At 43.5% G+C, this 72,089-nt stretch overlaps 1 long non-coding RNA gene across 1 annotated transcript; it reads right to left on the reverse strand.

Moving 5' to 3' along the window:
- Positions 1-46,864: 46,864 nt before the first annotated feature.
- LOC133419797 (uncharacterized) lies at positions 46,865-48,021 on the reverse strand. The gene is made up of 3 exons (XR_009770554.1): positions 47,640-48,021; positions 47,306-47,380; positions 46,865-47,181 (listed from the first exon to the last, which is right to left on the reverse strand). It is a non-coding gene; the product is annotated as an uncharacterized LOC133419797 (long non-coding RNA).
- Between the last annotated feature and the right edge of the window lie 24,068 nt (positions 48,022-72,089).

Below are 72,089 nucleotides of genomic sequence, written 5' to 3' on the forward strand. Positions count from 1 at the left end.
CTGGCACTGCTCCGTCCACTGGACCGGATCTGAGGCACCCTTTCGGGTCAGGTCAGTCAGGGGGCTGGACAGATCAGCAAAGTCCGGAATGAACCGCCGATAATACCCCGCCAGCCCCAAGAACTGCCTAACCTCCTTTTTGGTCTTGGGTCTTGGGCAGGCCGCAATCGCAGCTGTCTTGTCTACCTGGGGACGCACCTGCCCGCCTCCCAAGTGGTACCCCAGATACCGTACCTCCCTCCGTCCAACCACACACTTCTTCGGGTTGGCCGTGAGCCCCGCCTGTCTCAGTGAACCGAGCACCGCACCCACCTGCCGCACATGCTCCGCCCAGCTGTCACTATAGATGATGACGTCATCTAGATAGGCGGCAGCATACGCAGCATGCGGGCGCAGTACTCTGTCCATGAGACGCTGAAACGTGGCAGGGGCTCCGAACAAGCCGAACGGAAGTGTGCGAAATTGGTACAAACCGTACGGAGTGGAGAAAGCCGTGATCTCCTTAGACTCTGGAGACATGGGAATCTGCCAGTAGCCCTTGGTCAAATCCAGTGTCGTGAAAAAGCGAGCTGTGCCCAGCCGATCCAGGAGCTCGTCGACCCGAGGCATCGGGTACGCGTCAAAACGTGACACCTCATTCACCTTGCGATAGTCCACACAGAAGCGTATAGACCCATCCTTCTTCCGCACCAGAACGATGGGACTAGACCAGCCACTGTGGGACTCTTCTATTACCCCCATTGCCAGCATGGCGTCCAATTCGGCCTTCACCACTTTGCGTTTGTGTTCCGGCAGCCGGTAGGGACGTGAGCGCACCGTCACCCCCGGGCGTGTCACAATCTGGTGCTCTATGAGGTTTGTGCGTCCTGGTAAGGGAGAGAACACATCAGCAAACCGCTGTTGCAACGAGGCCAGGTCTGCCCTCTGGGACGCGGAGAGCTGGTCCCCACAAGCGAGCGAGGCTGGATTCGCCGAGTTTGGCACCTCAGGCCCCAACTCATCTCTCTCTCTTACCTGCGTCACCAGAGCGACCGGTACCACCTCCCTCCAGGTTTTAAGGAGGTTGACGTGATACATCTGTGTCGCTCCACCCCTGTCAGGACGCACCACCTCATAGTCCACGTCCCCCACTCGCCGTGGGACCACGAAGGGCCCTTGCCACTTGGCGAGTAATTTGGAGCTAGAAGTGGGCAGCAATACAAGCACTTTATCTCCCGGAGTGAAATTTCTCAGCCTGGCTCCTCTGTTGTACAGCCGTTGTTGCCGCTCCTGGGCTGAGAGCAAATTCTCCCGTGATAGCCTCCCCAGTGTATGGAGTTTTGCTCTCAGCTCCAAGACGTGCTGAACCTCATTTTTGCTGGGGCTTGGACCATCCTCCCAGTTTTCCTTAACCAGGTCCAAAACCCCACGTGGTGTTCTGCCAAACAGCAGCTCAAAGGGGGAAAACCCTGTTGAGGCCTGGGGAACCTCACGCACTGCAAACAGCAGAGGATCAAGCCACCTATCCCAATTCCGAGCGTCCTCGTGAATTAACTTACGGATCATGGACTTAAGCGTCCGGTTAAAACGCTCACATAAACCATCCGTCTGGGGATGATAAACGGAGGTCCTAACCGACGTAATGCCCAGTAATCCGTAAAGTTCCCTCAGTGTTCGTGACATGAACTGCGTGCCCTGGTCCGTCAGAATCTCTTTCGGGATCCCGACGCGGGAGATGACCTGAAGCAGCGCCCGCGCCACACTCGTTGCCGAGATGGTGCGCAGCGGCACTGCCTCTGGATAACGTGTTGCATAATCCGTCAGGACTAGTACAAAACGATATCCCCGTGCGCTCAGCTGAAATGGACCGATGAGGTCCATGGCGATACGCTCAAATGGAACCTCCATTAATGGCAACGGCTGCAAAGGTGCTTTTGGCACAGCCGGAGAGTTAACTAGCTGGCATTCGGGACAGGAGGCGCACCAGCGGTGCACCTCCCCCCAAATGCCCGGCCAATAAAATCGGTCCATTATGCGGTCCAGTGTTTTGTCGCACCCCATGTGACCAGCCATCGGGTTATAATGAGCCGCCTGGAAAACCATTTCCCGGCGGTTCTTTGGTACCAACAACTGGGTAATAATCCGGCCAGATTTAGTGTCACGGCTCACTCGATATAACCTGTCCCTGTTCAATGCAAAGTGCGGATATGTGAGCGCTGCATCAGGGCGCACCTTGTGACCATCAATTTGTATCACTTGGTCGAAGGCTGAGCGTAGAGTATCATCACGAGACTGCTCGAGTGGAAAATCTTCCATAGAGTGCAGCGGGTCCCGCCGAGCCTCCACCGGAGCCTCCGCGGGTCCCTCTCCCTCTCCGTCTGCAGCGTCGGACAACCTCGCGTCACCACTGAGCACAGCGCACATACCGCATGTCCCTGGCTGCCGTGATTGCATCCCCACACACTGACTCACCAAATTTCCAAACCCCGGCCAATCGAGTCCTAGAATCAGAGGATGCAAAAGGCGGGAGCTAACCGCGGCCTTTAATCTATGCTTTTTCCCCTTGTGTCTAATTTCCACTGGTACCACGGGGTACTTATGCACATCACCGTGAACACACACCACCTCCACCCAGGACGACACATTCATCAAAGCCTCGGGTCGCACCAGGCTTTGGTGAATTACCGACTGCATGCAGCCAGAATCCACCAAAGCCGAGTGTATACCCCCACGGATCCTTACCGGAACCCGGTATGTCCCTCCTGAGTCTGGGGAGGATGCTGGCGGACCGGCCACCCGGATCACCTGGCCCACCTCCATCAGCGGGCACTCCCGCCTGATGTGTCCGGGCTGGCCGCACCGCCAGCAGCCCTGCCCAGGCGTTTGAGGGGCCCCCGCTGGGTCAGCTGGCGCGGGCGGAACCGGGTGTGAGCTCTGGGGAGGAGAAAAGGGAGAAGCATGATTATGCGTTGTCAGCGGACCTCCTGCCGCGGCGAACCTCCGGCGCGGCGCAGGGATGGGACGCGCTGCGGGTCCCGCCGCGGCTGCGGCCGCCGGATGGACTGCCAGATGGTCCTCTGCCAGGGTGATGGCCTCCTGCAGGGTCGCCGGGCGATGGCAGCGGAGCCACGCCGCCGTCCGGGTGGGGAGCCCCTGGACGAATTGCTCCAGGACGATCTGCTGCACCACCCGCTTCTCCCCCTCCGTCTCGCCGGGTCGCAGCCACCGCACCGCCGCGTCGTGGAGCTGGTGAGCGAAGGTGTAGGGGCGGTTCGTTGGCCCCCAGCTTGAGCTCCCTGAACCGGCGGCGGTAGTCCTCCGGGGATCACCCCAGCCGATCCATCACCGCCCGCCGCACCTGGCCGTAGGTGGCGCGTGCCGCCGCCGGGAGGGCGAGAGCCGCCATCTGCGCCTCCCCTGACAGGAGCGGCAGGAGGCGCACCGCCCATTCAGCCCCCGGCCAATCACAGGCCTCCGCCACCGCCTCGAAGGTGTCGAGGAAAGCTAGGGGGTCGTCCGCCTCCGTCATCTTCTGCAGGACGACCCCCGCAAAGGGCGCGGCCGGGCGACCCCCCCTGCCTGCCTGCTGAGCCGCCAGGTCTTCCAGAGTGGCGGTCTGCCGCTCGGCCTGGCTCTGGAGCATGGCCGACATCTCCGCCATCGCCCGGGCGAGAGACGCCACTGCCCGCTCCATCTCCCCTCCGCGTTCTGCTGTCATCATTGATGTGCCCCAGGTTGGGAGCCACTGTAGCAAGGCGTGTGCTACGGGGGTCACGGACCGACAGGATAGAGACAGCAGACACCGGGATCTGTTCAGGACTTTTATTAAAGGTTTCTCCGTGCACCAACACCACGGTTCCTCCAGAGGTTCGTCAGCCGAGCTGCTCTCTCCTCTGCTCTGCTTCTGTCCTTCCTCGTCTCCAGAGCCCACACCCTACTGAAATACACAGAGAATGATTAGATTCACCTGTGTACCGTCCGCTGTTCCAGCCGCGTCACCTGTGCGCCACTCCCCCGCACTCCCTCTCTCCCCTGCAGACCACGCCCCAATCCTGCACCCTGCCACAGTGACTATAAAAGAAAAAGAGTCGACCAGGTGCTCGTTAGGGTGTGACCGCTGTAAACTGGTGCTCTTGGATCGGACCCGGGAGACAATGTGGAAAAATAGAAGCTAAGATCCAGGCACTCGAGACGAGGTGGATAAAAAGATAAAAAAGCCTTTATTAAAAGAGGGCCTTTTGCCCTGATGAAGGCCAGATAGGCCGAAACATGTTGGCAGCCCTCTTTTAATAAAGGCTTTTTTATCTTTTTATCCACCTCGTCTCGAGTGCCTGGATCTATAAAAGAGACTTACTTTCAAACTGAAACGTAATTGCAGTCAATGTTGATGGTGAAGAGTTGCATGAAGTTCCAAATTCCAAACAGAAGTTTAAGGGGCAAGATCAGAAATATATACAGGACTGTCTCAGAAAATTAGAATATTGTGATAAAGTTTTTTATTTTCTGTAATGCAATTAAAAAAACAAAAATGTCATACATTCTGGATTCATTACAAATCAACTGAAATATTGCAAGCCTATTATTTTAATATAGCTGATTATGGCTTACATTTTAAGATTAAGATTCCCAGAATATTCTAATTTTTTGAGATAGGATATTTGAGTTTTCTTAAGCTGTAAACCATGATCAGCAATATTAAAATAATAAAAGGCTTGCAATATTTCAGTTGATTTATAATGAATCCAGAATGTATGACATTTTTTTTATAATCGCATTACAGAAAATCACAATATTCTAATTTTCTGAGACAGTCCTGTATACCGAAATTTGATTTCCATTGTTGTTATTCTGAGGGATTTCACACTCATTTTATGCATTTCCTACCTCTACTTTAGTGACATGATAAATGACGTAGGGTCCTGGCTGTCTGATCAGTGGAAAAGCAAGCCAGTGTTTTGGAGAACCTGTTTGGAACTGGCTCTAGAACCAGTACCAATTTTGAGTGGGTCCTAAAGCCCTGTGATTGGCCTTAAAAATGACTCTGCTGGAGTACAACAACCCTAAACATACAGTCTGCCTGCCAAGTTCCTTTAAAATTGCTCTGCAACTGTTTCCAGCGGTTCGCCTCGACAGGCTTTTGCCACGTGTTTAGAAAAAAAAACAACATTCATAGTGCTGTAAGCTATAAAAATGAGATGATGTATCACAGTTTAATTGCAGGACTCTGTTGCAGCCCCGATGACATGAACACAGCATCATTAGAACTGATGGTTGACCCTGTAATTATGACGAATGATGTGTGACAGCATGTAACAGTGAACTGTGTTAACTGAGGCATCTGACATTCGCCTAGTGAAGGATAGCAGATTCTCACTAGGCCCTGAGGAAGAACTGGACTTAAAGGGGACCTATTATGAAAAACACGTTTTTTCTTGTTTTAACATATATAAAGTGGTCTCCCCTCACCCTGCCAGCAGAGGGAAGATAAAATACCATGGAATTCTGCAGGGTCTGCTCCCCCCCCTGACTGAGTCTTCCAGTGTCACGTGACCTTTTTTTGAGCCATTCTGAATCTGCGCCTAGGGTGACGTCACCCTAGGCGCTCATTTCCATAGGTTCAGCCTCCGCTGCTGAAACCACGCCCACAACCAGCTCTGTCCACCCGCTCGAGCTCCTCCATTGTTCAGCAGCGCTGGCTGTTTCCACAGCGAGGGAGAGTAGAAATTAGGTTTTCCATCGACATTTACCCTCATAAAAGGATCAGATCCCACAGCACGGACCCGGTAACTGCACACGAGTCAGCGGTAAGTTCCTTTTCTTTATGTCATTTATATTTGTATGATCTTTGCATGGGCTAAGTATTTAGCTTAGCTCCGGAGCCCCGGCGCCGCATACGGAGCTGCGGGGGCTGCTCACGGACCAGACCGTCGAGGAGCCCCGGGCTCGGAGCTCCGAACCCGGGGGCTCCCCCGGGCTCGGGGCTCTATTAGTACCGTAATACATTTTTCTGCTGTGGTTTCAGATCTTTCAAGCACCTGGAGCTGTTCACATTCAGAAGACGCGCGGTCCTTCCTGAGCCAGCAATAGTGCATACATTTTATTTATATATTTTAACAATAAAGTTGCCATTTGTGAAAATTCAGTGTTGTGATTTATTTACAGTTAACAGGATTCATTTGTCTTGTAACATAAGAAGTGAAATGATGAGGAATCAGAGTAAATAACCGTGGTGTAACTGTTTAGAATTAAATTCAATCTTCCTGTGTGAATTAGTGTGAAGACGAGGTGACTAAAGGCTGATTTATGGTTCTGCGTTACACCAACGCAGAGCCTACGGCGTAGGGTACGCGTCGATTTAACGCAGAACCGTGGACACGCTTTGTTACGCAGCAGCTGCACTTCTCCCCGGAGCGAGGCTTTGTCTCCTCCCCTGCTACACGTCATTCAAGCAGCCAATCAGCGCAGAGCCTCATTATCATACCCCCCCTTCCCTTAGAATGAAGCACAGAAAAAGGGTTTAGAAGCGGTAAAACTATAGACATGGCTCACAGGCTGAATTTCTGATTTATGTAGAAAAAACAAGCTTTAGATTGTTTTTAAGACGTTCAAGGCCTGTTTAAAATATACATTAAATGCCATAATATGTCCCCTTTAAGCAGTTGACGCCATTTACCCAGTTTGTGTCAGGGCATGCATGAAACTAACCTTCTAAAAGAGGCTCGTACTGTACAAGGATACAGACTCTGGTGGCATGTATGTGCAGATGCACTTGTGTTTTCATTGTATCAGGAGACGACAACTGTATCACTGTAATCCCGATTCCATGACATCAAAGAGCCTCCTCCTCTGCTCAGCCCCCAAACCTCTGTTTATTTCCTTTGACTGAATATTCATTTTCTTTCCTCAGGAGTGTCATTTTCTCTAAACAGTATGATGCCTTGCCTTTCATGTCTGCGTTAGTGTTGTCTGCAGTGCCACTGTGTTTATCTGAGCAGCAAATTTAAAGGCGAAAAAATCCAAAAAATGAATCAGATTTTTCAATATTTGCCTCGTCGTGACTATCTACAAATATTCTGGCAGATTTATTTTGGCAGAATCCTCTGGTGTTTTATATATATTCAAATGATGCAATAAAATGTGATACAGCTGCTGCAATATCCTATGAAAACTCCATTTCAGTAGCAGCAGAAGGGAATCTCTGTGGTGCTTGCTGCTGCTTTTTGTTCTTCACGTTATTTTTTTAATTATTTTTAGTGCTGTCAAGCGATAAAAATTGAGTGATTAATTAATTAAGATCTGCAATTAATTTATCTAAAATCTCTTTTTTAATCTCACCTAAAAATTGCTGAGAAAATCCCTCAACTTGAGGTGTTTTCCATTGAATTCATTACATTATTGTTGCAGATAAAAAGATTGATATATAACAACAACAACAAAAAGTGGCTTTATAAAGTAATGTATTTATTTATTTAACAGACTTGAACAGATGCAGTCCTAGCTATTTACATCCACTTGGCAAGAACATCCGCCAGCCTCTCCGTCGCAGACGTGTGCATGCTGCTCTCCTCCAGTCTAGTTTGGGGAAGAGCGTTGCTGTGGCAACATCGTTGCTGTGGCAACATCGTTGCTGCTAACGTTAGCTGTGGCTGCGCTCGCGACCGGGTGCTTTGCGTTTATGAGGCTAAACTTGAGCTGCTTCAGTGGTGAGCAGTCCTTTCTACAAAGAACATGTATCATTCTACCTTCATCAATGGTGCCGTCGGGGTATTTTAGAAATGTAAAGTCCCCGTTCACTGGACCGACAACTTTCACCTGCTCCTCCATTTTCTCTTCTCCGCTACTCACCGCGTCTGCTAGCCACGCCCACACACAGGGACAGCCAATCAGCGTCCACCTCAAGGTGGGACTGACCGTTGTTTTCCGTCAACAACTCAAGCACAAACACAGATTTTAAAATAAAGGAAACTCGCAAACAGAAAAAGTAAAGTTAAAGATAAAAAATAGATTAAGCGATTAAAAAACAACGCCCATGAATCGCAATTAATGCGCTAATTTGACACCACTAATTATTATTATTATAATTATAATTATTCTCATGTCTAAGCTTAGTGCAGATCTTTCACAAGCATTTGCTGGTAGGAAAGTTTATTACCAGCAAAAACATGAATCACCATGATCCTACCAGTCCTCTCCACCAGTATTTCTTTACCGTAACGGTTTCCCTAGAAGGTGACATCGTTTTTAGGATGATGTGCGTTATGAGCCCCTTTGCCGAAGGTTTATAGAGGGGAAAAAAAGAAATAAAAGGGGCTGCAGGAAAGGAAAATTTGCTTTACAGCTTCCTTCACGATTTCTGCTCCCACTGCCGTTTTTCTTTTTTCTTTTTTGCCCCCAATCCGTCTCAGCATGACCCCGAAGTCGTCGTGTAATGCCACCACAGCGTTTTCAAATCTGCGGGTTGATGGACGAGAGGGCTTAAAGTCTGTTTTGTAAAGATGGAAAAAAAACAAGTCTCAATCGCCTGTATTTGCCCGCATGTACATACATAGAGTATCCATAGGTGAACATAGAGCACTTAGATTTGAATAAATTCAACTCTACTTTTTTTCTTTCCAACAGCAGGAACACATTTCTAAGAGATCAGACAGGTGAAATTGTATTCTGTATTCGCCTACAGGTTCATGGCAATTATTTTTAATCAACAGTGTAAACTCCTCACAGCAATTTACAATTAGCGGAACAAAAAGTCTGCAAAGGTCTGTGAACCTTGAAATTTATGAGCTTAGAGTTTTTAGTTTAAAATTGTAGTTTTCAAATCCGAGGGAACGTGTACTGCGCTGTGGCAACGCATCACACAGCGCAGTTCAACATCAGCATCTCCACTATCCAGCTCTGTTAGGCAGAAGAGTCAGCTCACTATACTTGACATGTGAGCTCATATTAACTTATGATCTATAGCTGGATCGCTGTGTCTTGTCTTTGTGGTTTCTTGATTAGATATGATAGTAAAGGGATTCACCCTTTAGTTTTTTTTAATCTGTTTTGTACATTTTTAAACATATTACAATTGTGCTACATCTTATCTCTGGACTCAAATACAATGCATTCTACTGAAATGATGTTTTCTATGTGCATTCCTGATAGCCTGTGCAGGCTACAGCAGCGCTTTTCCACTTTGCAGTGGGTGTTTCATGTTTTGTAAAATAAATCTAGTTAATTATTTGTTCTATTTCTTTGTATCACAGCTATAAAAGTGTGTTCTTTTACTTTTTGGCCAGGTGTTTACTTGCTTTTTAGTTTAGTTTCCTTTATGTTAGGAGGCTTTATTGAGCAGTGTTTTTACCATAGTTTGAGTGCAGCAACGCAAAGAAAGAAATTCAGAGGATTGTTTGGGCTCTGGCTTCAGCTTTTTGGAACTTTATGAAGTGAATTCGTCTGCGGTTTTTGTTTTAAATGTTCATGTTCCTCCTGATTGCCATTGCCATGCCACCGGCACTCACTGTGGACCAGTGTAGATTGGTGGCCACAGTTTAAATCCCTGGGGACTGATCCAGTGATGAAGCAGTAGGGGTGAACCATCTATTTATTTTGTATGATGTTTATGTTCTTGTTTATTTTCTTTATTATTTTGGAGTTATTTCACTCTGAGGTTTTATTTTGCTTGACTCCTGTTTTGTCATTTTCATACTTGCTTTACCTGCTCAGGGGTTTTTGTACTTGTTACAACCCGGCTCACAGGGGAAAGGGAAGCAACACAAAACCCAGTTGGTATAGGGCAGGGGTAGGCAACCCTGGTCCTAGAGAGCCGCAGTCCTGCATGTTTTACATGTTTCTCTGCTTCATCACACCCTGATACAAAGGACTGTGTCACTAACAGACTTGTACAGACCTGGATGAGAAGCTGATGATGACTGTTAATAAGAATCAGGTGTGGTGATGCAAGGAGACATCTAAAACATGCAGGAGTGCGGCTCTTTAGGACCAGGGTTGCCTACCCCAGGTATAGGGTATGGTAGTTTGTCACCAAAATTACCGGGAACACCGGTTAACAAATAAAAAAAAAAGAAGAAAACAAACCAAGGAAGAGGGCCGGTGGGTGCTGTTCAAATCAAAAACCAAACATAACCAAAAGAGGACTCTCTATGAGCTAAAAAGGGGTACAACTAAACCAACTCAAAACAAAAGGAAAACAAAGGCTGTCTACACTTATTAAAGAACCAAAATACAGCCAAAACAGCACCCCTGCACCTAGTGTTTCCAACATAGAATCAGGTGTGGTGATTTAGTGGAATCAGTCACAAAACACAAAACTAAACCCTGGCCACACTCCACAGGTTTAACAAACAAAAAAAACAACCACAAAGGAACACACAGTAGCTGCCAGCTAAGGTTAGCTTTCTTACAACACAAGTTCTGCACAACACACAGAGGCGAGCAGAGGCGAGCTGTCCCACAATCAGACGCCTGGACTGACAGACTGGCAGGGGTTTATCAGGTGTTCACTCCTGATTGGACGGCTGGGATTGGCCAGCCCCAGACGCGGCGCACCAATCAGGGACCCAGGTGATGGAAGGGATGGACTGCCAGGAGCCGGGAGGCCACACCAATCAAGGCAACGAGGGAGGAGCTGTGCAGCTTGGCAGAGGCAGGGAGAGAAAACAAGATTAAAACAAAACATAAAGGAGGAAAGGGCAGCGGCCGTAACAGTACTGGTTTGGGGGTCGGGTTAACATGTTCAAGATTCAAGATTCAAGACAACTTTATTTATCCCTTGAAGGGCAATTTGATTTGGCAGCTCACGCCCAAACACACACATAACAAACACATAACACATTCAATAGAAACACAGAGAGAAAGTTTGCAGCTGTGTGCAAAAATCTGCAATTTGTTGCATTAAAAAGTGCTGATACCAATAAATTAATTAATTAAAAACAGTCAATGTCAGTCGGATGATATCTATGGGCAGAAATATGTGTCACTAGAAACTGAATTTGAATAATTTGAATTGCTCAACTTGAGTAATTGCATTAAAAAAACATTAAAAAACCAGCAGAATTTTTTCTACAAAACGGCAAGATATAAATCTACACTTTTTACACAGAATGGAGAAAACACAATAGGTTTCGCAATATCTAACTCCCATTGGTCGTTTATATCGTTGAGAGAAAATAGAGGTTATAGTAGGCTACGTGAAAAGGAGTTCTTTGTATCTGCACTCGATTGCTGTTCCTCCAGAAGACCCGGATGTCTGGCACAGTAGAATTGAAATTGAATTGCAAGAACTGAATTTGAATTGTGAGAACTGAATGTAGATTCAGTTTTTCAATGCAATGATTCAAATTAAACAATACAAATTCAAATTATGTGATTCAGATTCAGTTTTTTAATGCAATTATTCAAGTTGAGCAATTATTCATAAGGATAAATTTAAATTTAAAAGCCAGACAGCAGAGGGGATAAAAGACTTTGAAAAGCGATGACCCTTACACACAGGTTGGGCATAACGACGTCCTGAAGGCAGCAGTGAAAATTATTTTTCTAAGACGTGACCAGAAGTTCCAGAATACTATGAGTCTTCCTCAAAACCTGTTGTTCCCATAGGGAGCCCAGGTCTCTCTGCTTGAGTCCAATAATATTGGAACATATTTTCACCACTCTGTTAAGATGTTTCTGTCCCTGAGTGACAGGATGTTGAACCAACAAATAAAATAATAATTTAAAAGGCTTTCAATGAAGGACTGATAAAAACGACAGAGAATCACTGAACTCACAGAAAAATAATTGAACATACGAAGGAGATGAATCCTCTGCTGTCCACGTTTGACCAGTCCTTCAGTGTTGAAATCAAATTTAAGCTGGTTGTCAAAAACATGTGTGTGGGTTTTTTCTTCTTTCTACATCGTGTCCCATTACTGCTGCTCCGGGGGCAAAACAGGATGCATGTCGTTGTACAGAGACATTACAAGTAGTGTGTTACAGCTACATGACAGCTACAACTGCATTTCTATACTGAAAGCAGGGATTTCACTAGCGGTAATTTTCTTCTTCGGTAGTCTCTGTCAGTTCCATTGACTTTGCCTCTTGTGGTGTAAATTCCCCCAAGTAGCTCAGAAAAAATACACAATGTTCTGGGCTGCTGTTTGAGAATATGTATGTTGTTGTAGATTATGTTCATGGACACAAATTAATGCAAAATAAAGCAGACATTCAGAGAAGAGCTTTGATGGACCTACAGGACTGTCTCAGAAAATTAGAATATTGTGATAAAGTTCTTTATTTTCTGTAATGCAATTAAAAAAACAAAAATGTCATAGATTCTGGATTCATTACAAATCAACTGAAATATTGCAAGCCTTTTATTATTTTAATATTGCTGATTATGGTTTACAGTTTAAGATTAAGATTCCCAGAATATTCTAATTTTTTGAGATAGGATATTTGAATTTTCTTAAGCTGTAAGCCATGATCATTAATATTAAAATAATAAAAGGCTTGCAATATTTCAGTTGATTTGTAATGAATCCAGAATGTATGACATTTTTGCATTACAGAAAATAAAGGACTTTATCACAATATTCTAATTTTCTGAGACAGTCCTGTATACAAAAATGTGAACGTCGTCGGTGAAGTCATACGGTCCAAATTTTTCATCATTAAAATAAGAACAAGTCCTTGTATAACTGTTGAATCAAATATCTTTTTAAGGATTTCTGAAGAGAAATGATGTCCTTAATGTGGTCCATCCACAGCAACCTCATTGATTCAAAAGTCTGTAAAACACACTTATCTACTCTCTTGCCCACATTTGCATGAGAAGAACACTTGGATAATCATGGACGTCTTTATGGGGAGCTGATGTGATGGAATACTTCTCATTCAGTAGCAGCAGGTTTCTGCCCGTTGCCCAGCAACGCCAACAACGCGAGCTTTCATGATTTCATTTCCCACACATGACACTCCATGAAATGGCAAATAGAAAATGACAATGTTACTTGTGCCCTTGAAATGCAATGTGGAAAATGAAATGAAGCATGTTAACGTGATGTCTCAGTGTATTTTCATTTAATATTTGAACAGAGATGCTGATTTTTTCCCCCCTGCATACTTTATGTTTAGCAAACTTGCCACTGAAACAATCTTTGTATTTGGTATAATGGGTTATCAGCTTTCTATTTCATATGTTTGTCCTAATATCAGGTATGCCCTTAAAGTAATTCAGTAAATCTGACTGAATAAAGTTGCCTTTTTCCCCATTTAATTTAACTTAATTTTTTTTTCACAGCCTAAATTTAATTGGTTGTATCATTTTCTCTTTTCTTCCCTCCTGACATAATTTTACCTTCTGAGTCAGTTACTTTGGACTTACTGTGTTACGATCCATGGTGTCCAGTAAATTCTCCTGGAGCACTTTATTACATTTGTATGAAGTAGAGGTTTTACATGTTGGATTCTGGCTCTTTCCTTCAGTTTGGTCAGAAGTGTTCATGAATGTGAAGCATCCGTAAAGCTGCCAAGCCCCAAGTCCCAAAGGACCTAATTATTTCCCATGGAGGATATGACCCTGAAATGCATTTGCATAATGACTTTGTCATTTCTACTCATGTGTACCTCAAACCTCCAGAGATTGAGCTTCTATGTTACACTTCACCGTTCGGGTCGATCAACTGACCAATCACAGCAGGCTGGATCTGTCAAGACACGAGTCTTTAACAGACAAGTGCTTTTAGTCTGAAGATGACATTAGCTGCTGCAATGGAACAGAACAGAACAGAACATGTTTTTCTTTGGGTTTTTTCCAAGGATAAAACATCTTATTTTTCTAGCAGATGCCTCCAAAGTCTAAACAGAGCACAATAAAGTCTCTTAAAGAAGCTTCCATCTGTGTAAAATTAGTAGACCCATGAAAGGTCGTCTGCTCATGCTTAAGAGGCATTCGTGTATTTCACAGCTCCCACGGACACCTCGTCCCCTGTGGTGTCCACTGATCCAGGCATGGGAGGGTCACTCCTCCGATTACACATAAAACACACTTGAAAACCCCATAAACCCACTTCATGTGACATTGTACATCCTCTGTTCATTCTTCCATCCCTTTCACGGTAAGTCACTTTCACACATGCACATAAAGAGACTCATGTCAGACACATATACTGCATTTGTAATGTTTACCTATTTACATATAGATACACTCAAACATGCTCAAAACCTACTTTGTGTGTGTGGGAGTTTCTCTCTTTATCATTTCAATAAAAGAGAAACCTTCATGTTAACACAATCTCTGTACAGTGTTCTGTTTAAAAATCTGTCCACGTTCCATGCGCTGCATTCCTGAGACTCGGTGCAGGTGTGTTTTAGTGCTGCTGTAGATTCAGAGGGCCTGGGGTGATTTCAGTGGTACAGAAACACACCAGGGGCTGAATGCATTAAAACTCGGTGTAGTATCACGACTAAAAGTGTATGTATACATTCTCCCAGATTTACATGTTTTTCTTTTAAAATCAAAATAATTGTGAAACTGGTTGGATTTCCACGCCCATATTTAAGCATAAATAATCATTTACCTACTCTAAAAAAAAAACACTTTTTGCACCACAATCAAAAAAACTTGATAAAAAAAGCAACAACAAAGGAGGAACATGAAATATATCTGTTCTATTTGGTTGTTTCAGTTCTCGCATTATGGACAGCAAATGGAAAAAAGTGAAACAATCTACTTTGTTGCAACAGACTAAAAGACCCCTGCAGAGGTTAAAAAATTGATGGGATTACAAATGAGATTAAAAAAATAAGTGCGTCAGCTCTTACTTATTGACAGGTTTACGGTGAACTGATTTTCTTGCACAACTGAAGAAAAACAATCTTGCTGCAGCCGCCGATAATAATAACAGATATAATACCAGAAAATCAACCAACTGCATATCCTCTTTCATCACATCCGGAAAACTCTTGGGTCTTTCGCTTTTTCTCCCACCTGGCAGCTCCAGAATCCTTCACCAATGTATTTACTTTCTCTCCCTTTTGCATTTGAAAACTGTCTCAATCTAGTCTCTCCCGTTTCTGTCTAAGATGTTTAACCCTGCCTGTTCCTCTGATGTGCTTGTGCTTTGCCACCTCCAGCTCTGTTTACCATCTCTACTATCTCTGTCATGTAAATCTTCCCCTTCACTCTCGCTGCAACTCATCTATCACAGATAACTCCAGACGCTATTCTTTGCTCATGATCCCCGCCTTCACTCTCTACTTCACCTCTTTTCCATAGTGCCATTTGCTCCTGCAGAGTGGAATCTAAGTAGGTGATCTCCTTCACCGTCTTCAGCGCTCCTCCTTGTATCCTCACCATTTTGCATGCTTCCCTTTCATTAACATACATTTATTTTCTTCATTCCTCTTCTGTCTAGCACATATCTCCACCTATCCAAGCTCACTTCCACCTGTTCCCTATTCTCAGTACAGATCACAATTGTCATATGCAAACATAATAGTCTATGAAGACTCCTGTCTGACTTCATGTGTCAATCTATACTTCACCATGACAAACAAGAACAAACTTTCCTGCCACTTCATAGCACAGTTCCTCCCTTGGAACTCTGTCAGATGCTTCCTCTAAGTCTACGAAGATGCAGTGCAGCTTCGACTGACCTTCCTTGTACTTCTTATCAGAACTCTCCAAGCAAACATTTGCATTCATAGTACTTTTTCTTGAATGAAACTACTTATTTGCCTACAACTAAGCAACGTTTTTGCCGACATCCTGCTGGTTTACGATGCCGTGGTGTACATGGTTAACACTGAGCTCAATCATCATGGAAATCTCTTTCGTGTTCTGAATTTTTATTTTTGCAGAGGTTTTGGGTTGAAAGCCCTTCGTGACTCCAGGCTTGTTACTATGAGTACACTTGACACATGAGGTGGTCGGGTTTGGTGGCCGTCAAGATTAGATCACTCCTTTTTGCTGATGATGAAAGAAACTGAGTTTAAAACTGGCTGAAATGGGTTTCCTACTTAGGCTGGATGGACTGTAACCAAAAACAGCCTAGGACTGTAATAAATATACCATTGGACCAAGAGACGTCTGTTACGTTGTGGAAAAAGATAACGTAATACACGTAATTCAGGTCGGAGCTGACGTGACTCCATTTATTTTCAAACCCAAAACATGAATGCATGAAAAAACCACTGACTGCCGTAAACCGGAACGGGCAGTGTCGTAAACAGAAACAGTTCTTAAAGTGACCGAACCTTTTTAGTGTATGTCTGTGAACTACCAGACATAACATTTCCCCCCCCTTCACACAACCTAGGTGTGATACTGAGTCTCAAAGTCCCCCAGGTGTCTAGGCCTGGTGCGAGCCCGAGCTGGGCGACCCTCGGGTGCAGCAGCAATGTCCGGTGGCCGTTTTTCGCCTGTGGCCTGTGCTTGGACAGCTGGGTCGGCTGCCCAATCGAACTGTGCAGCCGGCAGGGCTGTAACGGCCGGCACACCCAGTCCAGACCCGGGTGGGGCCTGCACCTTACGCAGGCGGTTAGCATGCCAGCGAGTGCCGTCGGCTAACCTGAAGGAAGCTGGGCCAAGCCGTTTGGTAACCTGGACGGGGTCTGACCAGAACGACTGGAGCTTGTCGCCACGATGAGGTCGTCGGATCCTGACCCAATCCGAGAGAGCGATGGCAGGTGGTCTAACCCGTCGGGTCCTCTCGAAACGGTCCTTCATCTGGCGTTGACGGGTAGTGACTGCGGCTTGAACCGGGTGAACTGGGACCTCAGCCAGTGTGGGGCGGAGCCTATCCAGAGGCAGCTGGAGCTCCCGTCCCAGCATGAGGGAGGCTGGGGAAACTCCTGTGGTGGCGTGTCGAGTGGCCCGATAGTGCAGCAGCGTCTGTAGGAGACTGGTGGTGAGTGCACCCTTGTGCCAAGTGAGCCCTGATCCCGTTTTTCAGCATTTGATTTAAACGTTCCATCCCCCCGTTCGTCGCCGGGTTGTAGAATGCCGTGCGGATGTGGCGATTTCCTTTTCCCCGCCAGGTATGAGGACAGTTCATGGGAGACCATTTGGGGTCCATTGTCAGTCGTGATCCTCCTGGGCAAGCCCCAACGTGCGAAAAGAGACTTCAGAATGTGAATGAGCACCTTGGCCGTGACGGAGCCCACGGGTGCCACCTCCGGCCACATAGAGTGGAGGTCGTAAACCACGACTAGGAACCTCTGGTGATGTGGCACCCCATGCAGCTCACCACAGATGTCAAGCTGCAGGTGCTCCCAGGGCTGTGATGGCCAGTCCAACGGCTGCATGGGTGGGGGTGGGGCCGGGGCCCTGGTCTTGCCGCTAAGAAGGCAAGCAGTGCAGTCCCTGACCAGGGCCTCTATTTCCCTGTCGATGCCCGGCCACCACATGACATCACGGCACCTCTGTTTGAGCCTGACTATGCCCAGGTGACCCTCGTGCGCCATAGCAAGGACACGCGCCCGGAGGTCACCAGGGACCACAGTGCAGAGCCCACGGGCGACACAGGTGTCGTTCCAGCACGACAACTCCTCCCTGACCCTGTGATAGGGAAGCAGCTCGTCGGGTACCTTCCCAGGCCAGCCTTGCCTGACGTAGGTCGAGAGTATGGACAGGATGGGGTCGTCCGCGGAGGCGTCCCGAAGCTCCTGCAGCGACACCGTCTCGTGGAGGGTTGAGTGGAGGAGCTGGATGAGGTCCTGTTCGGCCTGGTCCCGTTCGGGGGCCAAAGGTCGGGCTGTGGGCGGGCTAGGGATTGCACGTGACAGCAGGTCAGCCACCACGTTGTCGCGGCCTGGCGTGAACTGCAGGCGGAAGTTGTACTGCTGCAGTTGGTCAGCCCAACGATGGAGGCAGAGCGGTTTGTGGCCGGTGCCTGACGTTGCCAGGAGGGTAGTGAGGGCCTGGTGGTCGGTCCTCAGTGTGAATGTACGCCCGTAAAGGTACATATGCCAGCGCTCACAAGCCCAGAGGCACGCTAAGGCCTCCCGCTCCCCCACTGAGTACCTCTGTTCCGTGGGACTGAGAGCCCGCGAGGCGAAGGCGATCGGTCTCTCGACGCCCCCCTGCAGCTAGGACCTAGGGCTGACCAGGTCGAAGTGGGCCAGGACCGGTGCAGAGGTGAGCCGGGACTTCAGCAGGCGCACGGCGTCGGAACATGCCGGTGTCCAGACCCAGGGCTCGTCCTGCTTCATCAGCTAACGCAGCGACGCAGTCGTGGCAGAGTACTGTGGCAGGAAACGAAGGTAATACGCCGTCATGCCCAGGAAAGAGGCCACCTGAGCGGCTGAGGTTGGCTCCGGGACACGGTGGATGGCCTCTGTGTTTGAGTGGAACGGGTACGTGCCACCCGCTGAGAGGCGGAACCCGACAAAGTCAATGGCTGGGGCGGCGAAGACACACTTCTTGCCATTGAGTGTGAGGTGATGCTTGGCCATTGCACTGAACACCCTGTGCAGGCGCTCATCGTGGTCCTCGACCGTGGCCCTGTGAACCACAATGTCATCCAGGTAGACGGCCACACCTGGTATACCTGCGAAGACGGAGGCCATAATTTTCTGGAAACAGCTGGGGGTGGAGCTTAGCCCAAACGCCATGCGCTTGTACTGGGCGGTGAGCTCCTCTGTGGTTGGCAGGGGGTATTTGTCGGGGATGATGGCCTTGTTCACTGCTCGAAGGTCCACGCAGAGTCGCAACCCCCCAGACTTCTTCCTGGCCACCACCAAGTTGGAGATCCAGGGTGACGCGTTCACCTGCTCGATGATGTCGTCATCCAGCATACCTTGCAGCTGAGCAGAGATGTCATCACGGAGGGCCAGGGGAGAACGACGGAGGGGCTGTATGACAGGCGTCACAGTCGGGTCCAACAGGGGCTGGAGGGCGAAACCCACGAGGCAGCCCACCCCGCTGAACAGCGCAGGCCACTGTTGCTGCCAGGGGATGACAACGGTGTTAATCTCCGAGCCGGTGGTGTCCAGCAGGGTGAAACCGAGGCTGGTGAAGAGGTCGAGGCCCAGGAGGTTGGCCCCGTGGCGTGCAACATTGAACCTAAAAACTGGTAGTGTCTTATCTCCGTTTTTTACGGGCAGCTGGAGGGAGCCCACAATGTCAATTTGGGAGTTGGCGTAACCACGCAGGGTGGTGGTGGCCGGTCCAAGTGGCTCGCAGGGGAAAAACTGTGTAACAGTCGCCAGGTTCAGGAGAGACACTGTGGCCCCTGTGTCTAGGAGGAGGGGCAGAGTGACATCTCCAATCATTACCGTGCATGTTTTGAACGGTGCTCGTGCTGAGCTCACGTTGTGGATGACTGTGGTGTTAGTGGGTGGCTGAGAGGCTCGAGCTGGGGCAGACCTGCAGACTTTGTGGAAGGGGTTTAATTTTCCGCAGTTGGAGCACGTTTTACCACGGGCAGGACAGTTCTGGGCTCTTGAGTTGTGTGCAGAAGAGCCACAGTTCCCACACTGCTGTTGGTAGTGATCGCGGGGCCGAGTGGCTAGTAGGATGTTCTCCTCCCCCCGCTGTCAGCACTCACATGAAGGAGGGGCGTCTGTGAGGTGAGCGCGCCCGCTGCCTGTGTCTGTGAGGGCGGGGGAGTAGAGAAGCTGGCCGCTCACTCCAGCGCAGATTCAACCTGAACCGCGAGGTTTATTGCTGCCACTAAAGTCAGATCATCATTTTCCAGCAACAGTCTTTCTCTTATTTTGTTGCAGCTCGTGTGCATTATCAGTTGGTCCCGCCCCATTTCGTCCCACCGTCCTCCAAACTTACAGGAATTAGCCAAACCCTGCAGGTCTGCCACGTACTGAGCCACTGTCCCCTGGCCTTTGATGTCGCCGCCGGAACAGGACCCGGCGGAGCAGAGCACTTTGTGGAGCCGCGAAATGTCCTTTCAGTAACTCAACGGCCAGGGAGTATGACGGTGCGTCGCCGAGTGTTCCAAACACCCGCTGTCCCTCAGTTCCCAAGCAGTGCAGTAGCAGTGCACGTTTCCTCCCGCCGGACACGTCCGTCAAGCCGGCAGCTAGGATGTACGTCTCGAACGCGGAGATCCAGCAGTGCCACGGGACCGGTGGTTCCCCCGGGAGGGCCAGGAACGGAGGCGGTGGTGGTAGGGAACAAGCTTCAGCCATCTCTCGTCGCCAATGTTACGTTGTGGAAAAAGATAACGTTACACGTAACTCAGGTCGGAGCTGACGTGACTCCATTTATTTTCAAACCCAAAACATGAATGCATGAAAAAACCACTGACTGCCGTAAACCGGAACGGGCAGTGTCGTAAACAGAAACAGTTCTTAAAGTGACCAAACCTTTTTAGTGTATGCCTGTGAACTACCAGACATTACAAGGTCGGCTGGAAAATATGTTTGAGACTTCAAACAAAAAGATAGACATTTTTAATTCTGCTTGATCAGAACAGTAAAATCAGACAATGTATAACAGATTTGCAATAATTATTAAATAACACTTTGCATTTTGGAGCAGTTTTGAAAATTCTCAACTGAAACTACCATCTTTCACGCAACCTTGAAAATTGTGACAGCTTGTGTCTGAACACAAGGCTGCAGATGGCTCATGAAGCAGGGTGGAAAGGGTTTGACTGAGGCTTCACATGTGTCACTTGTGATGGCGCTGGCATTATCTGGCATTAGCTGGCATGATGAACCCCTGCATGAGCAGTGACATGGGCAGAATGTCAGAGCGACATGATGGCAGCAGAGCAGCTGCCTTGACTCTTGAGTTTGTGAAGCAGAAAACTGTTTTTTTCTTTCTTTGTCTGATCTCTTGACTCTGTGAGTGAACATAACTATGTGTCGTGTATCTACCACATCTAGACAGGGAACAGTTTTTGGTGTCCCTGAGAGGTGACATTGAAATGATGTCACCGAGTCTTCTCCTTGTGTCTTTTTAATTAAATAAACTCTCACTCCCCGTCTCCATCTAATTCCATCAGATCCGGATGCCTGCGGGTACATTGGAGGAACAGGTGGACTGTGTGTGTATGTGTGGAGTACACAGGGTTAAACATGCAGATAAGACAGCGGACGCAGTAAATCACAGTCTTCCACTCTTGACAAATGACGCTGTCAGCCTCGGGAAGGGCAGCGGCCCTCCATCGACCCTCAAGGTGCCCTTCCACACATTCATCTGTGACTGTGAGAATCTAGACCGCAAGTGAATCATCTTTGTAGGCAAATCTGCTGCTGGTTTCTCAGGGGAGCAAAGTTAACACATTTGTGTCTTCCAGGAAAGTGCACCCACCTTTAACAGGGTTCACTATTAAATAGGGCTCTTTTTATGCTCAAGATTGACAAGATCAATGGGTCAATGACAAGATTGACCCAGAGGAGGTCCTTCTTTTTAAAGGGTTTTCAAAGTCTAAAGCAGATATTTGGCAGTTTTAGGCTATCCAGCTTTGAGAACTTATATCAAAATAAAAATAATTAAATAAAATTTCCCTGTTAACAAGCATAAAGCTGAGGTTTGCAAAACTGCATCTTAAACCAGAAGACTTCTGGAAAAATATCCCAAGGGAAACAATTTATATCTACTCTTTATGAAATGGAACGGAAAGTGGAACATGTTTTTGTTCAGTTGAGATTATTTAATTAGTGAAATCCAGCACAATGAAATGATATTTATTGTATTATACACACCTCCACACACAGAGACATAGGCTTAAAAGATGGGGTACTAACTTTTGCATAAGTTCTGATTTCCAAATTCATTTTAACATTCCCTCTTTACTCAACACAATATTGAATAAGAAATTACAGACCGTAAATTAAAGCTGCAGGCAGCGATGAACGGGCCCTCGCACGTGCAATTTTCACCAATAAAGGTCAAGGACTCATAACTAAGTCTGATGACACCACCCACGACTATTTATGTCAAACCATTCAAAAGTTATGGCAGAAAATAGGGACAATCAAATATGGACCAACCAGATGAAGGGGGGGCGCACTTTTTGGCGTCTATCGTCGCCACGGTAACGCTTTTGACTGAGAAAAGTAATGCCCATAGTCGCAGGATTGAGACGCACATTTTGATGTATAACACACCTGGGTGTACGTTATGGTTCAGGCGAAGAAGCGGCTGAAGAAATGGCATAAATTGCGCCAAAATTACACGATTAATTCAAAATGGTCGACTTCCTGTTCGGTTTCGGCCATGGCGCCAAGAGACTTTTCTTTAAGTTGTGACATGATACAGGTGTGTACCGATTTTCATGCATGTACGTCAAACCGTATTGTGGGGCTTGAGGCACAAAGTTTTATCTGTATGGACCAATCAGATGAAGGGGGGGCGCGCTTTTTGGCGTCTATCGTTGCCATGGTAACGCTTTTGACTGAGAAAAGTAATGCGCATGGTCGGAGAATCGAGACGCACTATTTGATGAATAACACACCTGGGTGCACGTTACGGTACAGCGAAGAAGCGGCCAAAGAAATGGCATAAATTGCGCCAAAATTACATGATTAATTCAAAATGGCTGACTTCCTGTTCGGTTTCGGCCATGGCGCCAAGAGACTTTTCTTTAAGTTGCGACATTCACTCGTCAATAGAGCTAAATCAACCACATGTATGTTAGACCCATCCCGACTCGACTATTCAAAAATGCTTTTTCTCTTATTGGTGCGACAATACTAGACCAAATCAACATTTCCCTAAACTTAGGATATGTACCACAGGTTTTCAAAGTTGCAGTAATTAAACCTTTACTTAAAAAACCTTCTCTTGACCCAGACACCTTAGCTAGTTATAGAACAATTTCCAACCTTCCATTTTTATCTAAAATTCTGGAAAAGGCAGTTTCAAGTCAGTTATGTGACTATTTGTATAGAAATGATCTGTTTGAAGTTTTTCAGTCAGGGTTCAGAATGCATCATAGCACAGAGACAGCACTGGTTTGAGTCACGAATTACCTTCTTATGGCCTCAGATAACGGATTAGTGTCCATACTGGTTCTACTGGACCTCTGATAAGGGACTAGTGTCCATACTGGTTCTACTGGACCTCAGATAAGGGATTAGTGTCCATACTGGTTCTACTGGACCTCAGATAAGGGATTAGTGTCCATACTGGTTCTACTGGACCTCAGATAAGGGATTAGTGTCCATACTGGTTCTACTGGACCTCAGATAAGGGATTAGTGTCCATACTGGTTCTACTGGACCTCAGATAAGGGATTAGTGTCCATACTGGTTCTACTGGACCTCAGTGCTGCTTTTGACACTGTAGATCAAAACTGCAGAGCTTTAATTTAAATTAAAACTGATATTAACAATGCGGCCTCAAGGGGGGAACACTACACCCTCTTTCATTTCTAAATTGATTTTAGGTGTGAATGTGCAATTGACATTTGTTTGTCTCAGTGTGGGCCCATGTACCCTCCGGCTTGTCCTGGCATGACATCCAGCCCTTCTCTAATTCCAAACAGGATGAAGTGGGTATGTGAAGGATGTTTGAAATAAAAGGTTGATGGGAACAACTCCCTCTTTCTACCGATAAGTGGAGGGTCTGGACTCACATGCCCTCTGTCATTTCAGCGTATGTCATTTTCAGAGAAAGTAATTTGTATGTGTATGTGTGTCATTTAAACACACCCGAGACAAAAGTAATTTGCTGTTATGAAAAGGCCACAATTGAAGGTGGGAAAAAAGTTGTTGTGATAACACAGCGAGACAAGATGAATCGTAGTACAAATGGGCTCATTAGCACGCAGTTTCAGGTTGTCTGTTCTCAAATGCATTGAGTGTTTTGTTTTTTTGGAAACATGAAAAGTGACAATCACATCATGTAGTCCACTGTACGCTTGTCAGATCTGTTTTTGAAAAGAAACTCAAAGACAAACTGGATAGATGAACAACGTCAGAGTTGTATTTTGGAGCCTCATCCAGCTGTATTACTCTACCTTTACTTCAGTCAAATCCTGCTGTGGGGCATAAACCCTCTGCTTACTTACGTAAATTTCATTTGAGAGGGACCATGTGCAATTAAAAACATCAATGTAAACATTTGATGCATTGCACCAGAGTTAACCTTAGGCTAATTTGCATCTGCATTCCCTTGGTACAATTAAATACAGCACAGATAAAAAACACCTAACATTATTCAAGGACAAATCACACATGAAGTGCCTCACACACACACACACACACACACACACACACACACACACACACACACACACACACACACACACACACACACACACACACACACACACGCACACACACACACGCACACAGACCATGATTAGAGGGTATGGCAGCATCACAGCATACACCACTACACCCGTACACATACACACCTTCTCAGCCCCATGAAAGTGACTGGAGGAAACAGTAATATTGTTCACTAGCAAGTTAGTGGGTGCATTGTTGTGAGAGTTTTAAATGTTTTTTTTATATTGCTGACTCTACAAAGGGAAAGGAATGATTCACAGTGAAGCTTTCTGGTTGGGAATGTCTTTTTAATCCCACTCTTTGCCACTATCAGTGGATTTCTGAGTGGTACCATTGATTTTCTACCCATCTTTTGTCTTCTATTGTATGGGATTAAAGGAATATTCTGGGGTTACACCAACCCTAGGTATTCATTAGAGGGCACAATGATGGAGTTGGTTAGCATTGAAGCAGAGCCGTCTGGGAGATTTGCGAGGCGCTGTGCGAAATGGCTGGGGGGGGGCAAATTTGGGGGTTTTTCGGGTCGGATCGGGTGTCTATATGCGCAATTTTAACTCTCCAATTAGCAGAATACTGGGTACCTTCCCCTGCCTCATCATCATCTCTTGCCTCGACGCGGAGCCCCACGGCTGCTTGAGACCCGGTCGGATCGGTGATTTTTGTAACAAATTTATCAAACGAGCCTTTCAGAGAGGCATTAAACTCTTCCATTTTCTTTAGTTTTTTTATTTTTTCATCCCCTGATGGAAATTTCCTGATTTCCTGAATTTCCATCATTCTCGACATTGTGTGACAGTTTGTTCCAACTCCACCCGTCTGGATCAGAGCAGCTTGTGTCTGCGCTTGGTCTGACGCAGTTGTATTGAACAACAGACACGCATCATTGCACATATATTTATTGATATGCACAGACTAGTACACATTTAGGTCTGTAATGGAACGTGACTGTTGATATTTATAAGGGCAAAAAGGAAAAAAAATTGAAAAAAAAAAATTGAAAAAAAAAAAAAACGCCCATAGAGCGAGGCCCCTCGGGACGCGAGGCCCCGTGCGGTCGCACGGTTCGCACACCCCTTGCGGCGGCCCTTCATTGACGGATAGTCTACTCATTACAAGTGTATCCTTTACAATTTTAGTTACAATTTCCTTGGTTTGGCTGTAGGGACTCGCACAGTATTACTGAAATGAACATTCTGCAGTTAAATCAAATTGGGATCTACTGGCAATGAGTGTAAACTGTTGATAGAAACCAAAGAAATATGAATCAATGCAGTTTTAAGTTATAATAGAATATTATACGAATTCTCACAAAGTCACAATTACCTTGGTTCATCTGTAAGGTAACTATTCCCACAAAAACTTGAGTGGAATTACATTTTTAGTCTTTTCAGAGTCTTATAATAGAAATGTATTTTGACATTGCAACTTGCCCACTAGGATCAAATTAAATCCTTTGTGCCCTGAACATATATTCATTCTTTATTCTGTGTTCAGATGAGTTGCAGTTCAGAAAAGCCGGTTGAAGAAGGAACTGAATGTTAGCCTGATGCAACCAATAAACTATTGAAAGTCTGTCAATTAAGAGCCAGAAAGCAAAGACCAGCACTTCGATAGTGGGCAACACGGTCACAAGCAGCACGCAGGGATGGAGAGAAAATGCTGAGAAACAGGCTTTTAGCCGGCAAGCCATCCACCCATCTTTTAGATGCACCGTTTGAAAAAAATGGACGGGTTATTTTTTTAAAAGCGTAAAGATTGTTGAGCCTTTAAACTCGTCAGTAAGGTATGGTGCTTTAATTATACTGTGTGTACTGTAACATCCATGCTCATGATGGGATATGTGTGGAGCACTAGATGGAAGTTGATGTTTTGTTCAAATATCAACAGGCTTGGTGTCATCCAGAAATCGTTTACCCTACCTTTAACTCTGAACAGGGCAGATAGCCATTCATGGTAACTTCGCTAAACCTATAGCCTATCCTATGAAAATTGAAAAAAACAGTTATAAAGTAATGAAGGCCCTTAAAATTCTCCAATAACCCTTTAGAGATTAAATTTTGTCATATGAAGGATTAAAGGAGCATGAGGCAGGATTGAGGCAGGATTTATGAAAAAAATGTGTATACGTTTTAAGTTTTCTAGTAATAAGTCAGATGAAGCGTTCCAAACCAAAAAGAATGAGCCCTCTAGTGTATCTCTCTGTTGCCTTGAACAGGCTGTGTGCTGCAAAATGTGCTGCAATAGTGGGGCCGAATTTCCCGCGCTGTCCTGCGGATGTGACGTCACATGACGCTGCATGCACGTTCTCCCCGTTCTCCCGTGCCGGCTTCACTGTTGGCTGCAGTACCTCCGACGGCCGTCGTGGTGAAGGGTGACGCTAGAGAGTCTAATTTCTTAAAAGGAGCCTCATGTTCCTTTAACTATGGAAAGAGCCATTTTGATTGATGATCAAAATGAGTTACCTTCGCATCAACATTATACATAAGAAACTACTTATTCTGCTTCACAGGGCGTTCTAATAGGTTGCAGAAAGGGAGTTTCTGTCAGCTCAGTCATCTAATAGGTGGTCCTACTGACGCTCTCCAACACCTTAATGAGAAAATTGCATCAATGTAGGCAAGTGTTGCTTTCTATTGTACGTGTTTGCATCTTAATCATTTCATAAAGATGGTTTTCATTTAAGTAAAAAAGCATATTACCTTGTTTCAATACGTGTACTTGATAGGAAATAAAACACGTGCTTCCTACAAACACACATTTTTCTTCATCAGTTGCTCAATGATTAGTCAGTTCCTCTCCCAGAAAGGGTTAGATTTTGTGTGACAGCTGGGAACATGAGAGATTTTGCAGTGGGCGGGCGGGATGTGACCCCCCCGTGTTGCAGAGGGATGAGGGTCTGTGTCTGACAGTTTGGTCAAAGTGGGCTGGTAGAGTAGAGCTTCCCAGTTATGAAAGCAGCTCTGAAATGGTTGCATGTGGGCGCCAAGTGCCTAGTTGAACACTCACTTATCTAATTGCATGTCGACAAGCAGGGAGGGGTGAGAGGAAATTAGCTGTGGGCATGTGTGTATTAACTCATCTCCTGCCTATAGCAAATCCATCGCATGAAATTCATATTATTGCCTGTGTGTTTTGGGGTTTCCAGCACCTGCGCATGTATTTGTTGTCCCTTTCTTTGAGACTGTAAAAAGGCTATTTTTGTGTTTACACCAACATTAATGTGTAATGCCTTCAGCTTATACTACAGCATATTCACGTGAATGTGCTCCCTCCCTTTTCGCTCATAAATATAGTTGAAGTACTCAGATTGTCAGGCCCGGATAATTGTTGAAGAGTCAATGCGACAGCTCCCACGTCCGTATGGTCAGGTTTTCAGCAGCATTGCAATACTGCTACACTTTGTTCACTGCCCAAACCCCTGCATATTACTCAACAAGGTAATGAGGACTAAAAAGAAAAACAAAGACAGAAATCAGCTCCATTTCATGCCTCCAATCTATTTAAAAAAGGTTCTAATTTCCGGTCAAAACCATTTGCAAGCAAGTGAGATCACATAGTAGACCAGCTTCCTGTTTGAGTTTTACATGCATGCATTTCTTTACTGTACTCATGTACATGAAATAGGTGCCTATATTCCAATCCCCAAAAAAGATTTCTTTACACTTTACCCAACTGACACCCTGCAACATTGAAATGAAAATCCGACTTTTTGTTTTCAGTTGGAAAAGGATTCCCTCTCTGGGTTTGGCGTGAGGTTGGGCCTCAAGCGGAGGAATTTTAAGTACCTTAGGGTTTTGTTTATGAGACAGGCAAGAATGGCGCAGGAGCCGGTGTGTTGTTTGAGGACTCTGTACTAGTCTGCTGCGGTGTAGAGAGAGCTGAGCCAAAAGGCAAGAGCTTGTTTACCAGTCAGCTATGGTCACGGACTGTGAACAGTGAATGAAATAATACAAGCCGCTGGAGAGTTTCCTCCGGTGGGTGGCTGGACTCTCCCGTGTGTGAAGTTTAGTCATTAGGGAGGGTCTCATAGTAGAGTTGCTGCTCCTCCACATCGAGAGGAGCCGGTTGAAGTGGTTTGGGCATCTACACTGTTGTGAATAAAGTTGAATAAAAACATTTGTTGCCTCTGGCCATGAAATGTCTGTAAATAAAAAGAGGAATGCTTCTTAAAACACAATCATGCCGAACTGTACGGGCAACAGTGTAGTTAGCCTCCTGGACATCAACCTGGTGGTGAGGTGTTTCAGGCCACGTTTACACATAGCCAGGTATTTACAAAAACTGATATTTCCCCCTCTACGTTTTGAAAAATACCATCATTTGCACAAACCTGCATAAATAGCTGTTAAGGTGCTATAAGCAGCCAAACCTACAGGGGGCAGTGTAACGAGAAGATAAAGTCATGCTAGCCAATCAGAATCCTGGAAAAAAACATCAACAAATGACACGAGTAACTTCCAGTTACTTCCAAGATGAACGAGAGTCTTTCGTTTGGAGTGACAGAGAAGTGGAGTTACTTTTAAGTGTGGCTTTAGAATATAAAACAAGTAAAATACAAGAAAATATTGATGGTGGCCAAACAAATTATAAACACAGGTCGCACTCTTGGCGCTGGTGACGTTTCTGTCGCATAATGTGACGGTCTGAAGCCTAAATGTCCGTTTCCCTCCGTTTACAAGCAAATGTGAAGACGGAGTTTTTGGCAAATGATGGTTTTTGGTGACTTTGAGCTTCGTTTTCGTGTAAACGAACGTCCAAAACGCATGAAAACACCACCGTTTTTGCTACGTGTAAACGGGGCCTCAGGCAGTAAGGAGAATGCCCCAGGCAAGACCCAGAACACACTGGTGAGATTATTGCCCAGCTGGCATCATATTCCCCCTGAACAGATATGAGGTAACCGTGGAGAGGGATATCTGGGTACACTGCCTGTTTTTCCGAGTAAAAGCCAGTTTCACCAACATTATAAACAGTAAATTGATGAAATTACATTTCCTTAAGGGCAGCACGGTGGCTTGGTGGTTAGCACTGTTGCCTCACAGCGAGAAGGTTCCCGGTTCGACTCCCTGGCCCGGCAGGGTGGAGTCTCTGTGTGGAGTTTGCATGTTCACCCTGTGCTTGCATGGGTTACTCCGGCTTCCTCCCACAGTCCAAAAACATGCGTAGTAGGTTAATTGGTGATTCTAATGGCCCTTTTCCACTAGTATCTACTCAGCGCGCTTCTACTCGCCACGCCCCCATCTTGCGCTTTTCCACAACGGGCCGAGGCGGCCCAAAATGGCTTAGCTCCGCATTATTTGCAAGACCTCATAGTGCCTTATGTTCCTGGCAGAGCTCTCCGTTCTCGGAGTGCAGGTTTACTCGTAGTTCCTAGAGTGTCCAAATGTAGATTTGGAGGGCGGGCGTTCTGCTATCAGGCACCATTACTATGGAACCAACTTCCAATCTGGGTTAAGGAGGCTGACACCACCTCCACCTTTAAAACTAAACGTAAAACCTTTCTGTTTAGTAAAGCCTATAGTTAGTAAACCTCTAGCTGGTGTTGGTAAATCTCTAGGTAGTGTAAACTCTAGTGTGTTAGAGTCAGTAGTCATAGTTGCAGCTATAGAACAAGACTATAATAGTTAGTTTCAAATATAGCTTCGTGGTAGATATGCTGCTTTAGGCCTATGCTGCAGGGGGGCACCTACATGATCCACTAGGCGGTGCCTCTCACCCTTCTTCTCCTCTCCTCTTCCCTTCCTCTCTTATCCTTTTCCATTTTTATTTATTATAAATATCTCATAGTTATCATTATAAATATCTCATAGTTATCATTTTTGTCCATTGTACCTGTAGTTTCTTGTGCTGGCCCCCTTTTTTCTCTTTTGTGCATGTTTGCAGGCCGGAGCATCAGGAGCTGCGTGGTGGCCTGCGGTCCTGGTCCCCCCCCACCCCCGGTCATCCCTCTGCTGCTTCCACATGCCTGCTGTGTGCTGCTTACGTCCCCGACCCCCCCAGTCTGGCCTTCGGCAGGAGGGTCCCCCCTTATGATCCAGGTCCTGCTCAAGGTTTCTTCCTTCCTAAAGGGGAGTTTTTCTTGCCAATGTTTGGCTTAAGGCTTTTCTCCCACTAGGGGAGTTTTTACCTGCCATTGTTTATGTAATAATTACTCGGGGGTTTATGTTCTGGATCTCTGGAAAGCGTCTAGAGACAACTTTTGTTGTATTAGACGCTATATAAATAAAATTGAATTGAAAATTGAAAATTGAATAGAAGTTAAAGAGCAGTCTACCGCTAGATGCTCCTTTCATCAAGGCAGGGAAGAGTATCAGGCCAGAATAGATGAATGTCACCAAGCAGTGACTAAGTTTGTGGTGTTGAACATGTTACTGGACATTCTTGTGTAATTGCCACAGAATAATCTGTTGTATTTAGTTACAGAAGAACATTTATTTTATTATTATTATTTTATATCAAATATATATTTTATATTACAAATAATTTTGTGGGGACCCCCTGGCACACCATCGAGGAGCCCAAGGCTGGGGGCGTCTTAAGATCTCACTTGTATTTTTTGTTCAAAGATATAAAACAAAGTTGATGCTAATCGACCTGTTTGTTCTCCTTTTTTCCAAATGAGAATTCTCATCCCTAATCTTGTCGTTCCTTATTGCCCGTTTAGATCCCTTTTTAATTCTCTCCTCAGCCACCAGGTTTATGAACATCTGCACCTCAGAGTTGGATCACCAAACAGACTTTTGCGCTGCCATTGCCTGTCGAATAAAATGAACGCTCTTTCTCTGATTTCCCCCTCCTGACTCAGACGTCTGACTCCAACCCCCCGACCAATCGGTGGCCTGTAGTGTGATGATGTCAGATACCGCCCGACTCAGTCACTTAGAACCTCGGCAGAGTAGTTACAGAAAAGTATCTACTTGGCAAGTTAGACTCCTGGTGGAAAAGAAACAAACCGAGGCGAGGCGAGTCGAGTCGGGCTGAGTAGGTGCTAGTGGAAAAGCGCCATATATGTGGCCCTGCGATGGACTGACAACCTGTCCAGGGTGTATCTGCCTCTCGTCTGGAATGAGCTGGGATAAGCTCCAGCAGACCCCCGTGACCCTGCACAGGATAAAGTGGCTATAGATAATGGATGGATGGACATTTCCTTAATAGAGTCAAGGAGAAACACGTCAAAACATTAGCTATCTGAACACATGCATGTGAGATGGTTTGTTTATGCAACATTAAACTAACCCTAAATTTTGAAAAAGGAGCCACATCCTCAAAGCACAACAGATTTTACTGGACTTTACTTGTTTATCCTGTGAGATTCTGAGTGATTCTTTCCCATATATATGCGCTCACACTCCTTTACCATAGTGTTCAATAACTCTGTATATATTATTCAGACTTTATTCAGTATGTTAATAAATGCTTTTGACTCCATCCTGCAGGTGTGTTTTCATGTTTTACAAGAGTGAAACTCTTGTAAATCCTTCAACGTATGCAATAACTTTGGTCATAATTATCAACATAATCATTAATTAGGTTTAGATAATTGATATACAGTATTCTATAAGGCTGATTTGGCCCACCGATTCAAGTTTTTCTTTAAAACTTCCAAACGTATTCATTTGTGAGCTGGACCGTATGTTTTATAGTCTCTCTGCTGTGCTCTGTATATACAAAACAGTCTGTACAGTGTCCACTACATTACCATCGACCGGTACGCGCAAGTGTGTGTGATGTGTGCGTGTGCGTGCGTGTGTGTGTGAAGACAAATGAAGGGTAGAGCTGTGAATGTTTCAGTCAGAGGAGTGACTGGGGACTCCTTAGTGTTCACACTTCATTCATTATTGCTGCTGGCAGCAAGGAAGGAGAGCACGAGTTCATGTGCACGTGCATGCACAGTTGATGGGTTTGGATTTCAAGCTTGTGCGCTGTGCCGTGAGTGCTTTCTGAACACACGAATGAGCAGTGTTCAACCTCTGAGAGGAGTGCTTCTGGACATGTACTACATGCAGTTTGCATTAGTGGTCACTTTTAATTGTAGCCGCATGCTGGTGCATAATGCAGCAAGGCAGTCTGGTTCTGTAGAAGAATCAACATGCATGCATGACGTGTCTCCAGGCTCCTGGTCTGTAACTGGAGCTGCAAAGCGTTCAGATAATTTATCTTCCTAAATACACAGCCCTCGATTAATTTGCTTAAAGGGATTGTGACATGAAAAACACATTTTTCTTGATTTTTTGTGTTTTGTTGGGTGTCTTGACATCAATTACACCCAAAAAACAACAAACTTTTAACATTCAGTGTATTGTGTGCTTTCTGGGATTTTCCGCATAACTGTGCAAAAACGGCGCATGTGGTTTGGTGGCGGATCGTTACGTAACGATCCGCTAAATCACCGCCCCCACCACCCAGCTCCCTGTCTCCTCTCCTCTCCAGCGCACCATAAAGGCTGATTTATGGTTCCGCGTTACACCGACGCAGAGCCTACGGCGTAGGGTTACGTGGCGACGCGCACCATACGCTGAACCCTACGGCGTAGTCTCTGCGTCGATTTAACGCGGAACCATAAATCAGGCTTAACACGGAGCTGAGCCTCTTTTGTTCTAATCACCGGAGGAAAACTGCTAAGAAGACCCGCGGCCACTGACTGGACTTAAGATAAGGGGACAGTGCTGCTTGCATGCCTTTATTTTTATGATTGTTTGCTGTGGTTCGCCCTCCTGCTTTTCCGTGCATGCTTCGCCTGTCGCTCCCGGCTTAACTCTCCGACGCCGCTGTGAGCGTATGGCTGGAGGAGGAGGAGGTTTGGAGGAGGAGCGGAGCAATGATTGACAGGAAAGGGGGGAAAGGAAGCATTTTTCACGGCGCAAAAAAACACTGTAATAAAAAGCCAGGAAAAGAGTACTAGAGTGAAGTTTTTCTTGTTACACTCTTTTAGACACATTTGAGGGATGTTGGCCAAGACTTTTAATAGTGTTAAAAGCATGTTAAAAATGATGTCACAATACCTTTAAAGGGGACCTATTATGAAAACCAGGTTTTTTCTTGCTTTAACATATATAAAGTGGTCTCCCCTCAACCTGCCAACTCAGAGAAGGAGGAAAGCAACCAAATTCTGCAGTGTCTGTACAGCCGCCCGGATGAGCCGTCCAGTGTGATGTGGATCTACGAGCCAATAAGATTCTGCTCCCGTCGTTACGTAACGATGGAGCGATTTACATAGGTTGGCCTCCAATGCGTGAAACCACGCCCACAACTAACTGTGGCCGGAATAACAACAACTAACTCCGCCGGCCGGAGCTTCCGCCATTTTTTCGTAGCGGTGTATCGCGTCATTCAGGCAGCCAATCAGCAAAGTGCCTCATTATCATAGCCCCGCCCACTCAGAATCCTGCATAGATAATGAGGTTAGAGAATGGGAAGATAAAGACATGGCTCAGAGGCTGAATTTCTAATTTATTTAACAAAAACAATCAAAAGCTTGTTTTTAAGACATTCAAGGCCTGTTTAAAATAGGTATTAGATGCCATAATAGGTCCCCTTTAATTACTAACTGCAGGATTCATCTTGAATAATTCCTGAACTGCTGTGGGTTAAAAACATCCTCTGTGCAAAACCACTACATCAAATTTAGAGTGTTGCTTCCTGCAAAGAGTCTGGAAAGAATTAGTTACCCTGTTGTGGAGAATCTTCAGGAGTTTGTGGTATCAAAACAATTTATACACACCACTTTATCTCACAGCACTGGACTACAGTCTTTTATAATTTACTTCCTTAGTGCTCATGAGTTAATTTATAATTAAGAAATGAATGGGTAATTGCACCAGCTGAGAGGGATCTTTGATAATTGTCTTTTATTAGCTTGCAAAGTATCATATGTCAACATTTACCTCAGTGTGAAATCTTAAGCTTTTTATAAATCATCAACTTTTCAGCTTAGTCTCCTAAATTCCAGTCAACTGCTGCGGGTCTGGACACATTCTTTTTTGTCCCCCAGCTTAATGCTTGTGTCCTGTTTGATCGATACTCTGCCCAGTTAAGCTGATGGGTCAGGTCACTCTTAAGTGAGAAAAAAAATTAATGTGACTAGTATTTTTCATTTGATATGATCGTGTGTGCAGATCTGAGGCAGACTCTCAGCGACAAAGCTGTGCTGAATAATTTGCTTTTGTCGCCTGTTTTGCTGAGCTTTTAATTAATTATTTAAGTGATTCACTAATGTATTTGCATTCTCAACACCAACTACAGCAGAGTGATTTACCTCTCCATGTCACGATAAAAAAAAATCTCAGCGCAATCCCTTAATGTGGTTCTGTTCTCAAAATTAGTCATTTTGTCACATTTTTGATCGGCTGCAGGATTTTCTAGGCAAATATAATCTGGTGAGCTTATTTTTCCTTTTTTATTTGAAATCTTATCATGTAATGATCTTGCCTCTGAGGGAAGCGGCTAATGTTTCATGTTTTTTCTGCAGATCTAAAGATAACAGATATTTCTAATTATAGCTAAGACACCCCTGCGCTGTGTTCTCATTATTATCCAAGTGTAGATGAATGTAAAATGTTAATGATATGCTTGATCTTGATTGAACTTCACTTCCGAGTTGTGAGTCAAGGCCTGAAAAAGCATAATCATTACGAGATAATATGTTGTGCTGCTGATTGAGGAGAGTCAGGCGACCAGCCCTGAGTTGGTGAAGCTGTGGCTGAGCTGGTCTGGTCCTTGGTCTGGAGGTTGCTGGCTGGGAGCTACAGGTCGTCGATGGACATCTGCTCGCTCATCGGCCATTAGTCCTCGCCAGTGCAGTCATCTTCACCGACAGACCTGGGCACATCTCCAAATTGGCATTGACCCTTCTGCTAAAGTTGCTAGCTGATGCGTCCAGCTGAAGCAGAGCGTGTCAGGAGCTTTCAGTTACAGCAGTATTTGTTTCAGATGTTATTTGGTAATAAAAGAGGATGTATGGAGAAATTAAATCAGAAGTAATATAAAATAAATGTATTTAGCATCATAGAGTAGCATACCCTAAGCCAGTGGTTCTCAAATGGGGGTACGTGTACCCCTGGGGGTACGTGAAGGCACTCCAGGGGGTACGTGAGATTTTAAAATATACATATATTTAAAAAGTAGCATCCAGGAAAAAATCCTTTAAAAATAAATATTTCATAAATAATTGAGGAAAATATAAGTCTAAATTCATAAAATGAATTTTATCTTCAGGAGTAGGCTATTCAACTTATTATCCTAAAACCCCAGAATATCCCCCACACCAGGATGGTTCCACCTAACCTGTCAATCACCTGGCTTCACCTGTCAATCACCTGGCTTCACCTGTCAATCACTTGGACCAACGATGGAGTCGTGGTTGAAGCGTAGCAGCAATATTTTTATGTTTAATAAATCAGTTACTGATGGCACAGTGCTCTGTTTTAGGTCTTTTTTTTACAACCAAAAGTGCTTTGCGCTGGTTAGGGGGTATTTGGCTGAAAAAATATTTCACAGGGGGAACATCACTGAAAAAAGGTTGAGGACCACTGCCCTATGCCAGTGTCTCCCAACCTGGGGTCTAGGCCCCCCCTGGGGGGGCGCCAGAGATCTCTGGGGGGGCGCGAAACTTTGTCTGCTTTGAAATTATGCAGTTGTAAAAATTATATTTGCGCATGAGTCATTCATAAGACATTGTTAGGAATAATTTATGAATGTCTTGAATATTTTTTTGTGTTTTTTATACACTGGTGACAAACAGGAAATTATTTCATTCCTTATTATTATATAATTACTCAACATTTAATCTACTCCAACAGGTTGTTAAAGGAAAAATGTAAAGAAAAATTGCTCTCATATTAAAATAAAAATAAAAATATTTTTATGTCCTTTTATGTCCTTTTGTGCGTATTTTATAGATTGGTGACACAAAATGAAGGTGAGAAAAACAAAGTCATATGTACATGTATACAGGGTAAACCAAAGAGAAATGTATCAAAAAAACATAATTAATGTTCATTTTTTTCAATTAAAGACTATTTTGGTGCTAGTACGTACAGGTCGGGGGGCAGCTGGTCTTAGACACAAGTAGGGGGAGAAACAAGGAAAAAAGGTTGGGAACCACTGCCCTAAGCTAAAATAGTTGTGCTACCTGAGGTAAGGTGAGCGTGCTCCAACGAGCTGCCAGGCTTGTTACTTCTACCCATTTACCTACTTTTGGGTTATCTGGGATTGGTCACAATCTGCTCCCGCCAAGATGAGAGACCTCTGAGAAATGACATTTCAAAACAGCTCTTCAGAAAACCTCTGGATGATAATCATAGAAGGGTTGTCCAGTTCTGTTTATATCATCTATGGTCGTCAAATAGCTGGTTTTAGAGGCATTTAATCTGTGACAACATCAAACATAAACTATTACCAATTAGCCATATTGCCCCACAGTTCTGTCATTATCGAACACACAATATAACTGTTTGTTAAAGCAGGATGCAATACCGTTGCTTGTGTATCTAACCTGATCAAAATAAAACAAAGAATATTGGAAAAAAAAAAGAATTTGAGCACAGGAGATGAGGGACTTTTTCAAGGTCCATCCTGTTTTTTGACTGCAAGAACTAGGGACGAAAGTACCAGGGAAATGTGTTACTCCCAGAAACAGTACTTCTGAGAGTACACAGTAATGTTCAGGATGATGCTTACGGTGTCTGGCTGGTCAAATTATTCCAGGATCTTATTTCCACCTTTGTCCCTTAATCACCTCACATTAAATCACATCTAAAACGTCCTAAATCTGTTTAACATGCACCGTGGAAGCCATTGCCGTTTGTAAGGAAATCATGTCGTACAACAGGAGAGTCCACATTCAAAGTGATGCACAAAGCAGCCAGGACAGAAAATTGTTTATTTAATTTTTCGTACTTTAGTAAAATAACTTCAACTTGGACCAGGAGGAAAATGCAAAAGCTCAAGTGCGGAGGCGGGGTACGGTTTCTGCTCATCTGCAGGAGGGAGACGTCAGGTAGTGATTTAGGGAATAGTGCCAGATGGGAGCGATTAGCACACCTGTGATGCGTCTCCAATCTTGTTCCCGGTCTGATTGGAAACACACAGCAGTATCCACAACAGTGTGCTGGGACTCCAGATCACATGGAAAGACCTTGATGATCCGCTGATTGCGAATGTTGTCGGCATCCGTCGCATCAGTGAAACTTGTGAAATGATGAATAAACATGTTTTTACATGCATCCCATCCCTCGTGATTATGTGAGAATGTACACGGCAGCAGTGCATTTGCAAATCTGACCCATGGGCTTTTGTGTTCTTGCTTTGGCCTTTCAACTGTCCTAAACAAGTTCAGTCTTTTTCTAATTTTACTCTCATTCAAGCATTTAACATATAACAGAGGCCTGTTAAGTATGAGATGGCTATGGTCTTTGTTTTGTTCTGTTTTTTCCACCCCTCCTTTTCATCTATTTATTTTCTATATAAGTTTCCCTGTACATCAGAGTCGGACCTTGAGAAAACCTTTCTGGGGTGCCAATTCCTGTCAGTCCTTCCGAGATTGATACACTGCAAAAATTACTTCTTAAAGGAGCATGAGGCAGGATTGAGGCAGGATTTATGAAAAAAAATTTGTATACGTTTTAAGTTTTCTAGCAATAATGTCATATGAAGCGTTCCAAACCAAAAAGAATGAGCCCCCTAGTGTATCTCTCCGTTGCCTTGAACAGGCTGTGTGCTGCAAAATGTGCTGCAATTGTGACCGGAATTTCCCGCGCTGTCCTGCAGATGTGACGTCACATGACGCTGCATGCACGTTCTCCCCGTTCTCCCGTGCCGGCTTCACTGTTGGCTGCAGTACCCCCGACGGCCGTCGTGGTGAAGGGTGGCGCTAGAGAGTCTCATTTCTTTTCTTCTTTTAAGAAATGAGACCCTCTAGCGCCACCCTTCACGAGGAGCGACCAGGATTTCAAACACGTTTGATTTTCTTGCGAGCACACGATTTGTGATCGTGAGCTCGTCGTGAGGTGTTACTCTCTCGTGGTGAGGTGTTAATCTCTCGTCGTGAGGTGTTAATCTCTCGTCGTGAGGTGTTAATCTCTCGTCGTGAGGCGTTACTCTCTCGTCGTGAGGTGTTAATCTCTCGTCGTGAGGTGCTAATATCTCATCGTGAGGTGTTAATCTCTCGTCGTGAGGCGTTACTCTCTCGTCGTGAGGTGTTAATCTCTCGTCGTGAGGTGTTACTCTCTCGTCGTGAGGCGTTACTCTCTCGTCGTGAGGTGTTAATCTCTCGTCGTGAGGCGTTACTCTCTCGTCGTGAGGTGTTACTCTCTCGTCGTGAGGCGTTACTCTCTCGTCGTGAGGTGTTACTCTCTCGTCGTGAGGTGTTACTCTCTCGTCGTGAGGTGTTACTCTCTCATCGTTACCCCACGTTTACTGCACGAGGCACGACCAACGATTGGGTCGAAATCCGGCCCGATCCAAAAAATAGTTGCACGACTGGAAAATCGGTTCAAAACAAGCCGATAATCGCACAGTGTCTGCCCAGCTTTAGCCTGTATAGATTGGGTCTGGCACTGTGGCAGGCTGGAGTAATGGAGGCAAAGCACTTTGGCACATGATGGGGCGGGTGATTGATCTGGCAACCGACCAGTTGGAGGGCTACTCGATCAATCCTCTCCCTCATGGTCACCCCTTAGAGATGGTCCCGTAGAAGCTGCTTCTTCCTCTTTCATCCACGCCATCGGCTTTGTTCAAAAATGATAGGGTGGACCATAACAGTTTATTTTACTTTGAAAATGGTTTTACAGCACTCTGTCCCCTCTGTGGAGCCCTGGGTCAGACTGCACCGACATATCCACCCTGTGTGTCGCCTTACCATCTCGCAGAAATCGGACAAAAGGCTTGCAAATAGATTTTCTTGACAGAATGAGACAAATCCAATGTCAGCTGAAATTCTGCTGTAGCTGTTGATTTGCTTGAGCGATTCTTCGTTATTCCCGTCAGTGCCGCAGAAGTGCCGTGGGTGTAAGCTCTCAGCAAAATATCTGCTTTATTGTGTCCAGAGGTAGAAAAAGAAAAAAACATAAAACAAATCAGGTTTTCTTGTGCATTTTGAACAACATGCATTTTCAGTGCAATTTGTATTTTTTACATTTCAAACGTTAATGTAGGGAAGTGTTGCGGACAGAACATATGCATTTGTGTTTATATTCACATCTTACATGTCCATTTACAGATATTCTTTTTTTTATTGTTCTTTTTCTATTTTATCTTTTTAATCTCTGTTCTTCCAGGGTTTGTTTGTCCTTCTTCTTTCAGAGAGAACTTCATCAAAGCACTGTGCATCACTGCTGACCAATTAGTCCCATGTGTCATTAACGCAGGTCGTATTAGCTGGGGATGATTGCATTTCCACCAAAATTAGACGCCTGCTTGCAGTGTTGGTGAAACACTTACACATCCAGAGTAACAAAAGATAATAACATAAGAGTGTCAGAGAACATTTTTGTACAGGCAATTCATGACTACCAGGCAACAAATGACTGACTCAGGCAGCAGTGAAATGTCAAACGTCCTCGCTGGTGGTTGTGAAAGGTCTAACATTGATTTATATACAACAACACCTTCCCAAAACTACCCGCTCAAAACCTACCAAAGCCTGTACAGCTCAGATGAAGAAGTCATATACAAGTCAGATGATATTAGGATGAAGTGGGGATTACAAATAAGAAAAGCCCCAATTCTTACACTTACTTTGAATTTTATGTCTTTGCAGGCAACACAAACCCGAGCTATGTGTATTTTATGTTTTTCTCATTGACTTTTTTTTGTTTTTTATTTCAGGCTTGTGACATATACTGAACGAATCAAAGGCAGTAGAACTCGCACCACTCTGTTAAGCTGCTATCCATCTCACAACACTGGAAAATGGTGTTATGACATTGAAGATACCAAGGCACGAAACAGTTCGGTTGTTTATTTGTCCAACTCTTCCTGTCACATATTTTAAACTGCATCTGCAAGGTGTTTGGGCAGTTGCATTTTTCATCTCAGACATTTCCAGACATTGTCTCATGGGGACAGACCAGGACTGGTGATAGGCCAGTCCAGAGTCAGTACCCTCTTCTTTCAGAGCCACGGCATTGTAATGCGCTGAGACTGCAGTTTGCCATTGTATTTAAAAGATGTCATCTAGAAGGCAGCACATGTTGTTCCAAAATCTCATTTTAATTTTCTTCACTTATTATGTCATCACAGAAGTGTAACTGGCACCATAGACCCATCAAAGTCTTTGGTCTGGATCACATTTCTTCCAAGTAATACAAAAAATATTTGCAATAGTGATTCTTTTTCAATACAGCATACCCTTCCACTCTTCAGTTGTCGATCCAAGATGAAGATGTCGGTACGGTTTCTTTTTTTTTCTTCTCAGGTTCGCATTCTACCTTGTGGACATGAATTCCTCCAGATTCCTTGAATAATTTAAAGGTATTGTGCATAGGAGAATAATTTGCAATTCCCTCCCTATATTTCTTAGAGAAATGTTGTTTTTTTTAAACATACATCATCCTCTGCACATCTTTTCTCTCAGTCAGCATCTCAATGATGCTGGTTTTGTACGAAATCATACACGTTTTGTGTTTCACTTGTGTGAAATTGTATATTTGTTTCATCTGTCTCCTTAATGGCACTAAATTTCCCCAGTGGCAGCTTTTTTTTATGTGTTGATGGTCTGAGAAACAAATGAACAAAAAGCTGAAATGGGAAAAATATTAAATATTTAGGATTTCATATTATCTTAATAATTCAAAGTACACATATAAATCAATGTAATCAAAATCAAGCATGGCGAATAATAAATACTTAACATTTTAATCTACAAAAGCACAGACTTCTAAACACCACAAAATAACATACATATTCACACTTTAGGCGTGGTGATCCCCACGTCAACAGTGCAAAGTGGCTTAACGTGCAGTTCCTCAAAAGACCACTAGAAGCTCGCTCCAGATATTCAAGTTTTACAGCAAATTATAAACACAGTTATGGCCTGGTACAGAAATACAAAACAAAGCTTCTGGTCTCCGTAGATAATTTTCACATCCATGAAAACTGTGCAGGGGAGAAATATTTATGTACATCATCAAGTGAAATTATACAAAACTTAAATATGCATAATTGTGGCACTTAGTATAAGACTTGAACTTGACGTGTGACCCGTGAGTGGCTAAGAACCATAATCATTCTTATTTAAAAGATAATGTGGCTTGAGTTGTTATAATTACTATGGGTATAATTAAATAACTGGTCTAGAGGAGTAGAGGGCAAAGGTGTCTCTCCGAACACCAGGTAGCGTGTCGGCAGCAACACCAGCCACAGCTCAGCCCTCGGGCCGAGTGCAGCATCTGGTGACTGGCTAGCGTCCTCTGGCTGGGGGCTGACGGCTGGAAGCCAAAGGCTGTAAATTAACCACACTGCAAAAACTCAAACTCTTACCAGGAATATTTGTCGTATTTCTAGTTAAAATGTCTCATTTTTAGTCAAAAAATCTCATTACACTTAAACAAGAGTCATTACCAGAAAAACAACTTGTTATTTGACAATTTTCACCTGTTTCAAGCAAATTTTTACTTTCATCTTCTCATTATAAGCAAACAAATCTTGTTCCACTGGCAGATTTTTCTACTTATTTTAAGTGAAAATCTACTTGAAACAGGTGAAAATTGTTGTTTTTTCCAGTGATGAGTCTTGTTTTAAGTGTAATGAGATTTTTTTTGACTAAAAATGAGACATTTTAACTAGAAATAAGACAAATATTCCTGGTAAGATTTTGAGTTTTTGCAGTGAATCGTGTTGATTTCCCTAAATATCCAACAGTGTTTCCAGAATAAATGAAGCAGTTTGTCATTTATCTTATTAAAGGTGCTATTAAAGGTTCTTAAAGGTAAAACAATTACCTGAAACCTTTTCTCCAATCCGGTTCCTCCTCTGGTGGTTTTTACAGAAAAATAAATCACCTTTAGTTGCTTGTTTTACTTCCTGTAACAGATATATGTCATTATTATTTGTACTTTTTGTATTAAAGTTGATGCTGTTTGTGATCAGTGCAGGACACTGATTGTATTAACCAGTAAAATACACTGTTCCCACATAAACACTGCAAAAACTCACAATCTTACCAGGAATATTTGTCTTATTTCTAGTTAAAATGTCTCATTTTTAGTCAAAAAAATCTCATTACACTTAAAACAAGAAAAATAACTTGTTACTGTTTCAAGTAAATTTGTACTTTTATCTTCTCATTACAAGCAAAAAAATCTTTTTCCACTGGCAGATTTTTCTACTTATTTTATGTGAAAATCTACTTGAAACAGGTGAAAATTGTTGTTTTTTCCAGTGATGAGTCTTGTTTTAAGTGTAATGAGATTTTATTTTACTAGAAATGAGACATTTTAACTACAAATAAGACAAATATTCTTGTTAAGATTTTGAGTTTTTGCAGTGCACATCCGTTTTTGGCTCTGACAGTTGTTTTAGCTGCATTAGGTGATGTGATGCTTGTCTGTTCTTGCCATTTTTCCATTTTTTGGGGTTAACAAGACAGAGTCAGTTTCAATTCAATTCAATTCAATGTTATTTATACAGCGTCTATTACAACAGAAGTTGTCTCTAGGATCTTTCCAGAGACCCAGAACATGAGCAGTTCCCGCCCAGATGGAGTCCCCTGTACGTACAAAATAGTGGCCTCAAATTAACTCCTCAAAAAACAGAGTTCTTTTTATATAATCCATGGCAGACTTGCCCTTGCTTCCCTGCAGTGTTTTGAAATGTCTTCATATTGTCCCCTTACTCTGAGCACTCCAGTTAATCAAAGCCATTTTTCTCAAGGATGTCACAAGGTCTGCATGCTCACTAGTGTAGCAATTATTGGCATTCAGCTGCATTTTGGTTCAACTCCTGGGAAATGAATAACAGAGAAATCACCAACTTTCTCTCGGCCTGAGGGCTAGAATCAGAACCTTTCGTAATTTTAGCTGAACCAGAGGATTCAGGAAACAATAGCAGAGAGATGCTGTGTGTGCAGCTACAGAAGGTCAGCTAAAACTTCTCACAATGTCCCAAGACAATCGATGCACAATGCTGTACAACACATCCCTGGTATGATTGTGGTAAATGCTGAATGGAAATCAATGAAAAGATTATTGTGAGGGTGAGGTGTGGGTTTGTGTGGAGGGCTTTTGCAACAGCATCCTCTGTTGATCTGTTTTCCTTGTATTTCTGTTCAATGTTGGAATAGAGTTTGTCTTGTAGGCTTTTCCAGCGTGTAGCACAGTTAGGTTTGCCACCCGTCCCTTGAAATACGGAATTGTTCCGTAATTGGGAATTAAAAGTTGCGTTCCGTATTGAACCAATACAGACACATATTATACTCTTATTTATTCATGTAATAATATACAGGTGAAGGTCGGAAAATTTGAATATATTGCAAAACTTAAATTTAAAAACGTAAATTCAACTTAAGGTGAAACAAATATATTATTTACCACTACATGCAAAGTGAGATATTTCAAGCCTTTATTTGTTATAATTTTGGAGATTATGGATCACAGTTTATGAAAACCCCAAATAAAAAATCTCAAAAAATTTGAATATATTATGAAATCATTAAACAATTAAATCATCAAAGTTATAACAGATAAAGGCTTAACATACAGTATCTTGCTTTGCCTGTAATGAGACTATGTAATATACATGTATTAGTTTCACCTTTTAAGTTGAATTATTGAAATAAATTAACTTTTACGCCATATTCTTCACCTGTAGGCTATACCATGAATATATCATGGCTGATGTGGACATACGTAGCATAGGAGGCTAGTTCAGTTGCTAGTATGGTTGGCTGTCTGTTCAATGCTATTAAAGCACTTTAAACTTTAAAATCAAAGCATTTTGTTTTTTTATATAAAATAAATACATTTCTATGCAGTTTAGAAGTTTTGGGGATGTCCCTTTTTTTGGCTCCTGCGCTGCTGAAATCGGGGTGTCCCTTATTTCTATTTCTGAAAGGTGGCAACCCTAAGCACAGTTCGCATGCTGGGGAAATGTGGGGAACACTACTTTTAAATCCACATGATTGATGTCCCCTGCTATTATGTGTACTGCTTCTAGATACTTGCTTAGTTTAGTGCTAATGGCGATACGTAGAAGGCTAAGGGCCGAGTTAGCAGTAGGATCTACAGTATATACACTGGCGTGATCAGAACAGCTGATGAGAACTTGTGGGGGAGGAAAAACGGTCTGCATTTCACGGTCACAATTCTGATTCTGGACAGCGGTCTTTGTGTTACCAGCCCATTTGATTGCTCATATAGATGCAAGGACCCCCACCTGGTTAATGAATATGTATGTAAGAAATATGTGACACTGCATGATTTTTAAACTTCAAACTATGGAAAAAGGCACAAGATGTGGAAGTGATGAAACAAGGAAAATGCATATTTTGTCCTCAAACCGCTTAAAGGGGACCTATTATGGCATCTAATACCTATTTTAAACAGGCCTTGAATGTCTTAAAAACAAGCTTTTTCAGCTTACGTAACGACGGGAGCAGAATCTCGTAGATCCACATCACACTGGACGGCTCATCCGGGCTGCTGTACAGACACTGCAGAATCTGGTTGCTTTCCTCCTTCTCTGAGTTGGCAGGCTGAGGGGAGACCACTTTATATATGTTAAAGCAAGAGAAAACCTGTTTTTCAGAATAGGTCCCCTTTAAGTATCAAAATTGAAATGGTAAATAATGCCTTTTAACAATATTTGGGTTCTTCAGTGTGCTTTATATCAATTTTCTCCTCAATCACACACCACTGACCATATCTGGGATGATGCGGAGGTTCGGTGTATTCACCAAGGACAAAGCAGATGGATGAAAGATCGAACTTTTAAACCTAAAATTTTAAGATGATCACTCTAAGACCTGAACCATAGCGGTTCATCCAAAAACCTCAACAGCCTCAGCCCCATCACGACATCTAGAATATGATGATATCAAGGTTGCTTGAACTGACAGACGCATTAACTATGTATTAAAACCTTCTGTGCACTTTTACCTCCACATCAACTGATACTGATAAAGGAGGAATGTGCTAAAAGAAAGTCCCACTTCATGAATTCTTCATGACGGGCGTTTATAGAGAAATGTAATCCTGATATATTATGTATATTAAAGCTTTCTGTAACATTAAAGGAGCCGTGTGTAAGAAATGGCCAAAACTGGTACTGCAGTCACTTTCAAAATACTGTTGAGCGGCGTGTACACCCCCCTCCTCCCCCCGACCAGAGGTTGCCAGGTAGGCTGCAGAATGCAGCAGGAACATAGGCTGCCATGGCAAGCGACGAGTCCTACACAGTAAGTTTATTTTCTGTATTTAATGCTTTGTGAAAGATCTTTTGCAAAGTAATAATGTACTGCAAAATTTACTAATGGCGATTAGCCAAACAGAATCGTAAATGTTACAGAAGCGCACCGTACGTGTGCGTCATCGCGTACCCTACGGAGTAGGCTCTGCGTTGGTGTAACGCGGAACCATAAATCAGCCTTAAGGCTGCAGCGGCGTGGGAGAAATGGATGACTGAGGGACAGTGGTGTAAAGTAACGAAGTACAAGTACTTCGTTATTGTACTTAAGTAAGATTTTTGAGAATTTGTACTTTTATTGATACTTTCATTTTTCTGTACCTTTACTTTTACTTCGTTACATTTTCAAGTAAAAAATCGTACTTTTAATCCGCTATATTTAAAATTGGACACGTCGTTACTCGCTACAAATTAAAGAACAGCACAGCGGGGTCTGATTTATGGTTCCGCGTTACACCGGCGCAGAGCTACGGCCAGTGTTGGGAAAGTTCACTTTAAAGATGAACTAGTTCAAAGTTCAGTTCACAAATTTTAAAATGAACTAGTTCAGTTCATAGTTCATAATTCAAAATTTTGAACTAAGTTCATGGTTCCAAAAATGAACTAGTTCAGTTCTTTTTTTCCCCCAATACGTTGCTGTGAGCTAGTATTTGTCAATTATTTTCACAGCCCATAGAGAACCAGAGACAGTAATTATTTTATCAGTTTTAACATTGAAACTATGAAACTATACAATTTTGAATCCTTATACAACCAGGATTTACATTAGCATTGAGGCGACAGCCCTCATAATACTGGCAACACTTTGTTGCCACCTATTCAGTCCACACTAGTAGCAGCTGCAGCTTTCACCCCTACAGTATATTATCAAAAACACGAGGAAAAACTTGCTGCTTGAATGGTCTTTATTATGAAAATAAAAACAGGACTGTAGTCCTTAAAGTGCAATTGTTTAACTTTTCCAAACCTGTAAACAATTCACATCTAATTCAATTTCAGTCATACTAAAAAGAAACCTAAAGAAAACAATACTGGCATATATATACCAGGCATACAAATACAAAGGAGACCATTATAAACTGCAGAAACAACAAAATCCAGAAGATGTGCCGACATAATTCTGTACTAACACAAACACTATCTGAGATAGGAACCAGGCTGAGGTAGGAAACTAAGGTTGTACCTCAAAGTGCAATATTCAAAGTGCAGAACATCTAAAGATTATTTATCTTTTCATTAAGTCAGTTGCATTAATTGACTTGTTTGCCAAAGAAAAAAAAGTTATATAACTTGGGTCATAAAAGTGCAGTAAAAAAAGCAAAAAAATAAAATAAATAACTTAAAGAGTCAGTCCAAGGCCCATGGACAGTGCTGTAACTTCCTGTCCAGTGTGATTGAAAACGCTGAGTGAAGATTTGTCACCACTGGTTACAGTTCACATAAATAACTAAAATAATAATAACAATTAGTGAAAATAAAAAGGAGTCCAAAAGTGTGCAGGGCCACAGACAGTGTTACTATCTGTCCAGCCTGAAAATGCCTTATCTGAATGAAGATCCTTTATCACTGGTCACAGTGGGCTGGTCTCTCCCTGGTGGATCTGCTGTTTCTTGCTTCCTGTAAAAACAAGATATGCTCTGTTATTTTTATGCAGCTCACCTCTGCGCACCAATATACTCATCTCCATTGGCAATACATTGTACTTCTATAGCCCAAAAAACAGGTAACAACAATAATATACCTTCAAATCTTTTTGTTGGCATTCAAGATCAGCTGCTTTTCAAAGTTGCCATCTCCCAGCCGGTTTCTCCTGGGCCTGAATGAGATAAAATAAGAATTTGTAACATCATTGTTGTCGCAAAATTGGTAACAGTAATATGTATTACAGGAATTGTGTACTGAGGCAATCACTGAAATAATTTGACCAAATTTTTATATTGAAAATCAAAATTACTATTTGCTGCATAAGCTTTAGAATGATATCACCAAGACAGAACTATGACTGAGGCTGCATATTTACTGTAATTATTACCAAAGCATAGTAATTATGGAATATAATCACAGTTCATCCCTACCTGAATATTTGACCACCGATGCTGAAGAGCCTCTCTACAGGGGCACTTGAGGGCAGTGCAGTGTTGTGTTTTATGAACAGTCTTTTGAGTTTTAGAAACTGCATGTATTCATCAAACCCATCTGTGGTTGGGGCATCCAGATAAGTGTCCACTTCAGTTTTTCGACAAACCTGAGGGTTTCTGTCAAATCTGAAGAATGAAGCTGCAGGATCTTTCTTGTCACTTTCACCACTGGACAGGGTTTGACCTGAGTCTCTTGCATCTGAGTCATCAGAGTTGAAGGTTTGAAATTCTCGTTTCAGCATCAATCTGTACTGCACACGTTTCTCCTCATCTTGTACCCAGTCTAGCTTGAATCTTGGCACTAGCATAGCAGATAGTATCAGCTCCCTCTTCTCCAGAAGACCTGCCAGCCTTGTGCTCAGTGACTGCAAGATGCTCTTTATAAGGGGACGGCATGTAATGAGACCCTCTGCAGCAGTGGGTTTCATGCTCTCATCCAACAGGTCATTCATATGACATTGCAGTTGCACAATGGTTGGAGCCAGGTACCCAAGATAGATGTTCTTCTCTGCTTGGAGGACGTTAAGTGAAAGTGCCAAAGGCCTCATCACATCCACAAACTTGTGTATGAAGTTGACTTCTTCTGGCGAGAATCGACGAAAGCCAAAGTCATCACTCACAGTGTGCAGGATCAGCTCGTCATGTAGGGGAGTGGCATCATTCGCAGACGTGACCTCACCCACATTCATTTCAGCCTTGGTAGTTAGTGTTGCAATGCGAGACAGTCGCTCCATGGCAAGAAATACAGAGTTCCATCTGGTGTCATTTGGCACGACAAAACCAATCCCAAGCTTTTCCTCTACAGTATCAGAAGCCTTTGGACTCCGCTTAACCCTGTTCCACAGAGCAGACGCTTTCGCAAAAACAGCCCTCGACATTGCTTTGTAGCGTTTTTCAGTTACTTTTTCAGTATCCTTGGCCACTAAATTCAAGGTGTGAGCCATGCACCTTCTGTGAGGGGGGAGAGAGGGATGATCCAGATCTGAGAGAGGCTCAGGCTCCATCTGGTCATCTTCATCTGAGCTGTCACTGGCGGCAGCAAAGGCTGACTCTGGTTCATTGTCATCCTCACGTTCAGTTTCATCAACTGTCTCTGGCTCTTCAGCATCAATAGCAACATCCATCCCAAAACAGTTGAACGCCTTGACAAAGTTTGAAGCGTTGTCTGTTACTGTACACACAACCTTGTTGTGGATTTTGAATTCTTTGTTAACATCTGACAATACTTTTGCCAATACATCATGTGTATGTGCTCCTTTAATCCGCCGGCATGCCAGTACTGCAGAGTGTCTTTCAGAAACATCAGTTTTGTTTAGCCAGTGGATAGTGATGCCCATAAATGACTTATTCACAGCTGACCAGCAATCTGCTGTTGTGCACACAGCATCCACCTCAGAGAGTTCAGCCTTAAGTTCACATATGTTTTCTTTGTATTTCTTGCTTAACAGTGTCTGTACTTTTTTTCTTGATGGCACTTTTTTGGATGGCTGCAACCCCTTAATTAAGTTTATGAAAGCTGGCCTTTCCACTTTACTCAAAGGCTGCAGGTCTCCAATGATGTACTGCAAAACCAGGTTGTCCAGCTGCGGCTGGGAGACAGAGGAAACGGAGCCCCTACTGAATGATGTTAATGGCATTTGGGTGGTAACGTGGCTCGCCGTTGTCGTGTTTTTCTTATTCCCTCGCACATACCTTGAAAGGCTAGCCGGGTGCTTTAGCTCAATGTGCCGTTTTAGGTTTGCTGTCGACGTCGTGGATGTCCGGATTGTCTTCTTCAAACCAGGTGGGCAAAGTTTACAGAGAAACGTGAGATTTTTACTGCCTGAATCAAGGTCAGTACTGACTTTTTCATAAAATTCGTTCAAATGGTCATACGCCGTAGAGTCCATGGATGTATCATGTATAAAGCCGCAAAGTTTTCTGTCTTCGTCCATGCTCCCGCTGCTCAGTGTTTTGATGACGTATTTGTCAGCGCGACAGGTATGACAGTGGTTGCCAGATTGGGTGGTTTTTCCGCTACATATTAAGGCTGTTTACGGCGAGTTTTAGCTGGGTTTCCACCTGGAAGGCTCTAAGGAAATCTGGCAACCTCTTGAATGAAGTTAACTGTGAAAGAACGCCGTTCACACACACCAGAATGAACGCGTTCGCGTTCACGTTCATCAAGCGGAATTACAGTACGTTCAGTTCACGTTCACCCAAAATATGAACGAGTTCATGAACGATCGTTCATTGAACGCGTTCAGGCACAACACTGGCTACGGCGTAGGGTACGCGGCGACGCACACACTACGCCGTAGCCTACGGCGTAAGGTGTGCGTCGATTTAACGCGGAACCATAAGGCGGACGGGAAGGAAGGGGGGCGCGTGAATATACCGAGAAGGAGCCGCAGCTCCCGGGAGAGTTGCGCCGCAGAGGCGGGCCGGAAGGCTGGAGGAACCACCGTCGCGTCGAGTACCGAAGAGGACTGAAGCCTGAATTATGGTTCCGCGTTAAATCGACGCAGAGCCTCGCCGTAGGGTACGGGCCCTGCGTTGGTGTAACGCTGAACTATAAATCAGCCTTGAGCGGCAGCCGACGCATGTCCATGCGCACCATTCTTTGATTCCACCCCTTCTAAGGTGGTTTTGGCATTTAAAAGTTCAAAAGTCTCATCTTTTATCAGCTGGGGTTGCTTAATGTTGTCACTGCATTCTACAGGCTGGGGGTGAACCTGTCAGCGGGGCCAGAGGGGTACAGCAGCAGTGATGAGCAAAGGGAGAAATTAAAATGGGGTAAAGGAAACAAACGCTAAAGGGGTCAGAATAATATCACCATTATTTAGAGTTGTAAGCAAAATCTTGGATTCTTCATTTCTTTGCAATCCTTTTGAAAATAATTTTGTACTTTGAATTTTGTACTTTGTTCTTTGTACTTTTTACTTTTTACTTTTGTACTTAAGTACATTTTACACCATGTACTTTTGGTACTTTATTATATTTAAGTTGAGGTACTTTTATACTTTTACTTAAGTAATGTTCTTAATGGGTACTTTTTACTTTTACTTAAGTAATTTTCAAGCAGAAAATTTGTACTTTTACTTAAGTACAATATTTTTGTACTTTTTCCACCTCTGCTGAGGGAGAACACAGTTTCACCAAGAGTGGAAAGCAGCGCCTGGCAAGTTATGCCACAGTTTGCAGATGTATTGTTGACGCGTGGGCTAACGTGTCTGCTGGGACTATTTTGCGAGCTTTTGCAAAAGCCGGCAAGTCCGAGGCGCCGCATGACACGGAAAGAGACTCTGACAGCGAGGAAATTGGGACTGGCACAGCTGATTTAGCGGAGCTCTTTAATGCAGAAACAGAGGATGAGGACTTTGAGGGTTTGATTAATGTAAAAACTGAAATAAAGTAGCCTACAATCAAACAAAGTTTTGTTCCCGCTCTATTTTTAAATACGCACACTCGTGTGCTTGTGTGTGTGTTCTGCGGCGCGCGTGTGTGTGTGTAAACGGCGCCTTTAGGTTCGGTGCGCCGTGTGTGTGTTTTAAATACAGAAATTACACAAAACTGAGGGTGCGCCTTTCCACACGGCGCCCGTATGGTCGCGAAAATACGGTTTATATATGAAAGCCAAACATTTAGCTATGAATCTTACCTGTCCAGGAGAAAATCAGCAACGTTGGCGTCTGTCTTCAAATTCTTCTCCGCTTTCAGCCGTCTCCATCTATCAAAAGCATCTCCTATACAAATCCTTATTTTATTTCGGACCTTGTCACGACGTAACTCGGATTCATAACGAGGTCTTTTAGGTTTTGGAAAGCTAGACATTTTTTCATCCAACACGTCCGTAGCGGCTGCTGCGATAATTAGAGCCGAGCTGGCAACCCGCATGCCGAAACAATACTGACTTGGTGATTGGGAGATAGGTGGAGGGTGGAGCTTCAGAAACAATACTGACTTGGTGATTGGGAGATAGGTGGAGGGTGGAGCTTCAGAAACAATACTGACTTGGTGATTGGGAGATAGGTGGAGGGTGGAGCTTCAGAAACAATACTGACTTGGTGATTGGGAGATAGGTGGAGGGTGGAGCTTCAGAAACAATACTGACTTGGTGATTGGGAGATAGGTGGAGGGTGGAGCTTCAGAAACAATACTGACTTGGTGATTGGGAGATAGGTGGAGGGTGGAGCTTCAGAAACATTACTGACTTGGTGATTGGCAGATAGGTGGAGGGTGGAGCTTCAGGCCAAAACAAAAAATGACAACATAAACATCAGTTGAGGGCTGCAACTCCTCTTTTTTTTTTTTTTTTTTTTAAATATTTTTATCCCGGTTTTTTCCCATTTTTACCACCCCGTGCTCCTACCTACTGACAGTCCTGGGCATTGCCATCCTTTACCAACCCCGGGAGGGCCCGGCACTGAGCTCAGGTCTCCTCCTTAACCTGAGGAGTGAGCAGGCCGCATCTTTTCACCAGACAGGGTGGGGTTTCTCCGGCCGGACGTAGCGCGTGGAAGGATCACGTTATTCTGGCCGGATCCTCCCCACCCCATCTGGCGCCCCGGTCGGCCAGAGGGGGCATGTGTAGCCCAGGACTGTGTGCATGTTTTTGTGAGGGTAGCTCCCATTAGCTACCCAAGAGAACACGGGGAGAACATGCAAACTCCACACAGAAAGGCCCTTTCACCAACCCCACCCAGGGTGTGGTGCTGAAGTCATGGGGGAACTAACACGCACTTCAGCACCCACAGCGTCCTCCGGCGGGAATCGAACCCAGGACCTTCTTGCTGTGAGACAGCTGCACTACCAGCTGCGCCACCGTGCCCCCCTACTCCTCTTTTTAAACTGGAATATCCTGGCTTGAGTGCTGTTGTCAGTGACATAAGTATTTGAAATGAACATGATTTTTAAATGTCTGTTGACATATCGGGGTCATTTTATGATTCGTTTTATTATTGCTCTTACATACAGCTCCTTTAAGGAAACCCTGCCTTTGACCCTTTTAGGGCTGGGATATGCTAAAAATTAATTAGTGTTGTTGAATGTATTGTCCACCTAAAAGAAAAAAAAGAGTAACATTGGAATCACAAAGTAAATGGAAAAAGGGATTGTTTAGTTCAGTCAGAGGTTCATCATTGTCGACTTTGTGGTTCATTTAGCTCTGCTGCTTTGGAGTAATGTGCAATTCATTGGTTGGCTTTTTAAAAAACACCATAAAAACTTTAAATTTAGTCCTAGCAAATGTCCCCCCAAGATTAATTTTAAAAAGAAAAGCCAAATATATAAATGTAAATATGTAAAATTCTAGGTTTACAAGATCTATTTCTTTCTGTGAAATAAAGATCTCTCTCTCTCTCTCTCTCTCTCTCTCTCTCCCGCTCTGTAAAAAAAACATTGTATTGTATCTGATACCTGCCCAAATCAAGGACGGACTCAACAAAATGAGTGTGCCAGTTTCTTAGTAGTTACTCCATTGATCAAATCAGAATAATCAGATCAATCAAGTAATCAAATTTAAAGATTTCCCCAACTGATTGAGCACAATGTTGCATAAGAAACAACAGAACCTCCGCAGAACAAGCAATCAGATTAAGTCCTTCCCAAACACAATTTGTCTATTGTTAATGAAAATTAATGTAAGCTGCTCCCACACACTGTTTCACCGGAAGGAAAATGAAGATGCTGAAGATGAAAGTTCAGCCGATGACTTCAACACACTTCTCCATTGGCAGTGTTTAATAGGCAATAAAACCTTATTTCCACTTTTGTCTTTTGGACTTTAGGTTATTGTTCGCCAGTCCCACGTCAAAAATCTAGACCAGCTATTAACCACAACTGTGAAATGCCTATTGAATTTTTCATTTTTACTTATTGTGTTGTATTACTCTGGCCAAGTCATTCCATCTCTTAGCATGAATTAAAAGCCATAAAATTGACTAATGTGGAGAAGGTAGCAAAACTCTAAGAGCCATATTTATTCATCCTTTTACAAAAGCTTTTATTGCATACAAAAACAAAAAAGAAGCCCAGTTGATGCTTGGACTAGATGTGTGGTTGTTGTGAGGAGGAATTGCTGAAGGAGTGTAAGATAGTGGAGGTGGGGGAATTTGCAACTACGGGTTTGATTTACTTTTTTGCAGTTGGGTTTTCTTTGTCCACATTTTCATCTGCATTGTTTCTGGTCCCAAGGTCACACAAGTGTAGCATTATTTAGATGGTTAGCTCATATCCAGTAATACAAAATATAAAAAAATCTGTGCGGCAGATGGACTTCCTCGTATCTACCAGTGACCGCTTCATATTCATTTACATCAATCCATATACAGTTTTACTAATTGTTTGTACTCTGTGTTTTAGGGTTTTAGTGTGTGTTTTTCAATGTTTTTATATATGCCATCAACCTGCCAGGGACTGCAGATGTAAATTAGCCTGTATGGCTAAATCTGGCACATTTACATGATGGACTCAAGTGCTCATGTCAATCAATGTGCGTTGTCCCTTTTAAATAAATAATTAAATAAAAATAAAAACATCTATTTTTGTGTCTCAAGTCTTCAGCACATTCCAAAACAAGATGGAACAGTAAATTATTTCTTTACTATTTTTCTAATGTTGCTTTTCCTTCTCACAACACTTACACTCAAGAATTGTGGATACTATAATGAGGGGGTTGTTATTGCGAGTTGTTATTTTCTCCAATTGTTCGAGCACACACGTCTTAAGGTGGGCGAGAAAGCAGGGCCATTGTTGCATTGTTGCTTTTTAAATTCTCCTCACACTCTGCATTGGGTACCAGCTCAGGACTGCAGGCACGCCAGTCCAATATCTGTACTCTCTTCCTCAGCCTTTAAACTGTTTGTGCTTAAATTGTTTTTAAATTGTTGTTGTGTGCTTTTCTGCATTATTGCTGCCACAACAGAGGTTAACATGACCTCCACCCAGGGCACTGGCACCACCCATGCAGTTTGCTTTTTGATAAAACACTGGGCTAGATGGATAAAGGTCTGTGTTCAAGCACGAATCCTGAAACTTGGAAAGAACTGGTTCACGTTGGAATATGTGACACCCCCCCCCCCCCCCCCCTCCCCCCCCTCTCTGACACATCTGACATCAGGCTGTAATGAAAGTGATGTGACAAGACACTTATGTGTATGTATCTGTGTCACTAACTGAAAAACGTATCACGATACTAATAACGGACTTGTCAACCACTGGCAGTGACAGAACAGGAAGAAGTCGTTCAGCAAACATCCTGTGTCTCGACTGGCACAGATTTGCTGATATTCAGCTCAGCTTTGATAAAGCTGATGTGATCTTTTGACATGAGCGAAAGATCACATCAGTAAATCAGGAGAAATGTGACATCAGAGCACAGACCAATAGGAAATATTATTTCCATTACATGGCTATTGTTGTAGGTACTTGCAAGTCAATTTAATGCAGTTCAGCTTTATATTTATTTATTTATAGTGCCAAATCATTCAAATGCTTTCACAAGGCACTTCAATGCAATACAGTCCAACGTATTCTAAATGAGTCTAATTAATACAAAGCCAATAAAATAACAATAACTATTGCTTTGCGAAAGAAACTAACAGATGGCATCAACATTTTTCTTGAATACAATTCTCCATCCTTAGCAAACACCAGGCAGCTGTGGAGAGGAAAAACTCCCCTTTAACAGGAAGAAACCTCTGGCAGAACCAGACAAAGAGGGAGAGATCAGCAACAACAACACATCAAGAGAACTTGCTGGGAAGAAGGAATGCAGGTTAATATTAACAACAATGATGCCATTAGAGATGGAGTAGAAGAGAACAGGGTGAGGAGTTTAGTTTATTAAAGGTAGGCCTATAGTGTGTAATCGTATTCAAAAACATTTATTGTTATACTGGGTGAAATGGTCCTTCAATCTTGAGAGTAGCCAGTGAATAATGTGTTCAGAAAAAGGAAAGAAAAAAATCCGACCTCTCTGACAGCTTTAATCCTGTAAAAACTCTGACCAATCTGTTTTTTGCGCACCGAGTGGCACGGATTGGTCAGAGGACCAGAGGATTGGCAGGGGGGAAAGAACCAATCAGATGCCTTCATTTTAAGTCCCACCCACGCCCTCCTCCGTCGCATGCGCGCACTTGTCACGTCGAAAATCTTGCCGGAAAACTTCACACACTCGAGTCACGTTTGCTGAAGAATGGCACAAAAAACGAGAAAACGCAGCCAAAAATACCAGCTCTCCAGTATGGGGGTCCATGGGGGTTGGAGGCGTCTCCATCCCGGCGACGGCGGAGAGCGCCGGTGCAGGTGGCGGTGCACTGCGGTGCCGTGCAGGCTCTGGAGCCACGGCTACGTTGTAGGGTACGGCGTAGCCTACGGCGTAGGGTACGCGGAGACGCGCACCATTCTGCGTTGGTGTAACGCGGAACCATAAATCAGACTTCAGTGTGTGCTTTTCTGAACTTCATTTTGCTGGGACGTCGGGTCCCTCCGCCGAGACACAACTTTTGCGGTATGCGTTCATTGTTGTGTCTAAAAATGATGCGTAGTGCCCACCCAATCAGAAACGGTAGAGATATTCTGTGATATTTTTTTATATTTATAAAAAAATAAAATTATAAAAAAATAAAGGATCCCCATAACTTTGATTGGGTGGGCAGGACGCACGTTTGGGTGGGCACAGCCCACCCCTGCCCTCCCTTAAAACCGGCCTCGCTTACAGGTGAATGAGACATGGGGTAGTTTTGTTGAAAATGTGCTGTCCAAAATGTCCTGGATCACTCGATTCCTGCAAATGCGCGTTCCCCAAAGTTTGTGGGGGCGTGGCTTTGGACGGAGCGCTGACGGGAGGGGGAGGAGGGGGCGGGGCTTAGAGGAGGTGCCACTTTCAAATCTTGCTAGCTCTCCAACATTACTGAGTCTAGGGCTATAGCAGCAGAACTAAGGGATGTTTTAGGGTAACGGAGCCATCCCTTATTATAATATTGATAAAAAATAAGATTTTTTTTGCTTAATTTTAAGGGTAGCGAAAGGTGTCTGCTACCAGACACAAACTGGTAACTGATGGCCTGATATTTGAAGGCTCTACCTCCCATTTTACTTTAAGAAACTCAAGGAACCACAAGTAAATCTGCTTTCTGAGATTGAAGTGCTTGGAAAACATGGAACTATGATCTCTTTAAGATATGATGGAGCTTGGCCATTCGGATCTTTATATGTGCTGAGAAGAATTTTATATTCCACTCCGGATTTTATAGGCAGCCAATGAAGACAAACTAAAACTGGAGATATATGATCTCTCCTCCTAGTTCTCATCAGAACTCTGGCTGCAGCATTTTGGATGAGCTGAAGGTTTGAGAATTTAGGTCAGCCCCTCAATAAAGAATTACAATAATCCAACCTTGAAGTAACACATGTATGGATCAGTTTCTCTGCGTCACTCTGAGAGAGAATGTTCCTAATTTTAGCAATATTACAAAGGTGAAAAAAGACAAACACATGTTTGAACTGTAAATCGAAGTGCAGATTCTGGTCAAATATAACTGCCAGGTTGTATAGAGGCCAAGGTAATACCATCTGGAGTAACTACATAGCTAGACAATATGTCCCTGAAGCGCTGAGGTCCAAATCCAACAACTTCAGTTTACCGGTAGCTGGAGAAGGTTTTCAATCATCCAGGTCTTCTTTAAAAGATGCTTTTAGTCTGACCAACTCGTTAGTTCCCCCTGTTTTTTGATAGGTATAGCTGAGTTTCATCAGTATAGCAATGGAAATTTATGGCATGCAGCTTAACAATATTACCCAATGGAAGCAAGAAAAGGTGAAAAGAATTGGTCCAAGCATTGAACCCTGAGTAACTCCGTGACTAAGCTGGTACATAAGGGAGACTCATTTGTGGTAACAAATTGGAATCTATCAGATAAATATGACTTAAACCAGCCTAATGAAGTATTTATTAATCTCAATAATATGTTCAAGTTTCTGTAGTAAAATGTTTTGATCAATTGTATCAAATGCAGCACTGAGAATCAACAGGACAATCACAGATACAAGTCCACTATCAGAGGCCAAGAGGAGATCATGTTCATGTATTTAGTAGGGTATTTATATACTTTTGACTTTTCTGTTGTGGTTTATACTGGAGCTACTAGAGCATTTTGGAGTTATAGGGTGCTTTCAGACCTGTGGCCCGTTTGTTTTGTTCCGATTCAGGGGCTAAATCGATACAGTTGTTTCAATTCTCGTTTGTGGGGTTTGTGTTCACAAGGCAAACGTCTGTAGCGGTTCAAAGCTGTTAATAAATGCCATGCGCGAACCAACTGTTCTCTCATTGGTCAGAAGTGAACGCGGAAGGAGTTTCCTCTTCTGTACCCCGGGATAAACAACAAGCCCCTTTCACAGAAAGGGCGCAAAGCATTGACCACCGGCGGCGATCACATTCATTGTGTATGTGCTACCGGCGTAAGAGCGGACTGCTCTGCTACCGAGCTCAGCGGTGGGCGACAGGGCGCCTGCCGCAGGGTTTGCGCTGCGCAAACCCTGCCCGAATTGAACATTGTTTAATTTCACCGTGCCGCGCTGGGACGACATCTCGGCACGTCCAATAGGAGAGAAGGAGGTGGAGGCTGCGCCGACTCTTCTCCTTGCGCCGCGGTCGCACATACACAATGAATGGAGTTGTGTCGGTTGCTGTGTGGATTATGTTCTCACTCCAAATAAAAAAAACGCACCACTCCAGGTCTGGAATGGAATCGGCCCGAGACCACCTCTCCTAGGAGATCTCGGCTCGCTTGTTTTGTGCTGCATCCGATCTTTAGGGGGAAACGCTCCCTGTTTCGGAACAACTGCTCCAAACGGGACAGGTGTGAAAGCACCCTGACACAGTATGACTGATAATCCTTTTTCAGCCTTCTATGTGTGTTAACTGGAGCTCAGAAGGTCACCACTGGAGAAAAATAAATTCAACCAAACAAGTTTAAGGAGGAATACTGACTGAGTATGACACGGACACTTTGAGGAACAGTTTCATCAGCCCCGTCCCTTTCTGCTGCACGTTCGGGCAAGTTGCACCAAATGCATTTCAGGTAACAAGACTCGTTGTGCATACTGATGGGAGAGAAGCATGTTGGATCTATTCTTTCACCAAGCCATATCAAAACGATGTCTAAAGACAGCAAATACCGTACCAAGAAAGAAAGAGAAAGAAAAGGTTTACAGAGCTTTGATTTGTCTCTGGTTTGTTATTTTTTTCTTTTAATGCACTTAATAGGTTTAGACATAGTTGTTCAGCTCATTTTAGTCTTCACTGGAGCATGTTAAAACAAAACACTAAGATTGTGTCAGCTGCCAAGATAATCGTCAGAGGTGCAGCTGCTAAGGTGGTTTCATGAATGCTAACAAGGCTTCAGTATCTTGAGAATTGGCAATCACGAGGTAACGCATTATTCCAATACATAATTTAAACTAAAGATGTTTCCTGCACTACTGTAACCTCTTCCACTCTAAAAGTAGAATGGATGCAATATTTCATGCACTTCCTTTATAACTGAACCATCATGAGGCTCTTTTTTACACTCTTTTGTTATTGATTTTTAAATTCAATCGCAGTTACATTTCTCCAAGCTGTTTCCGTATCTGTGTATCTATAGAGCTTGAGATTCTTCAGTTTGTCCATACTGCTGTGAAGCTTTTACCAACAGAATTTGAGGATGGTTTTAAAGATAGAAGATACAGTTAAGAGCAGAGGGCTTCGTATGATAACTCTAGGTGTAGAGTCCATGGTGTGATTTTGTGGTGTTTGACCATGCAATGGCCTTTATTCCCTGTATGACCTACTTATTATTGCACAGCTTTCCCTCTTTCATTTGGCGCTTCTCAATAATAATAAAGCTCATAGCTACGACTGCCTCAGATGACCCCAAACTATCCCTTCAGTTATGCTGCTAAAGGTCTGGGGCCTCATTTATAAAGCTTGCGTGCGCACAAAACAGGGCTTGAAAGATGCGCATGCCACCTTCTACGCAAAGGTTGGAAAAATGTGTGTATCTTTACGCCAACCCTGACCCTCGCGCACAAACATTTTGAAGATATGGGGAACTGGCGATGCAGGCGGTGAGGTGGTGAAATGAAGCCAGATTCGTGTCATACTGTTAATGTCATCACATATCAGACGTATAGATCCATGTACAGGGGGGGGGGGGGGGCGCAGGCAGGTGGAGGCAGCAACGGAATAACCGGGGGTGGGGACCGCAGGCAGGTGGAAGCAGCAATGGGATGACCGGGGGTGGGGACCGCAGGCCAGCACGCAGCTCCCGAAGCTCCGGCCCAATCAGCAAGCCCCAGGTTAGGTGCAGGGTCGGGGAAAGGTTGAGAAGGGGCAGGGCCAGGCAGAGGTGTCTTGACGGACAAATCTCTCCCCCGCTTCCACATAAATAAATGTTGGTGTCTATGTGGAAGCGTGATCTGACGGGGTATTTTCATCCGTCAAATCATCCTATCTGACAATATCTATGTGGAAGCGTGATTTGGTTTTTTTCTTCCACCGAAGCGTCGCACACATGGACCTATGTGGAATCACATTCTGACTTCCTGATGTTTAATCGTCTATTTGCATGAAAAAGCCTTTGAAAAAAAAGAAACTGAGATAAAAGAAACGGGGACGTACGGTAGTATTTTCTGTCGAGGTAGGACACCTCTGCAGAACACCAGCTCGACACGTCTCATTCATCCCGACGCAGCAGAAACAGGCTGCAGCAGGCGCTGCGCATGCTCAGCAGGTTCATTTATATGCAAATACAGTCATCAAGTAGTTTGCATTGACCATTCATGGTATAAAGTGGGCGTGTAGAGGGCGGGGTACGAGGCAAATTCACCTGCGCAACCTTCCAGCTGGACTGTGATTTATAAAGCGAACATTGCGTGCAGATGTGCGTGCACACGGTTTTATAAATCAGGATTTTTTTGTGCGCACGCCATTTTCGGCTTTTGAGCGCATGTACACTTTTAGTATGAATCCTACACACTCTTTTATAAATGAGGCCCCTGGACTGCTGGCTACCTTTTCTCAATCCGCTCTCTCACTGTAGGTAAAAGCCATCACAGCTGTAATTACCCCCAAGTTTACTGTCCTCCTGATGCAATTACATAGTGAAGCATCAGCTGCACGTGATATGTGCTGTAGGTCACAGTTGCATTATTCAAGTCGTCAAAACAATTTTCTGCATTAGCTAATTACCCATGCCTTCCTATTTAAAACTATTTCCTCACAGTCCAGTGGAGCCTTATGGCGTCAATCTCCATCAACCGAAGAATATCACAGCTGCTATATTGGCATGTTATAAACTTAAGTGTGTACATACTGTGAAAGCCAACTGTTTTCTTTTATCTCAAGGGCTTTTTAAAATATTTGCCATTCTCCTCCTCGGCAGATAATTATGTGACAGGCTGCACTGCTCCGCTACCACTGACATAAGACATATGAAAGGAAATAGGGTTGCCAAGTCCTCCCTAAGGACATACTTTTAATGCACTTTTAAGTTTTATTAAGCCCCGTGTAATAATCTTGGCTCGACTACAGCAGGAGATATGAGGTGAACGCAAGCGCGCACACACTGTAGCTGCCCTGCCACTGCTCTGAGACGTATAGCTTTGAACTGCTGAAGTGCTCCATGATAAGTGTGGCAGCAGTGGCACTGCTTTGCTTTAGATTCATAACGATAAAAGATGTAAGGTAAAACCTGAAATCACTCCCCAATATCTGTGATATTAAGCTCATCAGAGTGTTTCCTTCCGGCCAAATAACACAACGATAACATTACGATTTCCTTGAAATCACAGATGGCTATCTCTGGAGGAAAAGCGTATTCCCTCAAGTGCAAGTCCCGTCACAGAATTAACTGCTTCAGCAACTGTTGGCAGTCTGGTCACAGATGGCCAAAGCACAGAGTGTACGGGAGGATGAATGATATCAGATAAAATTACAAGTTAAATACGATTTCTTCATGTTTTAGTTGAGTGATGAACTCTATTGCATTAAGCACTGCAGGACAGAACCTCTTAACTGGTAAGAAGTACAATAATAAACTTTATGCCCCAAGTGGGAATGTATTACAGGCGGATTAGGCTGCAATCAGTCTTCCCGCCGGAGAGCGTGCCAGGGAGTGGATGAGAGCTACATTAATTGTTGTTGTCTGAGTGATTCCCATCGGGACTTGCTGGGCTCATAATGCAGTTAATTGATTGGAACTGCTCCCAATTGATTAGGATACTGGAGCCTGTGGAATAAACTGGTGATGTCACTGCCACTGGTTCATGGGAAGATTCGACCTGAAGTACCGGCTAATGAATATTCCCTTCTCCAAAGCTGTCTGGATTGGTTTCATTGCTCCTGTGCCAACTTTTACCCTAAAAATCAAATGATCTGCACATAAAGGAGGAAAGGTCAATATCCGTGGAGCAAATGACTCACTTCCCTGATTTATCAGTTTGCCCTCAAAGCATGCGGTGATTAACCTCACCGGAGGCTTAAATCAGCCTGGCAGGCATTGCATGACAAAAAAAAGAAAACTCTGCACACCTTATGTCCTGGCTAGCGCTGCATCATTTTCCCAGAGGACAGACTGGCATTGTAGACAGTCTAGGACATTTGCTTTCAACATTAATGTGTTTGCCAGTTTGGAGAGCCTGTTTGCTCAGCTGTTTTTATTTTTATTTCTTAAAAAATGGCAAATGTGTGAGACATCACTATTCTGCTGCACTGATGACAAATCGATTCCCTGTTCACTTGTCAAACCCTTGTAGACAGTTACACGTGCAAAACCCTTCACAACTAAGTGGCCCATATACAGATTTGCCACTTGTATTTATGACTTTTATTTTCCATCATGTAACAACAGTCCTGATCAATCACTATGGACCTTCTTGACATAAATTAATTGCGAAACGCATCTAATTTGTTTTTGGGTGGAGTTAAATAGAGCTACATAACCATAAATATTCACAACGGCGGGCAGGCAAAAACAGTAAACAGCTCTAAAATCTAGGGTGATAAATGAACTTGAACTTGATTAACAGTACTGATCTCTCAATAAATGGATAGAAAGAACTTTATAAGTGTTAATTATGTATCAGTGGTGATCATTTGATACACTGGTCTGCTCTTTAACATGATGTTTGTTTTGTTTTTAGTTTGAAGTCATTACTCCTTGTTGTTATATGGTGAAATAAACCTCACATCCAGTCTTTGAACTCTGAGTGTTTGCGGGTGATGGGAAAGAGCCAAAAGTAGATCTCAAATACCACGAATCACCATGGCACCAGATAAACAAAGACCTGAGCGTCCATTTGTGAGCTTGAATGTCAGAAAACCACCTTTTTCCAGCACAGTCAAGGTCTTTCATAAACATTTATATGACCTAGAACGTTCCACCAGTGCAGAAGTCCTGATGTCTCTAAAATATCATACAGATTAAAACTGTGATTATTAATGAACAGTAAACGATGTAGTGACACGGTGGACAACCGGTTCTTTAACCTGCATGAGTCCTGAAATAAATGTGCGTCCTGACCACTGCTAAAAGAAACCAATGGAAAATAACGGTTTTATTTTTCGATGCTTGACTTTAAAATAAATAACCAAATAAATGTAGCAAATAATCCTAATCCAGACTATGAGAGCATTTTGGAACCTGACAGGTGGAGGGGAAAGCAAAAATTACTGAAACCACTGACCTTTTACAGTTTTTCTATAGTAGGCTACATGAATTTTGAATGAAATGATGTTATTTCTTCCTTCAAACAGAAATGGACCACTGAAGGTGAAAAAAACACACATTCTGTACTGTGTTTGTTGCTCTTTACTTCATTGAGGCAGCACTTACTCACAGGCTGTTCTAGTTTAGAGAATCACTCCAGCAGCCTCCGTTTTCTTATTTCAGCTCTTTTGGGAATTGTTTCCTGGCATGTGGACATAATAAAGGTCTGCATTATTTATCAAATTCCAGTTGCAACGAACGTCCACGACTCGATCAGTTGTCACTGCACTCAGACCCCCCAAAAAAATCAGATTTCCTTACACTAGAAGCAATTCGCAAAAGTTCGCAAAGTTTGGAAATGCCGACGTAAACACATCAGAGGAAGAATAGAAACTAGAGACATGAGTTCAAAAGGAACCCAATGATATATTTTTGGAGTATTAGCCTTTCTGCTGATTTGCTGACAACTTGTGTAACAAAGCTTTCCTGTGGAAAAGAGACGATGAAAATGAAAAGGAGGAGCTGAGACATTTGTGTCCCAGAAAATATGCAAATTCTCTGAAAGTATGTAAATTTTCTAGGACATGTCTCCTTTGTCGAGCTTCTCTTTGAAGATTACTTAAATGATCAAATATGGGTATTTAATGAATGTGTTGCTTAGGTAATCCAGAAGGTGAAGATAAATGAATACCATGAAGACTGAACATTGTATGAGTCACTGAAGACCTTCAGGGAAGATCAAGGGTTTTTATGTTACTCAGCAGAGCGGCTGGAGCTGAGTATTTCGTGACATATCAAAGGGAATAATGGCATGGTGACGTCTTTGTCGCACACTGAAGTCCTCATCTGAATCCGGGCTCATAACAGGACGGATGCGTGGGAGCGCAGAACAAAGTTCCGTTTTACATGAAAAAATTTAGACATGCGCCATGAAACAAAATAGCTTATAGCTGCACAGAAGGGCACATGTATGTACAAATCAAATCCCTGTTTTGCCTCAGAATCTTTGCACTCAGAGAACGTGTTTAACTTAAAATATTCAGGTAATCTTCTTTGTCAGTATTCGTCACAGCCAGATGAAGTCATTCATCTGAGACTGAATTCCCCCCCCCCCCCCCCCAAGCCGTGCTTCTCACTTATTAAAAGATCAATCAAATATTTATTAGACAAGAACATTGCTCACAAGAGAAGCAAACATGCTCACGGGCAGTTTAACCACAAATGATTCTGTCGGCCTCACTAACGGCCCGCTGAAGGTCTTTAACAATTCAGGACTCTTTCCATTTAAAGCAAAGAAAAACCTTGCAAAAACAATAATTCATTCAAAGCAGCACTCGCTCTCGAGGTGCATCATCCTGTAACGTGCGGTGACAGATTTTTGTACGCACCGAGGCGGGATTTTGATTTGGAGTTCAGAAAAACTGTGTGTGGGAAAACCCAATTAGGATGCTAAGAAATGCATGTAATCAGATTCTGTTGAAACCTAATGGAGTGACAGAAGAGCATATTTCAATCAGGGTCGTTCCAGGAGGCAAAACCTGCATCAAAAAGAGGGTGCAATACCATTTTTTTGTTACCTTCATAACTGTGTGCACTTACCTTTCCCCGCACAGTTGCAATTACTGCAGAATACTGCAAAATGTACAATACTTGAATACAGTAAGTTCTATATCTCATGCTAAAAAAACATGCATAATAAGACATGTTAAATAATATATTATGTTTTTTTTTTAAACACATGATGGATTTTTAAACAATTTCCTCCCCAGATATACAATATGTTCTGGTTCCATATTGTCCTTTCAGATGTTGATTTTAATACACAGGCTTTTGGTAGCAGGCCATAATCCAGTACTAATTGTATTTTAGGAAATGTGTATACAGTTTGTATTACTCTGAATAACTGTCGTCAGGTCTGCATTCAACTATTCTGCACCTCCAGATGTTCAATCAGTGTCATCTGTAAAATCCATCATTTTCACTGACTAACAGGGGCTGGTGATCCAAGACTATAAATTATTCAGTTTTGTAAGTTATTGCTGTGGCTTTCTGGCTTTGTTTGTTAAATCAGCCTTCTCTTTGATTGAATGAAGTCCTCACTCCCTTTCTCCTGATGGCTCCTTAAATGCTTAATAATGTTCCTTGAGTTCCTTTAAGCAACATTTGTGCCACCTCTGGAAACCGCAGTATTGTGTAGTAAGCGTTCCAGTGTAAAACAACACCATGTTGCCAGTATGAATTTAATGGTATTTTTTGGTGCATTGACTTAAATACTCATAGATACTTTTTTTACGCATTTGTCTTTGCTTCTCAGAGATGTAGACCATCTTCAAAACTGCATACTGTCTTCTACATATATGACCATATATTTTATTGACCTCATTTGTTTGTCACAATATACATACATGTGAAGATGCATTTTAAGATGTAGAATGCTACTTGAATGAACTATGAGGGGGGGAGGGGGGTGCAGGGGTGCAGCATCCAGCATCAACTGGCACGTTGCATGCTGGAATTTCTTTCAGTCACACCTCCTTTTTTTTGTTGTATGATTTATTTATAACATTTTAAGCATACAAATACATAATACACCTCCTACATGGAGAGAGACTGATATATAGATGAATACCATGGAACAGGGTACCAAAAAAGAGGCAGTATTATCCCCAATTCCCACCCCCACCCCTTCCCTCCCGTACAAGTAAAAACGAGACTAACGCAACTAATTATATACATAAATGAAAATAAAAAAAACAAACACAAAACTGCTACTGTACTATAGGCCAATGTTCATGTGTGTGTGTGTGCGTGCGTGGGGGGGGGGGGGGGGGGGGGCAGCAAGACTAGGTTGTCTAGATCAGTGGGGGGGCAGCAAGACTAGGTTGTCTAGATCAGTGATTCTTAACCATAGGGCCCACACTTGGGCCGCGAGCGCCACCTAGTGGGCCGCAAAAAAAATTCAGTTTTGTACATGTGGGCCACGGGGGCCGTGGGACTGCATAGCAACTCCCGACCAAATGAGGAGAAGACACTCAGCTAGCAGTATGTGTAATAGTAAGAGAAATGGTGTGTATTTACAGAGTAAATCCTTCATTTTGCACAGAGTAGGTTTAGATCCGCCAGGATCAGGGATCGATTACTTGGGTCTGCGCCCAGCGAGCGAGCGAGCGCGGCGTGATCATTTATCCTGACGTGTCCCCGCGGGCGGGAAGGTCGGTGCCGCTAGGGCTTGCGGGCTCCGTCGTTTTACTGCTGAAGGATTGTACATGTAGATGCAGGGCTGACGTGTCTGGTGGACTGGACTGTTGGTCGGGCTTTCTCAAAAGCATCGGTAAAGACTCGGCTGCTCCGCAGCCAGAGAGCTGCGGGCTCGTGCCCGTCTCAGCTGATCAGGCTCGGATGAAACCTGCAGCGCTGAGTGCCCTGACAACTGATTAATGTAATATTTTAAATAAAGTACAATCAAACTAAGTTTTGTTCCCGCTCTATTTTTAAATGTGCACACTTGTATGCTTGCGTGTGTGTGTGTTGTAAGGCGGCGCTCCGTGTGTGTTGACGGGGCCTTTCCACACGGCGCGCCGTGTGTGTGTTTTAAAAACAGAAATGACACACACAAAACTGAGGGTGCGTCTTTCCACACACCGCCGTATGGTCGTCAAAATACGGTAATTAGCTTGACTCTATATAGCCTACAGAGATGAGAAGCATAACAGGTGGAAAGGAAAGTTCAAACCGGAATGGACAGATTCATCCTTGTTCAGTCTTCCCACTGGGACAAAACCAGTGTCTCATACGTTCAGAGACCGTGGCGTTCAAAGTGCGAAAGTGAAACGCCACTGAAACAAAACACAAAGTTTTTCATCAAACATATTCACTCAAGTCTGAACTGAAGTGAGAGTGAGAGGGAGGGTAAGGGCGTTTCCACCGCATCAGAATGGCACGTCTTGCTAACAATGTGAGAAAGGCAACAAGCTCAGCAAAGTGGGACGGCAGTGAAAGGCCAGTGGGTAGGACACCAAACAAGGCGAGCAGTGGCGAGGGTCGGATGTTGGCAGATGTGATGGCTGAGAGGGAGCTAAAAACGCAATCCCAGAACAGAGCAAGGGTGGGGCAAGACCAGAACATGTGACTGAGATGGGCTGGACCAAGATGACATTTGTCACAGTTTGGGTCGATGTCAGGGTATTTATGAGCAGGCCTAGTCTTAGGCCAGTGAACTCTATGCACCACTTTACACTGTACAACTCCATGGCGAGCACAGATAGACGAGGAGTGGACCCTACTCAGACCCTACCGCCTGCTCCCAGGTGGCAGGATCTATATCTTCACCAAGTTCTACGGACCAAGCATTGCGAAAGGTGTCAGAGGTTACAGTCCGACTATTGAGAAGAGTACTGTACAATATTGAAATTGAACCTTTGCGGCTGGGCTTAATATCAAATATATATATATATATATATATATATATATATATATATATATATATATATATATATATATATATATATATATATATATATATATATAAATATATATATATATATATATATATATATATATATATATATATATATATATATATATATATAAATATAAATAAATATAAATATATAAATATATGTATCAACAAGAGTAGAAGGAGGAGGAGCAGGGAAGCCAGGAGAATGGATGCAAACAAAATCTCGGACTTGCAAATATCTAAAGAAATGGGTGCGACGCAAATTGAAAGCCTCAGTCAGCTGGTCGAAGGAAGCAAATGTGCCACTGATGTAAAGCTGTTTTAGTGAAACAATCCCTAGATCCTTCCAGATCAAAAAAGCTCTGTCAATAACAGATGGAGTGAACAGAGGGTTAGAATGAATTCGTGCCAAGACAGGTATTTTCTTAAGTCCAAAGTGTCGCTTGAACTGATTCCAGATTTTAAGGCAGTTTTTCACTACAATACTACTGAAGTGAGAAGCTGGTGACGGTGACAGCGGGAGGCACAGCAGGGACAGCAACGAAGAGGGACTACATGAGGCTTCCTCAACCTCCAGCCATGATGGAGACTGGCTGTCGGAGTGGCACCAGTGCAACATTGCTCCTATGTTCGCAGCCCAATAATAAAGCAAAAAGTTGGGCAGAGCCAGGCCCCCAAACTGTTTAGGCTTTTGTAAAATGTCTTTTTTGATTCTAGGGGTGCCTTTGTTCCAAATAAATTGTGAGATTAAGCTATCAAGAGAGTGGAAGAAATGTTTAGGGAGGAAAATAGGTATGCACTGGAATAGATATAAGAACTTGGGCAGCACAGTCATTTTAACACAATTTATACAACCAGCGAGAGACAGAGGCAGCACTGACCAACGATGGACATCTTGGTTCAGCCTAGCTAAGAGAGGGGAAAAAATACTCTTAAATAATTCAGAAAAGTTCTTTGTAACGCACACGCCCAAATATTTAAAGTGCTCCAGCGATGTTCTGAATGGTAAATCGGAAAGGGGATTGGCAATGACTGCTGCATTAACTGGCATAAGTTCGCTTTTATGCAGATTCAATTTATAACCTGAGACATGTCCAAAATCTTTCAACACTGATAGTACAATGGGGCTAGATTTATCAGGACTAGCAAGAAAGACCAAGAGATCATCCGCAAATAGGGACAGCTTATGTTCTATGCCCCCTCTTGAGATGCCAATCATCTGACTGGACCTGAGGGCTACCGCCAAAGATTCAATGGCAATCGCAAAAAGTAGTGGAGAGAGTGGGCAGCCCTGACGGGTACAACGGCTGAGGGAGAAATAGTCAGAATAGTCATTGTTCATGCGAACACAAGCAAGGGGGGACGTGTACAAAAGCTTAATCCGTGACATAAATGTATCGCCAAAGCCAAAACGTTTCAGAGTGTAAAACAGGTAGGGCCCCTCCACACGGTCAAATGCCTTTTCGGCATCCATAGAAATGACCAGCTCAGGGTCATCAGAGGTTGTGGGGGAATACAGAATATCAAACAGACGTCAGACATTATGAAAGAATTGTCTGTTCTTTACGAACCCTGTTTGGTCTGGAGCGATGATAGTTGGCAGGACCCTCTCTAGGCACCTAGCCAGCATTTTAGCCAGTATCTTAAAATCTGCACATACAGTAGCAAAGAGATAATTACTACAGGAGAGTGGGTCTTTATCCTTTTTCAATATTAGGGATATAGTAGCCTGACGTAGAGTGAGAGGAAGTGAGCCTTTCTGCAGCCTTTCTGCAGTGATTCGTTAAACATATTAAGTAATAGGGGTGACAGTGAATCTGCAAAAGTTTTTAAAAATTCAGCTGGGAATCCATCAGGGCCTGGGCATTTCCCACTCTGCATAAGCGTTAAGGCACTCCTAAGCTCATTTATTGTAAATGGCGCGTCCAGACCAGAGGACACTTTGGAGTTGATAGAAGGGAAATCTAAGGAATTAAAAAAGCGTTTGTATTGTGTTTTATTGTACGGGCACTCAGAGGTGTATAATGACGCGGAAAAATCTCTGAACTGGTCGTTAATGGATTGAGGATCAATGGTAGGTCCAGTACCTGTGTTAATTTGGGTGATGTGTCTTGATGAAAGCATCTATAGGGTCCAAGTCGGTGTAAAAAAAAAAAAAAAAAAAAAAAAAAAAAACCACACACACCTGTCTTCATACATAGGTTAACAGGGCTATATAATGAGTCCGGTTGCTTACGTATCTCTGTTCAAGTCCTGTACAAACTTGTCGGTCTCCGAAACGGACTGGATCCACGTCTTTTCACCGTTGGGGAGAGTTATATGGAGTTTAGCTGGATAGAGCAGAGCTGGCTTGTACCCGCACTTGTAAAGTTCAGTCAAAGAGTTTTTATACTCAGCTCTCTGCTTCAACACATCGCCGCTGTAGTCTTCATAGAGCCGGATCCTGTGCTCCTTGTAGAACAGTTTGCCTCGTCTGCACGCCTCAAAGATAAGCAGGTCCTTCACTTGGAAGCGATACAGGTGGATGATGGTGCAAGGCTCCGGTGGGCACGGTCGAGCTCCGGTGGTGAAGGCAGCAGCTCCTTGCCAAAAACATCCACAAGTAGCTGGGAAAAGAACGCGGTTGGTCGTGAACCTTCCAGGGACTCAGGTAGGCCGATAATCCTTATGTTTTGACGTCTGCTACGTCCCTCCAGGTCCGCTAGCTTAGCTTTTAGCGAGTCGAAGGATGATTTAAAGTCGGCAGCTAATGCTTTTCTGTGCTCGTCTAACAGGGAGCTAAGTCTTTATCCTGTTTGCTCTTCGATTTAGACATTGTGGAGGCAAAAAAGTGGTAAAAATAAATAAAAGAGAGGTTCAACAGGTAAACTAAAAGTCAAGTAGCGGGAGCGAGCTGCCTACACGTCTATCTCTCGTACCTCATACCAGAAGTCCCAGTAATACCTCCTGATACGCTAATGCATGTTTACATCTTTTTTTTTTTGCACAGATTATACATTTTGGCAAAACCACTATGAGGCAGTAATATAGCAGACAGTTTCAGAAATGTTCTTAGTCCACTATGGCACAGCCAGAGGCCAGTCATGTGACTGATGTGAATGGCTTCTCCTGTAATTGTTACTGTGCAATTTCTCAAACTTTCTGAGTGCTACGTATACAATATGTACTACATTTAGCCAATGTCAGTAAACAGTAAAAAGTTTGAATTCAAACTTTATTAAAGGTGCTGTTGCACAACAGGGCTCTGCAAATGACTTGATACTGCATCATACTAATATCATTTAGAGCCAAAAAGCAATTCACTTAATCTTAAGGTGCATTAAATAAGTAATAACTAATGTAGTTGTTTGCAAGTCTGGTGGAATCTGTGTGAGTTTGTTGCTTCAAGGGACATTTTTCTGATTGTATTCACTTATCTGATTCATCATGGATTATATAAAAGCTGTATTTATTGACGCTTTAAGCTGTTAAGAATATGTATGATTTCAAAAAGTGCTGCAGACCATTACATTTGAAATTATTCAGCTTCTCTTTTGACATTACAAGCGTCCTATTACAAGTTTTAAAAAGAGGTTCTGGTTTGCCACAGCCTTTCCAACTTTCATTTAGACCAAAAATAGTAATGGATAATCTAATAGTCTTATGATGTATAATACTGTATACAGTATGACTCAGTTAATGATTTCTCCCAATAACTGTCAGCGATAAAATAACCCAAAACTGCAGTCCCATCCATGTATTAGAAATGAAACAGCTGAGAAAAAAGAAAAATCATCTGAAAAACATCTTTCCTTTTTTAACGTTACTAGAATTCATACTCTTTCAAGCCGCAGGTTTAGCTGAAAGGCTACAACAGCAATGAAAAGCATTTGTGATTGATGGTGACTTGGGGAGAAAGTAAAGCAATTGACATTCTGCAGAGGAGAGCTAAACAATATTTACCAGGTGTCGCCCAGAGAGAGCCTGTGGGCACAACACATACGACACCAGGAATAAATGATGCCTCCAAAATGATCAAAAGGAGGTTTTAAAAAAAAAAAAAATCCATTTGACTCTCATCATTATTTGGACAGTTTCTCCTGAATTAAACATTATTTGGTTTTGGAAGTTTTTGTGTTGTCACTCCGTAAAAGATTTTATAAAGCCCTGTGACATTACTGTGTTGCAAAACTGATTTAGTCCATTTCTGCGTATAGT

The sequence above is a fragment of the Cololabis saira genome, chromosome 19 (genome assembly GCF_033807715.1).
Source record: "Cololabis saira isolate AMF1-May2022 chromosome 19, fColSai1.1, whole genome shotgun sequence".
NCBI lineage: Eukaryota > Metazoa > Chordata > Actinopteri > Beloniformes > Belonidae > Cololabis > Cololabis saira.